This window comes from Glycine max, chromosome 12, assembly GCF_000004515.6.
Source record: "Glycine max cultivar Williams 82 chromosome 12, Glycine_max_v4.0, whole genome shotgun sequence".
Classification (NCBI taxonomy): Eukaryota; Viridiplantae; Streptophyta; class Magnoliopsida; order Fabales; family Fabaceae; genus Glycine; species Glycine max.
Genome location: NC_038248.2, coordinates 35,790,677 through 35,861,322, shown reverse-complemented (window position 1 = coordinate 35,861,322; position 70,646 = coordinate 35,790,677). Strand labels below are relative to the sequence as shown.

Genomic DNA, 70,646 nt, shown 5'->3' with positions numbered 1-70,646 from the left:
TTTCTTAAACTAAGGTTTAATTTTTTTTATGTTCTACAATAAATGAATTAATTAACGTAAGATTGAACTTCAAGACAAATGAATTTTAAAAAAATAAATCAAAGAAAATTAATGGAAGAAGGAAAATAAGTTTAGGTAACATTCGGTTCGGTAGAGGAAAAGTGTTAGTTTCGCTTGATTTTACTTCTCTTTTAATCATTTCTTCTTCTCACCATGTGTTTGGATGGAAGATTTAAATTTTTTTATGAAATTCAAATACACAGCATTTTGATTGCCTTGATTTAAATTTCTTTCATTTTGTAAATATTTTGTTTGAATGAGACAATTTAATTTCTTGTATTTTAATTTCCTTGTTTGGACAAAGTAATTCAATTTTAACGAAATTCAAATTAAACAGGAAATTATAAATTGTAAGGAACAAAAAAAAGTAACATTTTTTAATTTAATTACCGAGTATTGGAACAACGAGGATATCATCGTCGTTGATAGCAGTGCTTCCCATGGCATTAACATTCATCAAATAAGTGAGAGTGGTGAAGTACCTAGCAGCAACGACAACGAGGGTATCAACGGGGCGAACAACATAAGAGAGGTAAATCGCGGGGAGAGAGTTATTGGAGCCGTTGAAATAGGTGCAAGGGAGAGGAACGATGAGGTTTTGGCTCACATCAGGGTTGGAAATGGAGTTAGCCTCGCAGAGCTGGTTGGAGGAGACGAGGCCGACGTAGACGGTGTCGGCGATGGAGGAGGGCGTCAGAGGGCTGCGTCTTGTAGTGAGTAGCGACAAATTTATGAAAGTCATCGTCGCAGGAGCAGGAGATGGGGACTTTGAGGAAGAGCTTCAAGGGGAGAATGTGGTGCTCCACGTCGGGTAAGAGATATCGATGACGTTCACAGTGAGAAGCGCAATGGGATCGATTTGGAAGAGTGAGTAGGCTATGGGGAAATTGAAATTTTTTTATTTTTAAGAGAATTTCATATTACTTATTTTTGTTAATTAAAATTTTAGATATACAATTCCCCTTTAGATTATTATTCAAATATTAAATTTAAAATGATAAATATTCAATGTCTCATTTAAAATAAATGAATTATTCTGTATCGATCCAAACACGGGATTAAGGATTAACACGGAAGAAGGAAAACCTAGCTGAGATTAGAAAAAGCATCAAATGGCATATGAGAATGCCAAAAGTTCTAAAATCCTTAACAAACCCCCCAGCAACGTGCACGTAAATAAAACCCATAAGTCATAAGCCCCCTAATCTTCACCTCATCTCGATTTGGGAAGCGAAAAATCATAAAACCAACTAAGAACAGAGCAAGTTTTGCTTCTGCGTCGTCCCCTGATTCCGGGTACGTACTCGCATTTCACTTTCCTTACTCTTATCGAGAGTTAGGTAATTTAAGGTTTTTAATTTCACTCTAAGTTGGTATATTTGTTTTAATTGTTGTGTTGGATTTGTCTTGGCTTCTGATTTATACAACTAAAAAATAGAAGCAAGGATTATGGCTCGGATTTTGTCTGTGAAAAATTACTTCAACTGGGGCAATAGACCTACGAAATTATACATGCCCCGACGGTGTTTGTAAAAATGTTTGAAACACTTATTTGATCATTTGGTACCTGCAACATTCTGATCTACAAAATGAGACATTTTTTAGTCATGTGGTCCCACTAGCTAACCGTATCAATGATCAATTATAATTCTAATATTGTAATTTGAACTTAATTTTGTTTCAGCAATTGTATCCCGTGAGGTGTGACTTGTAAGCTGCTACAGTAAGAAAAGGAACAGAAGAAACCCGAATTGTTATATTTTTTTGCCGAAGGATTACCTGGAAGCAATCATGGATGGTATGTCATCTCAGCCACAGTCATACTATTTACTTTATTGTCATGTTAAATTGTTTTGGTTTGGGTCACTTGCCTTAAAACCATAATGAAAAGGTTCAAATGTTTGGAAGATGAAAAATGTTGAAAAACTTGTGTGTGAGTTTCAGTTGATGCACAGCCAACGATGGATGAAACAATTTTGGTTGGTGATGATTTAATGACGGGTCCTCCATCACCTGTAGTACCACCAGAAATAGCCTCCCATGTACTCCAAGGTGTTGATTTGTGTGATGGAATTCTCAGGAATCTCTTTCTCTGTAAGTCCCATTTTTATTAACCAGATGTAGATGTTCTTTTTGTTAATTCCTTTGCTGGCTTAAAATGTGAGACTCATTAGAGGTACACATAACATAGAGAAGGAAGAACATTGAAAACCTTAATAATTAATTTCTATATAAAAAAAAGGAAATTAAATGCATAGAAAAGAGAATAAAAATTAGATACTTGTTTTTTTAGCCTTATCATGTGACTATTATTTTTTTAATTATTGAACATTTATCATAAGATTGAACCTTAGAAAAAATAAGCTCTGAGATTTGTGTTTTTATTTTAATTTGATAGCTGTGAGTAGATGCAATGGTATGAATTAAGCAGTTGTTTTGCTTTGTTGTTTTCGTAATTAGAATTAAGTGGGAACATCAGCTCATGGGATTTTGTATGACTTTACATGTAAACAAAGTAAATAGCCATGATGGTCTTCATAATCAACACTTTTTTCGGTATTACCAGACAGGAGAAGTTAAAGGATTAACTTCAACAAGGTTCAATCTACTGATAATGCCATGAGTGAACTGTGGACAGATATTTGTTGTTTGTTTTAAAGGTTTAAATATTAGATGTGTGTTGCAACATGGTCGTATCTGAAGATCTTATAAGCTTTATTTAAATCTTGTAGGCTTGCAAATCAATGACATCGAACCATTTTGTCAAGATGAAATTGCTTTATATAAACAATGTGCTGAAAGAAGGGTGAGACCATTGCTATCGCACATCTGTTACAGATATTCTTTTATTTGTTCTTTCTTCTCCTTCCTCCATCTCTTCCATTTTACTACTACAACTCATAACTTCTTTGAATGATTTTTAATATGTAAAATATTTTCTGATTGTTATTGTTGCAAATTAAGATTTAGGACAATTCAGTTTGTTACATCTACCGTCACCTTTGATTTTTTTTTTTTTTTGAAAAAAAAATTACAGGATAAGGAGATACGGAAGCGGCTTCAAGATAGTGAATTCAAATTAGGTTCATCAATGCCTCTAGATGAAGCCAAGGGGAGGGCATCTCAGCTTGAAGCAGAAGTTACATCATTGGAGAGGTATATTCAAATAGTCATAATGTGATCCATGTTTATTAATTAGTCTAGAATGTTTCTTTGCTTTACATATCCTGAAGGAGCATAAAGCTAGCTTATAATAGATCCTTGAAGAATATTTTTTCCTAAGATATCAAAACACAAAAATTCTGGAGAGTTCCTTCTGTAAACATGTGTTGAGTTTTTTTGGCTCCCTTTCTATGTGGAGTAAAGGCCCAAAATGAGAAGGCCTGTATGTTTCACTTATTTAAGTGGGGAGGGGCCATATTAAAGAGTGAGATATAGTGAGAGAGACTTATTTGAGAGGGAAAAACAGTTACAAATCATTGAGAGAGAAAGAAGGAGAGGAAAAATCATTGTGATTTTCGCATACCCATCAGAGAGCGTTTTTCAAATTGCAACTGCGGATTCGTTTACCGTTGGATCAGGCTGATTTTTGGACAGCTGGTTCTACGCGCATGATACTTCAAATTGTCCGGTTGGATCGGGAAAAAGATATCTGTAGAAAGAGATAAGTGTTTCGCATTATCTGTTTTATATTTTGGGATTTTAGTGCATTTGTTGGAGGTTCTCTTGTATCTTCATTGATTATAGTGGAGTTATTTTTCTGGTCTGGACGACCCGTGATTTTTACCCTTGCATTTTTTCCTTAATTTCTTTTGTGCGCTCTATATTTCATTGGTGCTCCTCACAGGATCTTGCAAGTTTTGGGGAATTTATTTCCGCTGCTTATTACACTGTTATAGAGTTTGTTATTGTGTTGGCCTAAATTCTCCCATCAACATGATCATCTTTTATGACTAAACATTTCATTGCTTTTATTTTGAGGAAGCTGCAGCAGCATCTTGCTCTTCCTAAAGTATTATTGGACTTGTCCCCAAAACACGAGTGATGCTAGAGAAGAATATTTGTTCTTATTATTTTATCATTTGGGCTTCAAATGAATACTTTAAAAAAAATCAAAATTTAGGACTAAAAGTTTTTTTTATTTTTTTTATTTTTCAAGGTGGTCACCAATATCTAAGGACGTTACTTTATTTATTGAGGTATGTAATGAGCTTGTATAAAATAAATTTCTTTAAGCATTAATAACTTGAAACTACATACGTAAGTGCTCCTAAACTTCTTTATAGTCTTCACTATTTCTATTGGCTGACATCGTTTTTCTGTCACTTTGGCCCTCACACACTTTGCCAATATTTGTATGTCTTCAGTATCATGTAACACTTGGGTGTGTGAATGTGATGTTAGAATTTTCAATCTCTGGACATCTTATGTACCTTCATTTCAAATGTATAGGCGTCTAATTCTTGCTAATGGAGTTGAGGGCATTGAAGGTTTCCGTCAAAGATGGAGCTTACATGGCCGCCTTACTGATTCCAAGTAAGGTTTATCATCCATAATTGTGTTTTTGCAATACTTTTATTGGCTATCCAGGTGAGTGATCCATAGATCTTGGAATTTCAGTTTCTAAATATCTTTCAACTAATTATTGCTATCAAGCCTGATTATTGGATTGTTAAATGGTTTGGACCTGCCTTCGCGTACCTATCCTTATTGAACTATAGACAATATCACAATAGTATGGTTAGATAGATGGCTTTACGGTTTACCTGTTGCACAGTGGTGTTAGCATATGTTAATGCCCTTCGTTTACAACAACTAAATATTAATTGTTTTATTTTCATGTGGTTGATTGCTGGTACTATGTATGTAATTATTCTTCCCCGCTTTTATTTACTTTGTGCAGTTGTATTTTGTTAAATGTAAATTTTTATGCAGAAATAGGTTGCAGTTCTTAAAGCAGGGCCTAGAGAGCAGAAAAAAGGGTTGAGTCCATCGGGGAATTAGCTACCAAAAATTGACTCTTGATGTGAAGATTGATCCGGCACGAGGGTTGCACCATGTCCTACTTGTCCTCCCAATATTTTAAAATTACAGAATTTCTATTACTTTTTTACCTTATATTTGAATGACATTTCTACATGTATAAGAGTTTTTTTATCCAATACTCAGTCATAAATCAACCGAGTTAGATAAATTCTGATAAATTAGATAACATTTTACTCTCCAACAACTAAAAAAATTCTTTAAGAATTACCCTTGTCCAATAATTGTAAATTTGTAGTGCAGTTTGCTTATATTATTCCTGAAACTGAAAACTCTTTTAGGTTGAAGAAAAACCTTTAACCTCCTCCCCCTAAAAAAACTTTACTTAATAAAAATTGAGTCAACCCCTTCAATCCGCCTTTGTCTGGTAGAATTGCTTCGATAGATTCATTTTTTTCAATCTGGATGAATTTTTTATTTATTTAATTTTTGGATTTTGTTTTATTAAAATAATTAAAAGAAGCCGAAAAGAGACAGCCCAACGCGACAACTCCATAGTCCACCAGCCCAACGGAGATGGCCTTCTACAATTTATATTGTTGCCCAAACCCAAAGCAATGAATAGTTTAATTTTAAAATTTTCATGATTTAAAATGTGAGATGTAAAACCCAATAACATGGTGATATTTATTAGAATTTAATGTGAACTCAAATAAAAATAATAAATAAATTGTAACTTTATTAACTTTTAAGGTTATGTTTGACAAAATTAGTTAAAAAGTGAGCTAGAAGCTCAAAAGTGAGTAGTAAAAAGCTGAAAAATTAGCTTATAAATTATAAATATTTAACAAAACTAATTGTTGAAGTAGTTATAAAGCATAAAAATAATAAAATCATTATTTATTTAAAATAAGTAACTAGAAAATTTAATAAATATAATAAGAATAAAAAGAAAATATTTGACTATGTTGGGTAAGATATCTTAGCTAATTTTGTTAAAGCTGGAAAAATTGTTTAATTATTCTATTAAAAAGTTTTTTTAATAACTTCTTAGTAATTTTTAGTGTTTTTTAAAACACTATCTTTTTAGCTTCTGATTTTTAATATATTTTTTTCATTTTTATTTTAAATATATTTATCAATTTTCCTAATTATCATGTTTAAATAAATCATGATTTTATTACTTTTTCAATCATTTCAATATTTAATTTTATCAAACATTTTTAATTTAATAAGTTAACTTTTTAGTTTTCAACTAATTTTGTCAAAAATAATCAACCAAAATATAAAACATTAGAAACTAGAAACTATCATTCTAACTTTAAAAAACACTAGAAGAGCTACTAAGAAGAATATGTTTTCCCAACATAATCTAGATCATTCGTAATTAAAGATATATTGTAAAATACAAAATTATTAAATAATAAATTAAGCTTAATTAATTGTCTCGTTTTTATGAGTTAATTGTATCTTTAGAGAATTCAAAACTTAATGGGATTTATTTTTGGAAAATATTTTCAATTTTCAATTTTTAATTCTTATTTACACTTTAAACAACAAAAATATCACATTATTTTCATTTTATTTTCTATCTTCAAAAGATTTATATCAAAAAGTAAAAATAATAAAAATCTATTTTCACAATTTCATATACAACCATTTGAAATTAGGAAATAATGTCAAAATAATGTGATATTTAATAATTAAAAATAAAAATACTTTCTTAGGCTAAATTTCCGAATTTCTGTAGTGCATGATAAATGAATGCGTTTTAAATATAAGATTGAATTTCGAAATATTTTAATTTAATTAAAAACAAAACAAGTCATTTAATTCAGGTATTTGTTTGTATTTTTTATTCCAAATGAAACTTCTTTATCAAATTGATTAAAAAAAATGAAACCTCATCATTTTCATTAACTAATGTGTTATTTTTAGAGTTTGTTTGGATAAACTTTCAAAAAACACTTATAAGAGAAAAAAAAGAAAAGAAATAAACTTGTCCATAAACTAAAATAAACCTATATATATATAATATTTAGTTTGTAAATTTTTTCTCATTAATTTTTTAGAAAATAGTTTTAACTAAATTAATTTTAGTTTATAATTTTTTTAAAGGGAAGCTTTCGTGACATAAATAAAAAAGTTATATTTTTATTTTGTAAAATTTCTTATTTAATATTTTTAGATCATTTGAGTAATTGAACGGTATAAAAAAAACAAAAAGATAATCCGTGCAAACAAATTGTATATGCCAAATATTAGGAAAAAAATTGAAAGAAACTGAAAAAGAAAAAAAAAAAAAAAGAAGTTAGAAGTTTACCTAAATGTTAGGAGGGGCATTACTGGAAAATAAAAAATGGATGAAACCCCAAGAGCTGAAAACCCTAGTTATATATTATGTCTCTCCACTCCTGCGCCTCTCGTCTCGCTCTGCACAAACCCTAACACCAAAACCAGAAGCGAAATCGCAATCGCAATCCAGCGAGTGAGTATTCTTTCTCTCACAACACCAATTCCATTTGCTCGTGTTGTTGATCTGTGTTAACTAACAATTGTTGTTGTTCGCTGATTTTGAATTCAGATATGAAGGTCGTCGCTGCATACTTGCTCGCAGTGTTGGGAGGGAATCCTTCCCCTTCTGCCGATGACATCAAACACATCCTCGGCGCAGGTCCTTCCTTTATCCTAACTACTCTATCTTTTTCTCCCTTTTTTAATATATTATGATTATGATTATTATTATTGAGCGTTTTTTATTTATGGGTTATTGGTTGAATGCTGAACTGGGTTCGCAATAGCATTTCTTTATGTGTTCAATGCAAGAATGTTGGGGGGAAACGGCCTTATTTTAATGTTGATATAGTTTGGGATTTGTAGAGTTGGTTAGTAGAAAACTGAAATCATGCCTTGAGAATGAGATGTAGTACAGTATTTTTCTTCTCAAAGTTATTGGTGATTGAATTCGGAAGCGTTGTGGTTGTCTTGTTTGTTGATATTGCGACAAATCGCGGACAAGTGCAGCCGATGTGATTCCAGTTGCTGTCGCAGACTGTTAAAAATACCTTGATGTTGCAGCCTAAATCATGGTTGAGGACTGATTTTTTAAAGCCTTTAGCCATGTGTAATTTTCTTGTTGATTTGTCTTTGCTGTTTTAAGTCTTTAGTCAAGGATTTTTATTTGGGAGGAAATGTAATTTTTATAGTTAGGAGCATTGTTTTGTGGTTGATTAGTATATGGAGTCCATGATGAAGTGGGTAAAACTTTGATTTTGAATTGTTTGGAGTGATTGTTTTTGTGTCTTGTTTGTGATTTATAGTTGGAGCTGAGGCTGAGAATGAGTTGATTGAGTTGCTCTTGACTGAAGTCAAGGGAAAAGACTTCAATGAGCTAATTGCTAGTGGAAGTGAAAAGATGTCTGCAGTGTCTGGTGGCGGTGCAGCGGTTGCCGTTGCTGCTGCACCAGCTGGAGGTGCTGCTGCACCTGCTGCCGAAGCAAAGGAAGAAAAGAAAGTAGAAGAGAAGGAGGAGTCTGATGATGTAAGTTTCTAACTTTTGGCAGTAATTGTTAATTTGTTATTGTTTAGTAAATTCGTAATTCTCTGCTAATGCTTGTATGTATCTTCTTTGTTCTGCAGGATATGGGTTTCAGTTTGTTCGACTAAAAGGTCTGAAGTGTTTTTGTCTTACATTTGCAGTTCTATTTAGTATTTTAGCCCAATCACAAGGTTTTGTTACCTGAGTTACATATTGTTTTAGGTTTATGGGTTTTGCTTATTCACATTGGAGACAACGTCATGTTATCTGATATAATTTAGTAATGTTTGAATTTAATTCGTTTGACCTTATGGTTATTTAGAATATGTATGGTTTTATTCATCATTGAAATTACTTTCATTTTGAAAAAACAAAATTAAATGTGTTTTAAATTAATCAGAATCTGAAAGAAAATCATACTTCTTACTATTTTGTGGAGTATTTTTTTAATACCTTCTAAAAAGAGCTCAAGTTATGTACTTTCCATAAAATCTCCAAAACTAAATCATTTGTATCTTCGCAAAATCACCTTTCTGAAAATCATCTCTTTCAAAAGCTTTAACAAAGGGCCCATTAAATATATTTCGCTGTTACCATAGTAGGTATTCTGTTAACAAAGGGCCCTTAAAATATATTTTGCGGCTACCATAGTAGATATTCTATTACTTGCTGCCTTTGTTTTTCTAGATAAACACAATTTGTGTGCTCTGCCTAGAAGATTATCTGGGAACAATGAAAGAATAGGAAATATCAATTATCCCCTGGTAATTGGTTCTTTTTGCTAGTTACTATTGAGTTCAAGACATGAAAATCGTATAACTGTCAAAAGTGAGAGACTGTTCATCGGAACATTTATAGGCTGAATACTCGTAAGTCTGATACCATGGATGTCCAATAGCTTTGATAGTAATGGGTGGATATACTACTACCTCGTCCATTGTATAACAGAGCAAATGATGGTATAGCAATGAACATCGGGATACTAGGAAACATGGTCCGAAGAATCTCAATGGTAGGTTCCATGAACTATCCTTTGCGTGATGCGAAAACCAAATTCAGAATGAGGAAGAAAAAGATATCGTGATGTAAGTCTATTATTCCTTGCATCATAGGTGTTGGATCAAATAATTATTCCTTTAACGTTTGAAATATAGGTAATCCTTTCATGAATTAAGAGTCTATTATTCTTTTCATTAACTATAGTAAATTAAGTAGAACATGAAATATGACTAGATTGATCCTAGTTACTCTTCGGAATAAAATATAAGGGGGAGAGACATTATTGAATTAGGAAATAGAATCAACGACTTTAAAAGAATTGAATGAGGAATTGTTTAAAGTGCATAGATTCATTTCTACTTATTGACTTAATGTCATTATAATTGTGACACATCCATAACCTTTATTGTCATCATCTTAATTATGGTTGTTAATATCTTTACTATTGATCTATCGTTATCATCAAAATTATCATCATTCGTCAACCAATGATCATTGTCATTTTCTTTGTCTCCTTTGCTTTTGCAATTATTGGTACCATCATCATTAAAAACCATCACCATGATCATTGATTCTCGTCTCTAATATCATCAATGTCACTAGTTAATCATTATCAATGATTATTACACAAGTCTAAACGAAGATAGATAGTGTTGTTTGTATTTAAATTTTAATGTTAATTTGAAAAAAAAATCATTAAATTGAAATTTATTTCCAATTTTTAAAAATTCAAAATTAAAAGTTGACAATTAAAATTGAAATTTAGTAGTGTGGTTACGAGAGTATCGGGTTGACTTGGTTTAATTATCAAGTTACGATAAAAAGAAAAAAAGCACATCAAATTTCTTAAAATTTATCTCATTATTTATAAAGGAAATGTTAAATTTATAGTTATGTAAGATTAACATATTTCTTGTTTATTAATGACTAAATATTTATTCTGTTTAATATTTAATTTTCCAATATCTATTACTGTATATCTCATTAATTTCTTTACTCAATATGATAAAAAAAATAACTAAAGGGACTAAATTCAATTTAAAAATATAGGAACAAAAACCAAGTTTGGTCAAAACCAGAGGGACCAAAAACACATTTCCCCCCTTCTGGTAACTTCCAATTTCTTATGTAAGAAGCATATCTGGTAACGCTAGCAATTTAACGAATAAATATTTTATTAAACTGCAAAGTCTAGTCTCAACACTTATTATAGGTTTTTAGATACGACTACCCAATTAACAAGTTTACGCAAGAACCACGTGTATTAAGAGCCTTTTCCAACGGCAGGGCTATCCTTAGTAGCTCACAGGTCGCGGAAGCTAGTGTCCCACCCAGAGACTCGATGAAACACTGATGTCCATGTTTTATTAAGGGCAGATTAAAAAAGTAATAAAAAGGCAGGTATATCGTACATCAGGTATAGTATCAGAAAAATTATACGTCAAGAAGTGATTTTGCCTAAATGCATTCCCTTGGCATGCAAAGCACATTACACTGGCAAAGCAGAAGCTTGACCCATTAGTCAGATAAAGGAAGATGGAACCTGTGACAAAAATGTATGCATGAAAAACAACGCCCATCCTGTTAAGAATAATCGCCTCAGTTCATAGGTTCATAGGAACCCTATGAAACCAAGGGCAGAAACATGAAATCATCCTGTTAAAACTTCTTCAGCCACATATCATCCATAGATATGACTGACTCCATCAGCGATACAAACCAAGAACCTTCAAGACTTTGGTACAGTTACGTTTAGAATTTTAACATCTTGATGTGGCTTATCTGTCCTGTCTGTCTTCACTTTTTCTATAGCCTGCCAACATCAAAGTTATCAATTGGTTAGTTTATCAGATAAAAAGTCGGGCTTTAATCAATAAGACCTAAAAAAAGATTTTAACACAATACATCATAGACGAAAACTTAAGAGAAACATTAATCAAATGTTCCATGGATAAAAGGAAATCGAGAAGGATTGATTTCAAAAAGATATGTGATCAGGTCATATGAAAGCCCACATCACAGACATGGAAAATGTTTGGCGAGTGATTCTGAATGAGCACATGCTTGTACTAAATGGTTATCAAGAATAGATGCCAATTTACCTGTACAACATCCATTCCCTTGGCAACTCTACCAAATACAGTGTGCTTGTTGTCCAACCATGGAGTAGCCACTGTGGTTATAAAGAACTGAGAACCATTTGTATTTTGGCCCGCATTTGCCATTGATACTGTGAAAGGCCTATCATGCCTCAAACTGCAACAGAAATAAAAAATCATTTGCTCTTAGTTCCATCTGAGGCAAAACCATACCAGGAAGTTTCCACATGCCATCGGCATATCCCCCAACTAATCATTAGCCTGGAGTGTGAAATCATGATATTTCTTGCATATAGTAACAGAACGTTTGTAGACAAACTTCATTACCTTTTATGAAATTCATCCTCAAATTCTCTCCCCCAAATAGACTGCCCACCAGTGCCATCTCCTAAAGGATCTCCTGTTTGTATCATGAAGCCTTTGATGACCCTATGAAAAATAAGATTGTCATAGTAGCCATTTCGGCAGTGAGTAGTGAAATTCTCCACAGTTTTTGGACATTCCTCTGGGTATAATTTCATGTGAATATCACCCATAGTGGTGTGTAGAATCTGCAAAAGAAGAATTGGTATTGTAAAGCTATTTTAGGGGAACATACAGGTAACCATGTGATTTACAAAAAATTATATAACAAAACCAACTCACATGTAAAGAACGAGAGGAAATATTTTTCCTCTTACAATAATTACTTAAATACAAGAATATACAGGTGAGAAACAGATGTTTCTAATTTAGAGGTTATTTCTAGACAACTTTTGTTTTTTTGAGACATTAAAGTGAAAACCTCCATGAATTTATTTGCCAGTCACAACAGTGCTAAAGGCCTACATCCTGTTCTAGTAAACCAGGATCATCATGAGAGGGTTGAGGAAGGTCTAAGTCTAACCCTGGACCAGACCATAAGACGTAGTTACTTATGGCCTAGTATAGGATATCTTTCCGTTCTGCTGAAAAGAGATAAGCACTAAGAGGACTATTTTGTATTAAATGTGTTCTTCCACGATATGGAGGGAATAACACTATCATATGGTTTTTATGAAATACAATAATAGAGTCAGAAAAGATCTCTTATAGTAGTCTAGTATATAAGACCAACCTATCTAAGATTCTTTGCTACAGAGCTACCGAATATCCCCCCAATACCAAGGGTAATAGAAAAATTTAGGAATGGATCTTCCCATTAACATTAAGGTTAGAAGACCTAAGCCCCAAGAATAGCATAAAATGGGTAAGCCTTTGGAGTTTGAAGTGCAAGTGTAAATTCCTAACCTACTTTAAGGCAAACAAAGATAGCTCACCACATTGTCAGGAAGTGATGTTGTAACTGACTTTCCAATATCCGATACTGCCAAAAGTTCATCAGCAGGTGGCTTTTCATTGAACACATCTCTTCCTTTAGTTGCATCTTCAGGCTCCTCTGGCTCTCTTCGACTGATACATGACAAACTCCAAAACTTAGATACAAGTTGGATATATATTCGCATGCCATATGATTAATAACAATACTATGATATGATATTAAACAAAATGAACAACTCAATGCACTGAGGGAAAACACTACCAGACAAAAATCGCCATATTTATGAATGTGATATTATCAAATAACAAAACTACATAACTTTGGATTTCAAAGTAGGGGTAAAATGGTCAGTAGAGTTTACTTACCTGAATAAATATATCCTGTGCTTTTTGAAGGCACAACACAGGAGAGTGGGATCTGTCAAAGGCTCCTTGCTCTCATTAGCATTTGCAGCTGCTGAAGGGATCTTTCTTACTTTTTTACTATTTCGATCCCCTTGATATAAAGCTATTCTTAAGAACCTATCATTATTCTCCACCTTTCCAAGTATTCGAGCAACTTTATTGGTGTGCAGATTAACAATCTATAACCATACAGAAGATGTAAAATGCATAAGGGAATGGAGTTCCATCTAGATGCAATCATTGCATTAGTGAACAATGAAAAATTATAAATATGGAGAGGTTGTATAACAGAAAGAACTGAAGTGATTGTAACCCTTGAGTAAGAAAAAAATCTCACTTTAATCCCAAGCAAGGTTGCATATATAAGAAAATTGGAACTTTCGTCAAAAACTGCATTTGGAAGTAGTGCACTTTCTGTCTTCTCTATTTCCTTCTCGACAGCCATTCTTCGACCAAAATCAATGGCTTCCAACCGGTATAATGGAGCATCACTTCTTTGGAGATCTTGAGCAACCTATCAATAAAGCAATTTATTTACCATATGTCCAAAAAGCAACAAAAGGGTGAAATTCTGGTACAACCATTACCTCCAGGGATTCATCATAAACTCGCCTTAGTTTACCTGTACTGAACCAAAACACACGTATTCTCCGATCAGGTGATGTAATGGAAAATTGCTTACCATCTGGACTAACCTAAAAAAATGCAATACAGTCAATAATTACCATCAAGTTAAACACCAGATATCTAGTAGCTTTCATAAACCATCTAAATAATGTAATATTGAATTATCAACTATAAGTCTGGAAGTATGTTCATACAACTGAAGTACCTCAATAGCCGAAACAGAAGTCTTGCATTTTGCAATTTCAAAGAGGTTAGTGTCACTTTTCAATTTAAAATCGACCCTACAAGTGCCCAAGGAAAAGATTATAGTGCATTCGTAACTGCACAAATTCAAATATCCAAAACTCATGCAATTAAGAATTTCCAGAACTGTTATATACATAACTAGTATATAGAAGAAAAAAATTACTAATACAGTCACAAATTCACAATGTATGACAACCATACAATGTTTCAAATATTTGGCACTTCATGGCATATTGGCATTGCTGATTACAATACTGATTCATTTTGTACAGGCTATGTCTGTAAGCAACTTATTGGTTGGCCAACTCGAAAGCCTTAGACCAGTAGCCAGGTGCCAGCAAGGAGGCTATAAGACAGCATTGACAGAAGTTTGGAAAACATGCCACTTCTGGATAGAATAGCAAATATATTGTCTGGCAGGATTAGAGTGAAACATCCTATAACGGAACATTTGGAATCAAATTCTAATTTTCAAAATTAAACTAGTTAGTTCACCTCAAATTGACCAGATCAACATCTAGATCCATGGGTCCAGTCAATAGCACGTTGATAAGAATGATCTTATTAAATATGCAGTATTGTTTTTTAGCCCCATCTAAAACTATTGATAGTTTATTATCATCCTAATCATATTATAGGCTTCAGAATTTGCAGTTTGAAATTATCTTAATCCATTCATTTACAACAATAATAGAGTGAAGCATCTACAAATTTGTAAATATGTTTATGGTGTGCATATGTAATCTAAGACACAAGGAACTTTATGCACAGTCAGCCATCAGAATTTGAACCATCATGAGTAATTTATACTAAATGAAACGAGGCAGAACTACAATAATACAAAAATAAGCGCATACACATTCTCTGGGAATTGAAGTGTAGCAGGGCTCCAGTATTCAATTATCCCCTTTGCATCTGCCGAAAGTACAGAATCACATACAGGATTGTACTTCATAACTTTAATAGGACCCATATGTATCTGAACAATGGAGCAAGGAATGATACAATTATGCATTTAAATTGTGGAAAATATCACCAAAAAAGAATGTTAATGCATTTTGAAGAGCCATTTATATGAAAGTTAAATTAGAATTGGAACCTCTTTGGAGATGATAGGATCATTTGTACCAGCCCTTGCATCATATATGTGCACAAAAGATGAGTTCCTATCACTAATGGCTAGCCTAGCTTTGACATCCCCTTGTTTGTAAACCCATTCAACAGCACCAGGAACATATGGCAAGCGAATCATGACCATCATGTCAAAGTTGACTACGTCATATATTTTCACAGAGCGGTCATTTGATATTGTACAGCAAAGCAGACCATCAATACTAACCTGCACAGCTGAAATAAGTCAAGGTTGATAACAAGCATAACAAGAAGATATAGAAAATATATTGTTATGCTTTCAATGCCCGGCAAATCAGGCTATATTGTCCCATAAAAAAACATCAGAGAATTGAAGCAAAAATCAATTAAATTACATATGATTTATAGCAAAAGGGTTATGTTATGTCAGGTTAACAAACTTACAGCTAGACCTTCAATTGGACCAAGATGAGATCTGAAGTGCTTGGCAAACTCAATACCAATAGGCCTTTTCTTCCAAAACTTCAAATGACCTGACAACAAGAAGCCACCCACCGACAAAGGGATAAGCCTCAATGTCATTGCAGCAAAAATAACTATTCCAAAGATTAAGCTAATTAAAATAAGATCCATATGCTGACATATGTACAACGTTGCGACTGTATTGATGCTTCAAATGCTACATTGCATGGATTATTTTATTTTATAAAAAAAAAACAAATAATTGGACTAAAGTAGAGGTAAGGTAACAACTAATAGGATCACTCGCAATTAGTCACAGATCATAATTCGTCAACCAGAACATGGTTATACCATCGGCACTTCCAGTGATGAAAAATTCGGCAGCTGAAACAGCGACATGCGTAACCACATCACGGTGCATATAACTTTTCTCGTACCTGAATTAAAAAACAATAATAAGAAAACTGCCGAAATAAATTCGAAATTGCTCTATTGAAGAAACCCTAATTCAGAAAATGTAGTCTAAGAGGCGCAGAAAGTGACATGTTGGCAGAGGGTAAGGCGTCGAGGTAGGCGTGCTCGAACTGAAGGGGTCGCTTGGGCCGGGCACGAGGGGCCGGGCCCGGGCCTATGACCTGTTCCTCCTCGCTTGCGTTGGCGCCATTCTCGTGTTCCTCCGTCATCTTCAAACGCAGCAACACTTTGAACTGAATAAGACTAAGAGAAACAAACGCTAATATATTCTCCCCAGTAAGATGAATGCAGCAAGTGCAAGTTTCTGGGAAATGGAAATGGAGGGAGCAGAAGCTTCTTCTGTTTTTTCTTTATTTGAAGAGCTAAACCCTAAAACGCTACGTCGTTTTTAAGTCTAATAACGGACAAACGACGTTGGATTCGATAGCCCAACTTCGGTGTTCTGTTCTTTGTTGCTAGCCCAGTCCAAACAATGTACTAATTGGCTAATTGCTGCCTATTTTGATAAAAATAAAATAAAAAGTTAGAGATTTATCACAAGATTCACAACTAACAGAATTTAGTACCTAGCTTTTTTTTTTAAATCCCTTAATATTACAGTTTTTTTTACATAATATTACAGAGTTATATTAATTCTATTTAAAATGTAAGGTTTATCAAATGCATGTTTTTAATAAAAATTACTATTAAACAAAAGTTGTAACATTTTTCTTAATATTTTGGTGGGAATAAATACTATAATATGATTAATGTTACATTTTCTTAAAAAATTTATTAATACATTTATACAAATACTACATGTAAAATCAATTATATTTAATATCTTAAAATATAAAATATTTTCAATTCTTTATCTAGTTTGTCATCCATATGCGTGGTTAATTGTTTATATTATAAGTTATATGTTTGTGTTATGAAGTCATACTAAATCTTACATATTTCTTAATCCGAACATGATGTAAAATTGAATTACAACATAGATTTGTGTTAACATTTAGAAAATCATACATCCATACTAGTTATGATTATTGTTGTTTAAGTATGTGTTTTAACGATTTTTGTTTTCTTTTGTATATATAGTAATTGTTTATTATGGATGTCATTTAAAAAAAAAATTAATCAATTGAAAACTTTAATTACATTATGTATTAACTTGTTATTAAAAATCTTCCATGAGATATAAAGATAATCAAATTGAGGAAATTGGAATTCTAAAAGATTCTTCAAGCATAATTAATATTTCAATTTAAGAAGAAACTGAAACAAAGTATATTTGTGTGTAATGTAACACTAGTACTTTGTTTTAATTATGAATGCAGTAGTGAGAAAAGAAATAGGAATGAAAGCTTCGTAAGGTGAAGGAAAGCTTCCGAAACAATGAAGTACAAAGTTTTACTCAGGATTATAAATTAAATTTTTGTCAATCAATATAACAAAGTGTTTTATATGAAAAAGAAACACACATCTATTGTGCACTTCAATGGTTGTAAGGTTAATAATTGTGAGAAAAAAAATCATTTTAAAACTCGAGTGAAAGCTAAAAAAATACTTGATCATGAAGTTATTGGGAGAATCTTGCTAACTATGCCCAACTTAATATATCATTTGTTGTAATTTATTATTAAGATATAATTTTCCCACACAGAGAGACGTTGAAATGAAATCAAGCACATACTTTATTATCTTTGGGATACAATGAATAGTAGCTTGTTTTATTCAAATGTTTCTAAGATAAAACTAATTAATTATGCATCTTATACGTTAGATCCCCATAAAGTTAGATCACAAACAAAATACTTGTTTATATGTGGTGGTACAGTCATTTCATAGTTGTTTGTGAAACAAATCATAACCCATCATCTAATGTGTTGAAAATTTATCATCACACGAGACAAGTTAAAATGTATTTGTCCATATTCTTATTGTAATTCCTTGTAGGATATAACTAATTATAATTAACATTAAACCATATTAACATGTACATTGAGTTTGGTTAGATTAATTGAGTTAGAAACTAATTGACCCAGTATCTAGATCAACTATATTTGGGTAAGTTAAAATGAACCTAACCAAGCTAGCTTGACTCATTGAAAAATTGAGTTGACTGGATTCTTGAGTCAATCCGAATTTGCTTACACCCGTAATTTTTACGTTAATTATGAAAAAGTACCAATATTAATTAAATATACTGATAAATTATATAAATTTTTTAGTCTTTTTATACCATGTTATCAAATTCAAAAATTTAGATAAACTTGTGAAAATTTCATAGACTCAACTCATAAACTCGTAAGAGTTTACTTCATATAAAAATTATAACAAAATATATATAAATAATATATCAATTAAACATTTCAACAACATAATAAAATAAATAATAAACTATAAATTTCACAACACTTGAATAATCAAGTCTAGTAATACATCATTACTAGATAATAACTTACAGAGGTAATAATAGCAATAAAACATTCTCATAAAGGGTTTGATGTTATTGGAGAACACAAATTTAATGTTGTTAGAGATGATGATTTTTTGATTTAGGAATAACACATCAAACAAAAATATGTTGAATCCTAAACACAACAAAAAATAACACAAAATGACCTGGATTTTAATCTAATTTTTTTAACTTATTAACTCGCTAACTAGGTGATAAACTCAAGATTCTATAAAGTTTGCATAGAGTTTACTAAAAAAAAAATTATTCACGAGTCAACTTGTAGAAGATATAAGTGATAAAATCGTAAGAGTTAACAAGTTTACTTGAAAGTTTTATAATCATGTTTTTATATGTATATATATATAATATATAATTTTTCTTACTTATATTACTTTTTTTTATTTTTCACAATTATATAAATTATAGAAAATTATTGTCTAAAATATTTTTTATGCACAGACATTTGGCAGCTCAGGAGCTGGTAATACTCAAAACCAATCAGGTAGAACCGTTTGTTTCTTAGAAGTTCGTAAATGATCAGAAGCAGAAAAGTAAAGGTGGTTATCACTACTTAGTACTAGTAGATGCAACCTCAAGGCCCACACTTGTCTCGTACTCGTAACACACGACATTTCACGTGGTCGGGTGCATGTTCTTCACAAATAAAAACGCCACAAAAAACACATCTTCTATATATGTTGGCATATGATATGGTCTTTTTTGTACGTGGCCCTATGCACCGATCATTACTCACCACACCACCGCTTTTCTGGTTCAAGCTCTTCCCAAGTCAATATCATTGTTTATACGTTTGTTGTCTGATCTCGGTGTACCCATATCTCTGTTGAGCCCTTCAGATCATATAGCCCCCATTAATGTCTAGAAAAGAACTCACCAAAATATTACTAAAGTCATGTGCACCTTTTGTCGCCAACCACATTACATACAAATCACCAACCAAGTAAAGTTAATTTCAAGCCTCCCACATGGTACGCCACCAGACCCCATCACCTATCATCAATCTCAATTATTAGTAGTACCATAGTCGGTTGACAATTACACTTTGCTATTTATTATGTATATTCATGGTTGGTTGACAATTACACTTTTGCTATATATATAAAAAAAAAGTATGGTGAAAAATTAAACGGAGGAGAGGAAAATAATTAAATCTGGTGGAACTATCTTATTAACTGTACATCATGAATCTCCTCCCTATGACCATCAATAATAATCAATGGGAGTCTGCGGACAAGTTTCAATTTCATGATGAGATGATACAGCTTCTTTAATATAATGTGGGGGCACAAAGGGTGGAGGAGTACACCTTAGCAATGCCCAATTAACACCTTGGAAAAAGGGGTGGTGCTTGATAGAGGAAGCACCCATTGTTGAGCCTAGCCTCCTCGAAGGGTCCTTAACCAATAGCTGAGAGATGAGGTCCTTTGCCGTGGGTGGCACGGAGGGTTCCTTAGGGAACTCCAAGGCTCGAGCCACAATGTTTGCTAGGGTTAGCTCGTTGTCCATTCCCCTAAAGGGCGTGACACCATAGAACAATTCAAATATGAATATGCCCAAAGTCCACCAGTCCACGGCACTACCGTGGCCCTCCCCGGACACGATTTCCGGAGCCAGGTACTCGTGGGTCCCAACGAAGGACATGGAGCGAACATCAATGGGCTCGGCCACAAACTCAGGCCCATTATGTTGGGCCTGCTTCTTCTTGCGCTTGCGTTTTGGGTGGAAACACGACACGGCGGGGACTATACAGCTGGGTAGTATGCAGGAAGACGAGGTGAACTGAGACTGCGAGGGATCCACGCGGGGGTCCTTGTGTGGGGTGTTTTTCTGATCCAAGATGATCTGGGGCGTTGATGTGGAATCATCACATTTTAACGAGAGGTCAAAATCAGTGAGCATGATGTGGCCGTCTGATCGAACTAACACGTTCTCCGGCTTCAGATCACGGTACACTATCCCCATCATGTGGAGGTATTCAAGTGCCACTAGCACCTCTGACGCATAGAACCTGTAGATAAACAAACACCACCACATCAACACTGGAATTGCAGAATTAGCATTAATTAACCACTTTGCTAAATAAATCCAAGTGGGACCAGTTCAAATTAGTTTGCCGGAATGGACATCATAGTATTTGTATATGAGTACGATTGGCCTCAATTTGGCAGAAAATTGCAATAATATCTCTCTATTGGCCAACATCACACATAGTATGTATGCATGCATAAGAATATTGGTTGTTAGCCCTATCGAAAGGACCATGAAGATCAGATCAGATCAGATCAGATCAGACAGGGATATATATATCGTCTTGTTGTTGCTTGTCGTGGGCGTTAGGGCGTAGAGTATATTTTAATAGGCTTATGCCCACACACTTGAAAGTTGAAGAAGAAAATGTTCATGACCACTGAATTTGCCATATGTTGCGCGTAATATTCTACATGCAATAACCATATGTATGTTATTAGTTTGATTCAAGAAGTTGTATGTTTCACATAAGACGCGCGTTCAAGTAATGACAACAAAAGGAAGCCGGAAAATACTCTCTTCATATCCAAAGATAGGATATTCTTATTTTGAAATTTCTTTAAACTAACTCCACTTGAAGATTGAAAGACTCCACATGAGGTAATCTTACTTAAGATGTAGATAGAAAATAAATATGACACTTCTAACAAAATTTGTCATTGTTAAAGAACCAATCCATTCAGCTGGATTTAACCTCAAGTAAAAAAATTCAATAAAAAATTAAAATTTCCTAAAACGTCACGAAATAGACAAGCTACAGACAATTTTTTTCCTCGTAAAAACAGGAACAGATGAAAGAAAAAAGCAAAAATTAATCACGTTAGGATACAGAAAAAGATGTTATAAAAAGGAGTTATAATTTCATTTACGCACTTTTTATAAAACACTTTTATGCTTTACTCCCCCGCCCCCTATTTCTCTCATAATTATAAAAACATTATACGAATAGAATTAGTCTTTAAAATATTAATTAATAGCACAGATGCAAACTCTAAGAACCAGATTTTGGAAGAACATATCCCAATAAGGGGGGACCACTGCAAGATTAATCTCCCATATAGTTTAAATAAAATAAAAATCCAGAAATCCCGCAAAAATTTATGGATTCGAGGATAAAGTGTATCAATTTCCCCTGAGATCACTCATGATTTGATTTTCCCATAAATTAGTATTTTTTAAAAAACGAAGATGAAAATCACAATAAAAATATTTTTAGAGGAGACACAATAATTAAAATTTAATACTGAAGAGATTGTAGTAGCTAGCAAGAGTTCAGACCTGAATATCCAAAGAAGACGAGTTTGGTACCAAAGTCATTAAAAACAGAGTAGAGTGGAGTGACGTGTATTGAACAGCAGCTGACCTAGGAGATGTGTCGTATTGACTTTTAAGAGTAGCGTTTTACCTAAATTGTAGGCACATGAAGGAATGATTATCCAATTATTATTTGCTTAAGCAACACACGTGGTGGCTCAGCGCAACACGGAATCGAACGGTTAAAGTAATAAATGAGTTCAAAAATGAATTGTAACGTTGACCTACCCACAATCACGTAGGTAAAATAATTAATCACTCTGTCGAATCTACCACTCCCAATTATGAAATAACCATAGATTATTGATTCATTAATCTTCCACCTATTTTACGCGCAAGTCACGTTCTCAAATCAATGACAATCACTATTGGATCAGGATCAGGATCTGTTACCGGAGAAGACAGTGAAGGAACCTGAATGAAGTTCCCGTCACTTTCATGTTTCATCGTCGGTTATGAACAGTTCTAGATTTCCACCTAGGCTCGCCCACACCCGATCCCACCCTCCTTCCTTTCAGTTTTCAGTTTTCAGTTTCACACTGTCATTCCACTCCCCCAAAACAGAAAACACTGAAACTAAAAGTAAATAACTAACCGTGTGTCTGTCTGAAAACACGTTCAGAGCCATATAGAGACTATAATTGTTAAGTTTCACAAAATCACATCCAAAATGTCATTTTCACTAAATCACTTTCAAAATGTCATGTAAAAAGTGTTAGTTAATTGAATAAGGTGCGTAAGTTATTATAAGCTCGGGCAACAAAATATTTGATTTTCAAGAAAAAAAAAATATTGTGATAAATGATATGGTAATGATAATGAATGAATGAATGAATGATGATACCTGACGGCGGGTTCAGGGAAGCGTTTGTGGGGCTGGCGTTGGCGGAGGATGTGGAGGTCGCCGCCGGGGCAGAACTCGGTGAGGAGGCAGAGCCATTTGGCGGCGTCGATGGTGGCGTAGAGGGTGGGGAGGAAGGGGTGGTCGAGGGATTCGAGGATTTCCCTCTCGGTCTTGGCTCTTCCTTCCTTGCTGCGGCTGGCCAGCTCCTTCTTGTCCATCACCTTGGCGGCGAACATCACGGAGAGGGACCCGTCGTTGAGTTCGGCGAGGTAGACGGAGCTGATGTCGCCGGAGCCGAGACGGCGGGAGAAGCGGAGGTCGGAGGGGAGGATGCGGCGGCTGGGGGACTCCGATCGGATCCGGTGGATGGCGGCCCAGCGTGGGTCGGAGGAGGGAGCGTGGGGCTTGCTGTTGGCGGGGAGGTGGGCGGAGGAGGAGGCGGTGAGAGTGGTGGTTTCGGAGCCGAAGCTGGTGCTCCGCTTGATGTCCGCGGTGGCGGTGGAGGCGAAGCTAAGACTCTGGAGGTCGTAGGTTAGATCGTCGAGCCATGGGTCCATTGCGTTGGGAATGGAATGGAAAGTGAGTTAAGTGCGTGTGTGTGTGTTTTTGAGTGTTATAAGGGGTTAGAGATGAGGAAAGTGAAACAAACGGGGTTCCCACTCTCACTCATTCCTCTGATTCCTATCGGGCCAAATGGAACTGCCACGTTCGCTTTCGCCCTTTTAGATATATAATAACATTGGGCTACAAAATATGGGCCTTTGCCTCCATATATTCTACCAAATAATTCTTTGCTTGATTAAATAAATTAAATGTCAACAATTCTTTTTTTAAAAAAAAAATAAACAAATTAGAGAAATAAATCTCATATTTATTTCAGTTAAAAGTTTAGGTATGTTGAATTTTGAAAGCTTCCCCATCAATAAGCCAACAAATGTTGGTTTAGTTGATAAAAAATAAATTCTATCTCACAAAGAAGAGAGTTTGATGTTTGTTGTTGATCTTATTAGATCTTATTAGTGAATAGTTTATCGAAAAGTATTTTTTGAATCTTGAAATTTCTTCTGTCCTTGGTGAGCATTTGAGACCCAATTCACCTAAATGTTGAGTAATAAAAAAATAAAAAAAAGGTTTATTTGAAGCAATCTTAATGGCAAAACTAAATTTTAACTTTGAGTATGTTTTTAGTGTTTATAAAATAAGAGTATTTTGATTTTGATTCCATTAAATTATTTCATTATTTTTCATCCTTCCAAATTTTGATATTACAATTTTTTTATCCATGTAAAATGAGTGAAAGTTGATTTTGGTTCCTCAAAAAAAAATTATTTAACTATCATCCATCCAAATTTTGAAATCATTGTTTTTTATCCTTAAACATTCATTTTAGGCATTTAAATCTTTTTAGAAATATCAGGTGTTAACATTGTACCTTGTGGGTGTCAAGTAACGAATCAATAGAAATAAAAAAAGAAATAATTTCGTTTTATAAGGATAAAAACATTTTTTACAAAAGACTAAAAAATCAAAACTCGTTAATTTTATAAAAATTAAAAACATATCAAGTCTAAATCTTATATAAAACAGTATTTACTTTCTTCCCTTTTCTTTTTCTTTCATTGCTATATACATTATGAGTAGGTGGGGGCCGAATATCATTATGTAAAGAACGTCACCATTTGCATAATGCTGACTGATCTTTATTGTGTAGTAGGCACTAACCGAAGCTTCCGTTTCCATTTAATATGCATGCATTGGGTCATCGTTTTCCTTTTAGATCGAAGACCGATATAATATGGTATGCATTATACTCTAATTGGTCTGTGTCAAGAGAAATCTAAAAGCTATTCTGGTTATGATGATGAGTCATGTCCAAATTCAAGACCCCTCTCTGTTCATGTGATCATGTCAATTGGATTGGAAATTCAACGTATCAACAAATTATCACCATAAAAGACAGCCACTTAAAACCACCTGACCCTGCCCCAGAGCACACCACCAATGGGGGGTCCACTATTGCCTCACCACCATTGACGCGTTAATTGTGATTAATAATTATTAATCTGCAATGTTAGTTTGTGTTTATAATAATATCACCTTATAAATCATAGTTTTGTTTGAGGTGTTCCATGGAGAAACACAAGTGGTAGACACAAATTTGTTTTGTTCGAATGTCTTCATATATGGTCAATTCCTCCCATAATTTAGAATTTGATTTTGGATAAACCATATCCCCTTTTAATTTGGTATTAACAGACCAAATGTGATGTTCAGTATCCGTGCAATTTAGCTAATTAATCATACTACGTCTCTGAAATGAAAGAATTTGATCCATCAGTTATCACCTAGTCCTACCTATGCAAGGTAGTTGAGGATTAGTCACCCATCACTTTTTATATGCTGTATATACAGATTGCACCAAAAAAATAAAAATATAATAAATGACGTATCTCTAGATTAATACAGGTTTCTCTTTAAAGAATTAACTCCGGACAAGTAGGTTAACGATGCGTAATTTTGTGATAGAAAGGTAAATACATACAATTTTCGTTTAGGATATAAGGTTTGTCTGAATAAACACTTACTATAAGAATAAAATAAAAGAGATAAAATCAATTATTTTTTTATAAATTAAAATTAATTTATACATAAGTTAAAATTAGCCTTTAAAAAAACAAGATTTTTTTTTTTATATAAATAAGGACTAATGTTTCAACCCAATCTATGTGTGGTATATTTTGGTTCTCTTTTATTTCTTCACCTCAACTGTTAAAACATCGTACAGGATATAAGTTAATTCTTCAACATGCACATTGAACAACAAACACTTTCTCTCTTTAAGAATAGTTTTCTTGATGTAACATACCAAACTAACCTTAACATATAATGAATGTAGTTCGTTAAATTGGTTAACATGATATATTATGGTTCACATTTAAATGGACTAGACCAAGTTGAGTCACTTATTAAATGAATCATCATCATGTTTATGTCCAGTATAGTCTAACCCACTTAGGTGGTGAGTTGATAGATTAGTCCTTGCTCTAATAAAAACTCATAAAAGATTAAAATTTGTAAAAAAAAAATACAAAAATGATTGAAAACCTTAAAAATTAATAAAAAAAAAGAAAAAGATTTAACATAGAATTAGAAAATTTGCATGGACTATGAAATAGATAAATTTTAAAGAAAACTATATCCACATTACTCAAAATTACAAAAAAAAAACTCAATTAAGAAAAAAACACACACCAAGTAATAATAATTCAAATACTTAATAATCTTAACCACACATCAAATAGGCTTAAATAAATAAAAGTATAAAATTATACAATAATAAAAAATATTTTTTTAAAAAATAGACCACGAATTGTCTATTAACCCGTGGATCAAATAATCACGCATTTAATGTACTGACATATTAGTTCATTTTAATAACTAGTTTGATTCACGGATTAAATGAATTGTCGATGGATCCAAACCCATATACTCATATCTAAATATGAGTTATCTTTTGTGTTCAAGAAGCAACATAGACCTAAATGATTAGATGTTTCACCATGCTTCGCTTCCACGTACATTCATTTTTCTCCCACTAACAGAATAAAAGCTTTCAACAACGATTTCAAGGCTTATTTGACGACGGTTTCAGAATCATCTTTGAAATCACCGTCGTGGAAAATATTCACTTTCTACTATGGTTATCCAACCGTCTTAGTTTGGAAGATTTTTAAGACGATTTTCAGAATCATCTTAGAATGTCTTTCTAAAATAAAAAATTAAAAAATGTCAATACGTCAAACAAATATCATACTCACAAAATTTGGTGCACTTTTGTCAATTTCAGTTCAACAAATTAGTAATACTTAAACTATATAAAGAACAGACACAAGGAAAGTGTCACTTTAAGATATTTGAGACAAGTTAATTTGACTAATTAGTTGTTCATGTGTCTGCATTAATGTGTAATTTTAAAAGAAAATTGATTTAATTTACTCATTTATAGGCATAAAACATGAAACATATTAAAGAATTGAAACTTTATAATCCATTTCCGTTCCACCCCACCCCTCTAAATCCCAAAAGGAATATGCCTCTTCACAAAGAAATCAACACAATGAACAGGCAAAAATACAAATTTGAAATCTTAAATAGTTCAATTATATGATTATACCAATTTTCTTCTCTTGTAAAGAACAAAAAATAAAACATACAAAAACGTTACCAATAGGTCCTGCAAGATTTAAACTTCCATTAACTCAGCTTGCGTGAATAAAACCACCACCTTTTAAGATTCTTTCCTTCTTAATCTCAAGATCAGGTTTGTGGTCTCTAGACAAATTGTATGCCTACAGAAAACAGACATAGTAGCAACAATGTAAGTTATCTACAAGATTTGTAACTAATAGAGACTGGAAATATTTAGTCTACAAAAAATAGACAATCCATACTCCATGCCTCAAAAAGTTCCAGAATTCAAACAGTTCTTCCCTGTTGATCTTCTCAGCTCTCAACCTTCATTTACGACTCAGAGCATCAAATAGTTCTAGAGCAAATTCCTTTGAATCCTTCATACCTTCACAATAAATAAAAATTCAAATACAACATTCTTTAAGCTAACAAAAAAAAAATAGTAGCAAGCAAAAGAAAAAGTATATATACAAAGATTGAAGTTTCTTTGCACCTCATTCCAAGCATCAATGCCACTGGATCTGTTGTTGAAAAGTTCAGATCACGAAGCACTTTGTGTGCGCCAGAGTTGAGGAAGACGAAAGCATGGCCAATGTCGTTTTGAATCCAACACCGGCGACGTTCAGAGCAAAGGAAGACGAAAGCGCACGCGAAGCATAGCCGTGGCTCCACAAGAACCGCCACAACTCCTACGAGAACTACCTGGCCTTCACAACCGCCTTGGCTTTCAACTCTTGCAACAACTACTGGAATCCTCTCACAAGCTCCTGTGATGCTTGGTTGCAGAGGAAGGAAGATTTGGAATTGAGAAAACCCTAAGAGGAGCGCGCTTGAGTACTGGATGCGACGCTTAGGCTTTTTAAATAAGTTACATTGAATACAAGGACGGTTACCCAAACCCATCTTTAAAGGCGACCTATCGATGATGGTTTTGACTAAAATTGTTGTCGCTTTGAAAGTGTTTGTGATAGTTTTATATAAAACCGTTGTTAACGCATCCAATATTTATAAAATTATCACCGCTTGCTAGAACAACGACTGTTTTGATACAACCGTCGTTGTTCCAGCATCGTAAAATGATTTATTTGTAGTAGTGTCCAATAATATCCAAAATAAGTAGATCTCTTTAAGTATATTTTCTTCATTTCAATATTTAGAATTACTAAATCATTAGAATCGATCTATTAGTAGAAGATTTGAATAGTATATATGGGATCTTAAGTTTAATACTCATTATTGTCATTGTAAATAAATATTTAAAATTGCTACTTATTTAAATATCAAAAATACTTATTGCCTGTTGGTGTCTATCAACTTTGTTGAGCCAACCATTGTCGTTCGAGCAATTGTTCTAGGTCACTGAAACTCCACCCTCATACATTATGGAATTAACATTCTCGGTTCAAACATGAGTTTTGTATTGATGAAGCAATGTGTAGCTATCTTAACTTGCCAAACCGTCATGCTAAAAAACCATTATGTCAAAGATTAGGTCAATTAGCAATATATTTTGTATAAAACTTTCTTATAAAAAATATTTCGAATGTCAAATAATTGATCATGACTAGAGGAATAAACAAAAAGGTATCACCAAGTCTAATTATTTGAGTGTATCAACTACTTCGGGTGGAAATGGATAAGGGAATTTAGGCTTTATTACCTTGATTAGAATTTACCAATTTCTCAAGTTTAAAATTAATATTTAAACCCTAAAATTTGTTCTTATTTTTTTGTTGTTGTTGACAACATTGTTCTTAGTTAGAAGAGGAATATATCACCATCAACTTGCATGACTTGTTTCAGCTTAATCAAAAGTCTTAAATTAGAGTCTAAAATAAGTAACCGTGTTAAATACTTGACGAGAGAATTTTATTGTGGTTTAGACAAAAAAAGAAGTTAAAAGAAGATTATAAAGAGTATTTGAATTTATAATAATATCAATCAAGAGTAATTTAAGTTAGTCAGCTTGTCTCTTCAAAAAAAAAAAAAAAACTAAGTCAAATTGTTAGACTTCAATTTTTGAAACTACTTAAACCCGATCTTTTCTTTTAGGCCCAAAGAGAGAGACAAAGACTGTTACACAGTGATTCATGAAAGCCTGGTCTGTCTATTAAATATACATTTCAAACATGTCTGCTTAATAATTTGAAGAATAACATTCCATGCTATGTCATTCTAGGATTATTCATAGATCAATCAAAGAGAAATATTAGTTACACATTTTCTAACACACTTTTTAGGATTGACTGAAATTTATTGGAAATTATAATTTTTATAGGTCCTGTTTGTTATTTAATGACTATGTCTCTTAATTTTATAGTTTTCTATAAATTCAAACCAATAATAGAGTATGTGTTAGAACTCTTTAATGAGGGTTCTTAAGCTCAAAAACCATTATTTACCAAATTTATCACTATACATGTTAAGGAGATTTCCAACATGAAAGTTGGGTTCCTCCTCAATAACTGCTCCCATTTAAAAAATAAATAAAAATTTAATGTTTCATTCCATAATTGATTGATAAAATATATTTAAGTGGAGTTTATTGTTAAACTCACAAAAGTGGCTCAAGAACCCAAAGTGAGATGTATCACTAGAAAAAAAAGAAAAAAAAATCTACATCTTATATGATATCATGGATTCACAACCAGTGATCCAAGAATCCAAAATTAGTTATACCATTAAAGATGTTCTTGAAAAGTGTGCTGCTATCATTTCTTATCAAACAAATTCAATACAAATTGAAAAAGTTAAATTATAAAAAAGAAATGTTAAAAATATTTATTTAAAAGCATGTAAGCAAAGTTTAATTACATTGATAAAATAATTAAAATAAAAAATATATTTAAAAAATTCAGTTTTGAAATTTCTAAGAAAACAATATATTTTATCATTGATAACTTAAAAAGTATTACATGGCATCTAATATCGAGCAAAAAATTTATAGAAACTAATTTTTAATTAAATAAATAATAAATAAGAAAAATAATTTAATCTAAAAATTAATAAAGTGTGACAAAATGAAAAAAAGAATACTTTAACTATATGTAAAGGTTACTATACTCTAAAAATCATAGTTTTAATTCATAATATACGAGTAAATCATTTAAAAAATAAAAAGATTGTGTCAAAGAAATAGAAAGATAATGCACTTTATTTTATTTTATGAAATTCCCCAAAAAAAATGTTAGAGAGATGGGCATAGAAGTGAAGTGAAATACCAGAGGATTCTAGGAACTACTGGACAAGGAAGCAAGAAGGGGCATGCCATGATGCGAATATGCGATATGAAATTGTGACATTGACGACAAGGCGTGTAAAACTGAAACTTCTATATCATCTTCAATCGACAACTCTAGAAATAATCATTTCCTCTGCAACACCCTTCGTGCAAAGCAAGTATCTCCTCTTTACACTGCGTGAGCCTGACTTCTCCCAATTTCTTTTGCTTTGACTTTTCTGTTTCTTTATTTATTTATTTTTGTTGATAATTTTAGTTCATTTTTCCAATCAATTTGTTATTTTGCCTATCTTATTTGTTGTTAATTTGCTCCTTGTGATAGCGTGTGTATTTCGATGGATCCAATGTTTTTTTTTTTTAATTGTGTCCGAACATACGTGTTGGCTGGTCTATTTGATATAATTTAATGTCTTGGGAAGTTACAAAATAGTAGTATAGTATTATGGTATTTGCATAGATCAGAGCAGCCGGCTAAGGATTAGTTAGTTGTACTCAAGGACTATCTAGTGTGAACTATTGTTTGTCTTTTGATGTTGATTATATTTATTGAAAAATACTCAAGTCTTACATTAGTTGTCTCACTTATTGGAGTGCAGTTTATATATTTATTGGACAATTTCATGCTAATTGATTTTAAGATGAAATCTAACATGGTATCAGAGCAATCAGGTTTTGGGGACTAAATCGACGGATAGTAGTCAAGAACTTTTTTTTTTTTTTTTTTGTAATGGACCAAATTCATAGGTGGTGATGATTTTAGGGACTAAATCACTGATTTATTCATTGATTATACAATCCTGAGAGTGAGAAATTAACATTTTTTTTGGGGTGGGGGGGGGGGGGGGGGTGTCCTAACTCCTAATAGGGGTTATCTATCTGTTGTTAACAGCAAGGTAGGTATGAAGTATGGAAATATGCAGATTAGGATGTACTGTTGTGACTGAAGCATTCTATTGAGTGTTGATTCAATTTGTCAGAGAGGCCTTTGGTGGTGCTTGTCATTTGTCAATTAGTTTGAGAGACATATTTTTTGAAGCATTCCATTGTTTATGTAATGCTTTTCTATTCTGTCAAAATAAAAATGTAATGCTTTTCTATCCTGCCAAAATAAAAATGTAATGTTTTTCTACTATAGCATCTTATATGTTATCTCGTTATATTTGAATGTTATTTATGCTAGATTTGTTACATTTGTGTGAATTTTTTTTTGTTCTGGGACAATATTAGTGAATTAAATGATATTTGTTGTTGGTCACCAAGTACAATTACCCACTTTGGTTGAGTTGTTTTTATGTTTAGTACTATGGTGCTGCATTTATATTATATTACATAATGCTTAATCATTGTCATTTCTTCTCTTGTTTTCATGCTTGATTTAGCTTCATGTTTTGTTTCTCATGCCATATTTTCCCCTTCTTTGTTTGTAATGGGGAAAAGCATTTGAGATAATGTGAAGCTACTAGTAGTTATTACATTGTGCGTGATTACACTATGCAGAATGACAGAACCACCGTTTAGACCACGAGAGAAACTTATTGAGAAGCAAAAGTATTTCCAGAATATCCATAAACACACATACTTGAAAGGGCCATATGACAAGATCACATCTGTTGCAATACCACTCGCATTGGCAGCAACTTCGTTGTATCTGATTGTAAGTAATTTGTTTGTTAATCACTTTCCAGAAAATTTCATATATATAATCTGTATTGACTCTGTCAGATTGAATATATGAATGAGTCTCCTTATTTATGGTGCAATACATTTTTAACATTGGTTTACGTCCTTAATTTGTTCAGGGAAGAGGGATCTACAATATGTCACATGGAATAGGGAAGAAAGAATAAGTTTGGTGCCTTAATAAGTTTTTTAGTTTACAGACTTTGATCAACAACGGAGGTTCAAAAGTGGGAATGAAGAGAATAGGGTTCTTTCTTTGTTTGATGTAACTATTAGTGATTTGATACTTGTGTGTAATGACTGGAAAAGTTCATGTTTATTTTGTCCGTGCTTGACTTTTGTTATACAAGGTCAAACGTTTTCCTTTACACTGCAAATTGCAACCCCTACAGACCCAATAGAATAAAGATGGCTGCAAAGAAAAAACCCACAATAAGCAGGAAAATTATCCGCCAGTATTATTGAAGTCTTAAAAAAAGGATACAATAAGAAAATAATTATAAAAGAGGAGGGGTATAAATAGAAAAGAAAGAGTGCAAAAAACAATACCCAGCATTACTTACCACTTAGTTTATGATCACATCATTTTATGATTTCTCAAGTTTGTCCTTATCCAATATCTGCACACAGCGATGCCCAAAGTTGAAGCAGAATACTATAGCAAGTTAGCAAGATCACATCGTTTCTAGTTGATTACTTGTTGAGATTTACTACATCTCTATGTTTTTATGGTGTGTTTTTATTTTATCTTCTTTTACACCGGTTTGAGACCCATTTTTACATTTCAATTGCTCCATTTTATGCACTCAATTCATTTTTATCTTTGTTTTCTCTGGCCCAACCTAATATAATGCTAGTAGTTAATTGATATAAAGAAAAACAAATTTTAATTAGGATTAAGTATGTTTTTAATCCTTTAAATTTGGGTAATTATTTTTTTATCTTTCAAAAACAAAATTGTTTTTATTAGTTCTTCAAATTTTTTAAAAGCTATTCTTAGCTCCTCTTTGTTCATTATATTTATAGTTTCACATTTGTAATCATTTTTAACCTTCAAAATAAATATTTATAATTTTTTTTTAAAATAATTTTTGGCGATTTTAAATTGTCAAAATATTTGACTCATGGATTGGTTGTCATTTTTTATACATATTTTTGTGGTTTTGAAAGAAGAAAAATAAACACATGAATGTTGAACTGTGGTGATTTTTTACATATTTTGACAAATTTAAACTGTTATAGATTATTTTTGAAGAAATTAAATTAAAAAAATTCTTGGCGGTGAGAAAACTGCCATAAATTGTGACACCATTAGAGAAAAAAAAGAAATAAAGAGATTAAAAATAGTTTTATGAAAATTTGAGTGACTAATAAAAATAATTTTTTAAGGACTAAAAAAACAATTAATCAAATTAAAAGGACTAAAAAAATATTTAAACAGTCTAATTACTTCAAGATATTTGTTCTTAACATAATTTGTATGATTATTGTATCTTAAACTGAAATAATTTGAAATTATATTAAATAGATGTTAGAGTATTTTTTTCTAAGTAACATTTTAAAAGAACATGTTAAACATGTAAGATATGTGATAAAAAAAAAGGCAATACAGGTTGTGTATTGAAAAAAGCCTTGTATAAATTGAAACAAATACCAAAAGTATGGATATTACGGAATTCCAAGAAAATATGGTAAATTGCTTTGAAATTAATGGTACACTTTTTTTATGCTTATTTAAAATTTCAACATGTGCTTGGAAAGTATTTTATCTTTTTTTTCTGTATATTGTTTTCTTGTATGATTAGTTATTTATAATTTTTTTTTTTACATCTTTTGAAAACTAAAAAACAAATTTTCAGAATAATATGATTTTTGTTTCAGCCAAAACAATAATATGATTTTAAAGATATGCTTAATTTTGGATTTCAAAATATATGTTTGAATTAAAGTTTGTCGCGGTGATTTTCGGATATCAAGCTATTGATTAGCGTTGACTCGCAATTTTTAAGATCACCACCGATCTTTTATTTTTCCGAAGAAAAGGGAGAAAGCTCGAAAAAACCCTAGTTTTTAAGAGATCAAAAGGTCCGGGGGTTGGTTACGCAAAGGGAAGGTACTAGCACCCTAAACGTCTATAGTACTCTATAGGAACCTCTTGCTTATTTTATCTTTATGCTAAATTAATTATTTGTTTGGAAATAAATGCTTAAGTGTGGAAAGATTAAAGAGATAGGTTTAAAAGAAAGGAGAAAAAAGTTTTTTTGTTTATTTTTATTGATTTGGAAAGACAAAGTCTTTTGCCTACATACCCGAATGGGATCAAAATCATGTAGTTCGGGGTAGAAAGTCGAGTGGTTGGTTTTGATTGATTTTAAAGTTCGAAAAAAAGAAGAGTTTAGGCAAGGTAAGAGGCCGAAAAGACATAGAAGAAATAAAAGAAGTGAGTTCGATTGATTTTAAATTAAAAAAAGGTTTTGATTGATTAAAGGTTGATTAAAGATTTGATTAAGAAAGAAAAAAAATAAAGATTGACCCTTTTTTTGAAATTTTGATTATGGAAAGTTTTTGGGTTTTGACTTTTTTTTTTTTTTTTTTTTTTTTTTTTTGATCTCTAGTTATGTAAAGATAAGTCTAAACGCGCCGGATCCCTTAAAATGACGTTGGATCAAGTGAGGGCCCTTTTCCTCGGATACGGTTCAAATCACATGATCGTCCTCGGCGGAAAACATAAAAATAAATGTGAGTGTCGGTGCAGATTCTCATTTTTTATTTTTATTTACATTGGACCTAGATACATTCTAATTGGCAATAATAAATAAAAATTGCAAATGCATCAAAATAAATATGCTAGAAGAAATAATAAAATGCATGAAATACAAAACAATAAATACATATGGTGCATAAAATAAATAAAGAAAATAGAATGCAAGACATAAAAATAAATATAATGCCGGAAATAAATAAAAAAATGAAAATAAAAATGCAAGACATAAAATAAACATGATGCTAAAAATAAAAAATGCAAGACATAAAGTAAATATGATGCATAAAATAAAAAATAAAAAATAAACAAAATAAAATAAATAAAAAAAAAATGCAAGACATAAAATAAGTATGATGCTGAAAATAAAATAAAACGAAAATAAAAATGCAATACAGAAAATAAATATGATACTAAAGAAGAATGCGAGACATAAAAATAAAAATGCAAGACAAAAATAAATAGGGTACATAAAATAAAGAAAATAAAGGTGCGAGACAAAAAATAAATATGATACTGGAAAATAAAAATGCAAGACGTAAAATAGATATGGTGCTGGAAAATGAATAAAGAAAATAAAAATGCGAGGCATAAAATAAATATGATGCATAAAATAAAAATAAACAAAATAAAATAAAAAAAAAATACAAGACAAAAAAATAAATATGATACTGGAAAATAAAATGCAAGACGTAAAATAGATATGGTGCTGGGAAATGAATAAAGAAAATAAAAAATGCAAGGCATAAAATAAATATGATGCATAAAAAAGTGCAATAAAAAAAGAATAGAGAAGAAGAAGGGGGTGCGGAAGTAACAGGGAAGTGCAGAAAGTAAAATACTAGAAGAAACAGAAAAAAAAAAAAAAAAAGAAATGGGCTCAAAATAAAAGAGGTGGGCTTAACAGATCAAATCTGAATCGTCAGATTGATCGAAGCGTCCAGATTTGATCATGGGGAGACACGGTCTTAGCCATTAGATCTTAATCAAACGTCACAAGAGAAGAAGAACAAAGTAAAAACCAAGAGGTGAGACGCATCTGATCAAAACAGGGGATAACATTGGCCGTTAGATCTAGGATCTAACGGTTCAACCCTGATGGTCCATGGGGACACAGAGATCCGCGGGCACCATAGTCTTGGTCATGGCAGCAGTATAAATTAGAAAATAAACGCAAAAATATCATAAATCCAACCTCTTTCTCTCTCTAAAACGCTCAAGAGCTCTCTTCTCTCTCTAACACACACCGCCGGAAGTTGTTTACCGGCGCAGTGGCTGGCTGCCATGGGTGGCGGCGCCGCCGCGTCGGAAAAGAATCTCCCCCCTTTTTCTTTTTTTTTTGTTTTCTTTTTGAAAAAGAACTACACGTTGTGAATCCCCTTTTTTCTAGTTCTCAAATCCACAGTTATTTTTTGAAAAAAAACCAATGCCGATAAAGCCTAGATCTAGCCTTGAATCTTAGAAAAAAGTGAACTACCTTTGTCCTTCTGTTATCGTTTAAGCTTCAGAGTAAAACGGTTACAACTTGGGTTGTGTGGGTGTGGGTGTTTGACGCGGTGCTTGTGGTTGGTGGTGTTTGGTGTAGGCTTGGCCGATGGTGGTGGTTCTGATGTAGGCTTGGCCGATGGTGGTGGTTCTGATGTAGGCTTGGCCGATGGTGGTGGTTGGTGTAGGCTTTAGGCCGCGTGAGTGAATGGGTTACTGTGTTTGCTGTGTTGGTGGTTTGCGGTGGCTGTGTTGGTTGTATTGGTGGTTTTCGGTGGCTGTGTTGGCTCGGCCGATGGCTGGGCTCGGCCGCTGGTGGTGGTTCACGGAGGAGGAGAGGGGCTGAGTGGTGGCTAGTGGTGGCTTGGCTGTTCCGTCATTCTGACTGTTCGCATTCACCTCTCTCTCTCTCTCTCTCTGACATGCACAGTAATTAATGTAGCATTTAAAGGACATAATTAGGGTAAAAAAAACGAAGAGCCCCTCTGGGCCTGGACCGAGAAAACCGAAAAGAAAAAAGAAAAAAAGGAAAGGAAAAGGAAAAAGAAAGAAAAAAAAACAAAATATAAAACAGCAAAATAAAATAAAATAAAATAAAAAAAATAAAATAATAATAATAATAAAAAAAATAAATAAAGAACGAAAAGAAGATACTAATAAAGATATTAATAAAAAAACGGAAATAATAAAAAACACTTAATAAAAGGAAAAGAAAAGAAGAAAATAATAACTAAAAATAAAAATAATAATAATAAAAAAGGTAAATAAATAAATAATAATAATAAAAAAGGGGCGTCTTCAAAACAAAAATGAGGTATTTTAAAATACCTCCCTGCCGAAATTTCATCTGAAATGATGGAAATTTCCGGCTTAAAAGACGAGAAAAAAGAAATAAAAACGGGTCAAAAATGGGGTATGACAGATGCCCCTATTTAAGTCTCTTCGTTACGGAGATTTAAAAGTGAAACTTTTAAAGCGACGGGTCGAAGAGACTTAAATACAGAGTACACCATTTTTGACCAATTTCAAACTACAAAATGCTATGAATGCACTGTTATGCATGAGATGTTGTGCATGATCTGTTATGCATGTAATGTTGCGAATGCTTGCGATGCAAGTATGAATGCAAGACGAGGAAAATGGCTCGACCGGGAACAACAAAACCAAATGGTACCCGATTTCGTTAAAGAAAAGGGGTCCGACTGGGGATCACACGGTTTTACTGGGGATAAGTGTCAGCTGTTCGGGTTGACGACGAACTGCCACTGACGACAAAGGGACAAAGATAAATGTCAGATGTTCGGGTTATTGCCGAACTAATCAACTGACAAAAAAAACAAAGATAAATGTCAACTGTTCGGGTTATTGCCGAACTAATCAACTGATAAGAAACAAAGATAAATGTCAACTGTTCGGGTTATTGCCGAACTAATCAACTGATAAGAAACAAAGATAAATGTCAATTGTTCGGGTTATTGCCGAACTAATCAACTGACAAAAAAAACAAAGATAAATGTCAACTGTTCGGGTTATTGCCGAACTAATCAACTGATAAGAAACAAAGATAAATGTCAACTGTTCGGGTTGTTGCCGAACTAATCAACTGATAAGAAACAAAGATAAATGTCAACTGTTCGGGTTATTGCCGAACTAATCAACTGATAAGAAACAAAGATAAATGTCAACTGTTCGGGTTGTTGCCGAACTAATCAACTGATAAGAAACAAAGATAAATGTCAACTGTTCGGGTTATTGCCGAACTAATCAACTGATAAGAAACAAAGATAAATGTCAACTGTTCGGGTTGTTGCCGAACTAATCAACTGATAAGAAACAAAGATAAATGTCAACTGTTCGGGTTATTGCCGAACTAATCAACTGATAAGAAACAAAGATAAATGTCAACTGTTCTGGTTATTGCCGAACTAATCAACTGATAAGAAACAAAGATAAATGTCAACTGTTCGGGTTGTTGCCGAACTAATCAACTGATAAGAAACAAAGATAAATGTCAACTGTTCGGGTTATTGCCGAACTAATCAACTGATAAGAAACAAAGATAAATGTCAACTGTTCGGGTTAGTGCCGAACTAGTCAACTGATGACATGAAACAGAGGCAAATGATGCACAAGCTGTTCATTAAAGAAATTGCCACTTGGCGGAGAGAGGGTGACATCTTTGGATCAGACACACTGGGGATGACACTTGGGGGGAAATAGAGGGTTACAAATTATTCATGATTGATTGAAATGAAAAGATAATTGAAGCAAGACTCATGATGGTTAATGCAGCCATGTATGCATGATATTGTCTTTATTGTATACGCATGAATGTGTATATGTATGAATGTCTGAATGACGACACGACTTGTATGACTGTATGGAGGATTGACTTGTATGATTGTGTGAACGATAGATTTGATGGAACAAGATTGGACAAGTAAGATTGAAAGTGACCCGACGTCGCATCACAAACACTCGGCAATCTTCAATGGGGATGATGCCACCAGGGTATATCAAAATAGTGACGGGGTAAAGCCCGCAGCAACTGATGGGGAATAAACATTTCTTGGGGAGAACGTGCCAATCCAAAAAAACATGGTAGAAGAGCTAGTGCTTCTGTGGTCATGCTTATTATTATTATTATTATTATATATATATATATTTTTTTTTTTTTTTGAAAAAAAAAAACAATTGACCACGTGCAACCTGCAAGGTTTATCCATTCTCAGGGTAGCTGTTGACGCACCCTTCACCTATTCACGAGTTCAAAGAAAAAGTGTTTTGTTGTTTGTGCTTCTCAAAAAAGACATGAAAGAAAATTTATGATTTTGAGAAATATTTTGTTTCAAATGCTACCATAAAAAAGGAAAAGTTTTATAAGCTGTATAAATGAGAATTCCAAATGAAAGGCAACAGGCTCAAATTTATTTGAAAGAGTGGTGACCTGCCAATGGCATGGCTCCACTGATCTTACAAAGTTTGGAAAATGGTAAATATAAATCGAAGGTTCATTGAACACAATAACCGTTGTTCCCTCTGACAACCTTGAATTCCACTGTTTGGATGCTTCAGATTCAGGGTCTCCTTGACATTCCATTGTGCCCCAAATGAATAAAGATCATCTCGATGCAGTTACTTTGTCTTTTGATCCTTAACTTTTGCATAGACCGCCCTTTCGGGTTTTCGACCTATCAGGCTAATTATTTTTCTGTTCGATGTCTCTAATTTTTGCCTGGGCCGCCCTTTCGGGTTTTCGACCCACCGAGACGCTCATTTTTGCCTAAGCCGCCCTTTCGGGTTTTCGACTTACCGAGCTGTTCTTTTATTTTTAGACAAAGTATTTCTTGACTGCATCCACATTCACGGGACGAGGGAGCTCATCCCCATCCATAGTCGTAAGAGTCAGTGCACCACCAGAGAAAGTTCTCTTGACGACATATGGGCCTTCGTAATTAGGCGTCCACTTGCCCCTAGAGTCGGGTTGGAAAGATAAAACCTTCTTGAGCACAAGATCTCCTTCTTGAAACACACGAGGATGAACCTTCTTGTCGAAAGCTTGCTTCATCCTCTGTTGATAAAGTTGTCCGTGGCACAAGGCCTTCATGCGTTTTTCTTCAATTAGATTCAACTGATCATATCTGCTTTGGCACCACTCAGCTTCTGATAACTGGGCCTCCATTAGAACTCTCATTGATGGAATCTCAACCTCCACAGGGAGTACTGCTTCCATACCATACACCAAAGAGAAGGGGGTTGCCCCTGTTGAAGTACGCACTGAAGTGCGATACCCATGCAAAGCATACGGTAGCATCTCATGCCAGTCTTTGTATGTGATCACCATCTTCTGCACTATCTTCTTGATATTCTTGTTTGCAGCTTCAACTGCGCCATTCATCTGAGGTCTGTAAGGAGAAGAATTGTGATGCTCAATCTTGAACTCTTCACACAAATCTTTCATCATCTTGTTATTCAAGTTCGTTCCATTATCTGTGATGATTCTGTTGGGCACACCATAACGGCAGATGATCTGATTCTTGATAAAGCGGATCACAACTTGCTTAGTCACATTTGCATAGGATGCTGCTTCAACCCACTTGGTGAAGTAATCAATGGCCACTAGAATGAAACGATGCCCGTTTGAAGCCTTCGGTTCGATTCTACCAATCACATCGATGCCCCACATAGAGAAGGGCCACGGAGAAGAAAGAACATTAAGTGTAGTTGGTGGTACGTGAATTCTGTCAGCATAAATCTGGCATTTGTGGCACTTCCTGGCATGCTTGCAACAATCTGTTTCCATCGACATCCAGTAGTAACCTGCTCTCAACAACTTCCTAGCCATTGCATGTCCATTGGAGTGAGTTCCAAAGGAGCCTTCATGTACCTCATGCATCAAAAGTTCTGCTTCTTGCTTATCTACACACCTGAGTAGTACCATGTCAAAGTTTCTTTTGTACAAAACATCCCCATTTAGGAAGAAATTACCAGACAATCTTCTCAAAGTTCTCCTGTCTTTGTTGGATGCTCCGGGTGGATATTCCTGGCTTTGAAGGAAACACTTGATATCATGGAACCAGGGCTTATCATCAACAACCTCTTCGACTGCAAACACGTGAGCGGGCCTCTCGAGGCGCTGAATTCTGATTGTTGGCAAATTATTCCGGTGACTCACTTCGTACATGGAGGATAAAGTTGCTAACGCATCTGCCATCTGGTTCTCATCACGAGGGATGTGGTGAAGCTCCACTTCGTTGAAGAAGGTTAGCAAACGCCTTGCATAATCTTTGTATGGAATCAAGCCGGGGTGGCGAGTTTCCCATTCTCCTTTGATTTGGTTGATTACGAGAGCTGAATCCCCGTAAATGTCAAGGTTCTTGATTCTCAAGTCGATGGCTTTTTCAATGCCCAAGATACATGCTTCATATTCTGCCATATTGTTGGTGCAATCGAACTGTAACCTTGCAGCGAAAGGGAGATGATTACCTTCAGGAGTGATAATAACTGCCCCAATTCCATTGCCAAAGACGTTCACGGCTCCATCAAAAATCAAACCCCATCTAGACTCGGGATCTGGACCTTCTCCAAGCAATGGTTCATCACAATCCTTCATCTTCAAGTGCATAATCTCTTCATCAGGAAAGTCAAACTTGATGGGTTGATAGTCCTCAATTGGTTGGTGAGCCAAATGATCAGCAAGAACACTTCCCTTAATTGCCTTCTGGGTGTGGTATTCGATATCATACTCGGATAACAACATCTGCCAACGAGCAATTCTTCCTGTCAGAGCGGGTTTCTCAAAGATATACTTGATCGGGTCCATTTTGGATATTAGCCAAGTGGTGTGGTTAATCATGTAGTGACGAAGACGCTTGGCAGCCCAGGCTAGTGCACAACAAGTTTTCTCAAGTAGGGAGTACCTGGACTCACAATCTGTAAACTTCTTGCTCAAGTAGTAGATGGCATGTTCTTTCCTTCCGGTCTCATCCTGTTGTCCGAGCACACAGCCCATAGAGTCTTCTAACACAGTCAAGTACATAATCAGAGGCCTTCCTTCAACTGGAGGTATAAGAATTGGAGGTTCTAGCAGATAATTCTTGATACTATCAAAAGCCTTTTGACAATCTTCGGTCCAAACAACCCCTTGATCTTTTCGAAGCAACTTGAATATAGGTCCGCACGTGGCTGTCATGTGCGAGATGAAACGAGAAATGTAATTTAGACGCCCAAGAAAACCTCTCACTTGTTTCTCTGTTTGTGGAACCGGCATTTCTCTAATGGCCTTGACCTTGTCAGGATCTACTTCAATACCTTTCTGACTGACAATGAAACCCAAGAGTTTTCCAGATCTAACACCAAAGGTACATTTGTTGGGATTCAGTCGAAGTTGGTACTTTCTCAGCCGTTGAAACATCTTCAGCAAGTACTCGACATGTTCTTCTTCAGTGCCTGACTTGACAATCATATCATCCACGTACACTTCTATCTCTTTGTGCATCATGTCATGAAAGAGAGTGGTCATGCCTCTTTGGTAAGTGGCACCTGCATTTATCAACCCAAAAGGCATTACCCTGTAACAAAAGGTGCCCCAAGGCGTGATGAAAGATGTCTTTTCTCTATCTTCAACTGCCATCTTGATCTGATTGTACCCAGAGAAACCGTCCATGAAGGAGAAGACCTTGGACTTTGCAGCGCTGTCAACCAATACATCGATGTGAGGTAGAGGAAAGTCATCTTTCGGACTAGCCTTGTTCAAATCCCAGTAGTCGACGCACATCCTGACCTTGCCGTCCCTCTTTGGAACAGGCACTATGTTGGCTAACCATTGGGGATACTCTGATGTGACAAGAAAACCTGCATCGATCTGCTTCTGTACTTCCTCTTTGATCTTGAGAGCCATGTCAGGGCGAGTTCTTCTCAGTTTCTGTTTGACCGGTGGGCATTCGGGCTTCAAAGGCAAACGGTGCTCCACAATACGGGGATCCAAGCCGGGCATATCTTGGTACGACCATGCGAACACATCGACGTATTCTTTGAGTAATTCAATCACCCTTCGTTTGACAGTTGCCTCAAGCGATGCCCCAATCTTGACTTCCTTCTTATCTTCCTCGGTTCCCAAGTTAATCACCTCTACTACCTCCTCATGAGGCCGAATGGTTTTCTTTTCATATTCCAATAACCGAGCAAGTTCCTTCGGGATTTCATCATCCTCCTCCTCTTCAGCCTCGTAGACAGGAGATTCGAAGTTGGGAGAGAGTGCATGGTTATTATGTTCAAAGGGCTCATAAATGCCTAGTCTGCATATGATTGATGATTGACTTTAGAAAATGAGTGAACAATGCAGACTTTTTAATAAAATATTTTGGGTTTTTTTGTGTTACCATTTTCCAGAAAGAGCAATAAGCATAGATATCGGAATAAACCACATTTTCCATTAATAAGAGTAGTGCTTGAAACAAAACAGCCCTACATAATTGCGCTTTCGTCCTGGGCAAGACGAAAGGATCTTTTTTGAAAAACAAACAAACAGAAAAAAACAAAGACACATTACTTTGATGCATGAACCACTGCAGGGATGTCAACCGCGTCCCAGTTGCGAACAAGTTTTCCAGGTGTGACAAATGCAAGCACTATCTCTTCAGGAACATCTTCCAAGACAGCATTGGCTTCTAGCGAGTTGTTGATGAACCCGGCGCTACAAAAGGTGCTAGTAATGGAGCTTGATCCAACACTGTTCGTTGCGGATCCTGCAGAAGAAGCAAATCCCAGTCCTTCGCGGTTTTTACTCTCTAACAACTGCACAACTTTTCCCCATCCTTCACCTGTTCCTTCCTGCACCACTTTCTGTGCGCTCTTCCAAGTAGCAAACGATACTTCATTTTTCTCTGGCTTTTTACCCTCTACAGTCAGGCCTTGGAAAGAGGTTCCTTCTGTTTCATCAGCACCAATAAAGGAAAAAGCTGACAAATGACTAACCAACAAGGCTTCCTCTCCACTCACAGTGATCAATCTCCCATTTCTGACAAACTTCAGCTTTTGATGCAAGGTGGATGTCACGGCCCCCGCTTCATGGATCCACGGCCTACCCAAAAGGCAACTGTATGCGGCTTGGATATCCATCACCTGGAATGTAATTTGGAAAACAAACGGCCCAATTGTAATGGGCAAATCAACCTCCCCGATAACTGACTTTCTTGATCCATCAAACGCTTTGACAACCACCCCGCTTCTTCTCATGGGAGGCCCCCGGTAGGAAAGTTGATCTAATGTGGATTTGGCCATTACATTCAATGAGGAACCAGTGTCCACAAGTACATTCGACAGAGCATCTGACTTGCAGTTCACCGATATATGTAATGCCAGATTGTGGTTCCTCCCCTCCTCAGGAAGCTCTTCATCACTAAAACTTAAATTATTGCAGGCAGTAATGTTTCCCACTATACTGTCCAATTGATTAACAGTCACGTCCCTCTCCACAAAAGCTTGGTCCAACACCTTCATTAGAGCCTCACGGTGTGCTTCTGAGTTCAATAGCAGAGACAAAATGGATATCTTAGAGGGAGTTTGCAACAGCTGGTCTACTACTTTATACTCACTCTTCTGGATCAGTTTCAGAATTTCGTCATGATCAGAATTCTTGCTAGTCCCATTGGATTGGCCTACTTCCTTCCTTGTACCGGGGCCATTCACTGTCGCCTGTTTAACTGCCGGATCATTCACTTTCTTTGCAAACAAAGTGAGGATAACACGTCCATTCCTCAGAACTTTACCGTCACTAGCAATGTTGTCCACAGAAATCGCAGGAGTTAGGGAGGGCAAAGGCACCTCCTGCCCACCTTCCAACATCGTGGCACTATACCTGTAAGGGACCGCTTTTAGAGAAGCATACGGCATAGGTCCTGGCAAGCCAACCACCAGTGGAGTAGTAGTTGATTCCCCACTGTTATAGCTTATTTCCAACCGCTGAAACTCAGGGGTGATGACGCACACTTCCTTGTCCTTCCTCGTGATGATTAGTTCTCTGTTGTCTATCAGCCTTTGTACGTCCTCTTGTACCTTTGGGCATCCTTTTACATTCACAGGACATATTTCACACGCTACATGATCATGGTCAAACAGAGCTGCCTCGCACATCTTGATATGTATTGGGACCAGGGGAGTTCGAACGTGCTGGACGTTCAGGATGACACCGTCTTCATCACAATCTTGTATCATGTTGACAGCAGGCCCGTGGTTCGGCAGAGGGTTCGCCTGAACATTGGGATTCTGATCTTTGAAGGATAGCAAGTTGGCCCGGACTAGTTTTTGCACTTCATTCTTCAGGACATAGCAGTTTTCAACGTCATGACCTGGGGCCCCTTGGTGGAAAGCGCAGGTTAAATCATGACGAAACCAGGGAGGTAAAACATCTGGTGTACGAGGGGGTGTTCTGACCTGGACAAGGTTTTTGGCGAGCAGGGCGGGGAGTAAGTCAGCATATTTCATCGGGATTGGATCAAAGGTTGTTTTCTGGCGGTTTTGTGAATGATATGGTTGTTGGGGGGTCTGCGGGCGATTTTGTTGTTTTTGAGGGTATTGTGGCGGATGGTATTGCTGTGGAGGGTATTGTTGTGGAGGGTATTGTTGTGGAGGGTATTGTCGTGGAGGGTATGGTTGTGGAGGGTATTGTTGTGGAGGGTACGGGTAGGGGTAATGTGGCCTTTGTTGGTGATATGATGGGTTTGGGATAGTGGATGCGACATTCGCAACCTAACGATATGGGGTGAAATTCTGCTGAGGCTTACCATGAGCTACCATTCCCACCTCTTGATCTTTCTTTTTCGCAAAGTGGCCTCCAAACTTCTTGGCATTACTTGCGGCAGGGGCACTTTCCCCGGTCAAACGTCCCTCTCGGACACCTTCCTCTAATCGCACCCCCATGTTGACCATTTCGGTGAAGTCTGTTGGTGCACTTGCAACCATTTTCTCGTAATAAAACTGGCTCAGGGTCTTCAGAAATATTTTGGTCATTTCCCTTTCTTCCAACGGCGGGACAATCTGGGCAGCCACTTCCCTCCAACGCTGGGCATACTCCTTGAACGTTTCCTTCTCTTTTTGTGTCATCGCACGGAGCTGATCACGATCTGGGGCCATGTCCAAATTGTACTTATACTGCCGGATGAACGCTTCACCCAGGTCATTGAAAGTACGAATGCTCGCACTGTCCAAATTCATATACCACTTCAGAGCGGCCCCAGTTAGGCTGTCCTGAAAGAAATGAATAAGCAGCTTATGATTGTCAGTATACATGGACATTTTCCGCGCGTACATCACCAAGTGACTGCGGGGACAAGAGTTCCCTTTATACTTCTCGAAGTCTGGCACCTTGAACTTGTGAGGGATAGTAACATTTGGGACCAAGCATAATTCACAGGCGTCCTTCCCGAACAGATCTCTTCCTCGGAGGGCTTCGACTTCCCTTTGCATACCATCAAATCTTTCTTGGAGTTCTTCCATCTTGTCGAAGGCTACAACATTTTCAGCTTGGAAAATTGGTTCAACCTCCTGTTGAATAGTGTGAATCAGTGGAGCTGAATAAGTCATTGCAGCTTGAGGGAAAGAGGTATTGGGTTGCGGAACCGGTGCTGACTGCTGAGCAAAAGGAGGTGGAACTTCAGATACAGCGGGCTGGGGGCTTCCACAGACTGGAGGTGGCATTCCCCATGTACAACCTGGAGGCAAAAAGAGGGGTGGAGAAGTCACCGTAGATAGCGGGGTTGTGCTCACCAAGGGCTGCTCTACAGTAGCGGCGGCAGCTTGAGAGTTCTGGGCTGACAGGAGTGCACTCATCATGGTCGTCAACCTATCCATTCCCTCTCGTAAAGTGGCAACCTCCTCCCTGAGACTCTGATTTTCTTGTTCAACTATATCCATCCTCTTCCGATTGGCCCTGGTGTTGTAAATGCGAGTTGGTTTGTGGAGAATTCGTCGGGCCACTTTCCTTGGGCGGCGGTTGATTGACTCCCCCCCTTTTGAAGTAGTGAACACAGTGTGAGACTCGATTTAGGAACCATGAATGCATGCTTATGCTTATGCAAAAAGGAAGGGAACAAATTATTATCGAAGAACTTGTTAGAGAAATTGTAAACATCATAAACTGAAACACTTCACTTAAGCATTGGAATATTACAAAGAAATTTTTTTTTTTTTTTTTTTTTTTTTACAAGTCCAGAGATTTCGGGAGCTAAAATCTAAACATAAGGTCCTAAGAACTTCAGACTCAAACTCCCGGAGTAGATGGGTCCTCGGAATCTGAATGTGCACGGGAGAACAAGTCCATAAACCTCCTCTTCCTTCTAGCATCTCGGTGGAGCAAGGCGTCTTTCTGACGAAGCAAGTCGTCCTTCTCGATCATCCTCTGGTTCTGGATAAAAAGCTCACGGCTCTGTTGGGCTATCTTCCCTTTCAAAGTCTCATTCTCTTGCTCGAGCTCCTGGCATCTCCTCTTCCAAGTTTCTTTTTCTTGCCTTTCTTTGGTTAATTGTTCATGAAACTCTTCCTTGGTGTCGAAGGGGATAGGCAAGGATGATGGTGGGATGGTGGACGATAGGTATCTAGGTAAGCGGTAGGGTAGGCCAAAGCTCTTGGTCCTATCAATAACCCATTGGGTATAAGATTCGTGCACATAGTCTGATTTCTTTCCCAACTGACTTCTGCTGAGTCTGCGGATAGCGCTCCAAGCTTGTGCGAATCTTTCCCTTTTGTTCGAGTGATCACCATGGTTAAGATAGAATTCATTAGTCAAGGCAAGGTTGTTTGGTTTTGTCTTTATTGGGTACCCAAATTGTCGTCGAGCGAGGAGTGGGTTGTAGCTAATTCCGCCACGCATACCCAAAAGAGGTACGTTGGGATATTCACCACAACTCACAATAATCTCTCCAACATCACTAGCTGCTTGGTACCAAACAATGTCAGATGGGTCAAGGGTCATGATTCGGCGAGGCCAGGAAAGCTTGTCATCATTGGTCTTGAAGGCACGGGATTGAGGTAAGTGGAAGGTAAACCACTGATAGAGTAAAGGTGCACAACAAGAAATGGTTCCACGGCCAGCCTGGGTACGGTCATGGATAGAATGGTAGGTATCGGCGAGTAGAGTGGGTACGGGGTTCTTTGTAAGAAAGATTTTAATGGCATTGATATCGATGAAGTTGTCAATATTTGGGAAGAGTAAAAGGCCATATATAAGGAGGGCTAGGATAGAATGGAAGGCAAGTATACTAGCTGCTTCAGCAAATATGGAGGCTTGTTGGTAGAGGAAGTGGGTGGGAAGACCTTGGAGGCCTCCTTTAGAGGTAAGGTTTGCTTGGATGATAGAGGTTTTAAGATGGAGGGCGGCTGCGATGTCGGAGGGTTTAGGGGTAGGCTCAAAACCATGGAAAGGTATCTTGTCTGGCACAGGTAAACCCACTAGGTAGGAGTACTCTTCAAGTGTGGGGACAAGCTGGTAATCGGGAAATGTGAAGCAATGGTAGAGCGGGTCATAGAACTGAACCAGGGTCTCTAGGCATCCTTCCTCAACATCTACTCTAAGAATTCTGAGCAACTTCCCATGATGAGCTTGAAAATCAACTGGATCACTTACTAAAGATGCTAGCTCCCTTAATCTCAACAGGTCTGTTTTTTTGAAAAGGTACTTCCTAGTGCTTCTCAGTGGGATGTCCATATCTACAAAGTTTACAAAAAGCTTGTCTAAGTCCTTCGATAATTTGGATGAAAAAAGAGTTTATGCATGGATGCATGTATGCATGATTATGCCAAAGTATGGAGAAAACATGGTGAAGTTAAATCCAAAATGTTGGAGTTAAGGGTAAACACGCCATTTGGTAAGGACTATGGTTTCATATGTACTTGTATCACGGGTTCTACCAAGTTCCCAAAGTCATTGACCACTTCCGGATATTGTCGGATTACGGGACTACTCCCGGTCCAACAACGTCCATAGGAAAGCCTCGTTTGAGTGTAGTATCGCGTATCAACCAATTCAAGACTACTCTTGATTAGCTACCGCACTACGTCCTAAAAGGCTAAGATGGGTTAAAGGTAACTAAAGGTCCTCAACTTCATAGGTCGCTTGGAAATATCAATGCTGAGCACGACTACTCATGCCAACATAGTAATATTCCCAAGATCCCTCCATTGAGCGGGGTTATCACATGTGCCACATCCGAAACTCACTCTCGGAAAGACACTATGATTATACCACCATCCTATCTTATGTTTCCCTCAAGTCCGGGTGTAGGACTTATCTCACCACTCACGTAAGAGATAAACACTTAAGCACGTATTTACAGTTTCAAATAATAACAAAGCATAAAGATGAAAAAAACAAGATAGGTTTAACCCACTTAGGAGTGTGATCCCCAGTGGAGTCGCCATTTTTCTGTCGCGGTGATTTTCGGATATCAAGCTATTGATTAGCGTTGACTCGCAATTTTTAAGATCACCACCGATCTTTTATTTTTCCGAAGAAAAGGGAGAAAGCTCGAAAAAACCCTAGTTTTTAAGAGATCAAAAGGTCCGGGGGTTGGTTACGCAAAGGGAAGGTACTAGCACCCTAAACGTCTATAGTACTCTATAGGAACCTCTTGCTTATTTTATCTTTATGCTAAATTAATTATTTGTTTGGAAATAAATGCTTAAGTGTGGAAAGATTAAAGAGATAGGTTTAAAAGAAAGGAGAAAAAAGTTTTTTTGTTTATTTTTATTGATTTGGAAAGACAAAGTCTTTTGCCTACATACCCGAATGGGATCAAAATCATGTAGTTCGGGGTAGAAAGTCGAGTGGTTGGTTTTGATTGATTTTAAAGTTCGAAAAAAAGAAGAGTTTAGGCAAGGTAAGAGGCCGAAAAGACATAGAAGAAATAAAAGAAGTGAGTTCGATTGATTTTAAATTAAAAAAAGGTTTTGATTGATTAAAGGTTGATTAAAGATTTGATTAAGAAAGAAAAAAAATAAAGATTGACCCTTTTTTTGAAATTTTGATTATGGAAAGTTTTTGGGTTTTGACTTTTTTTTTTTTTTTTTTTTTTTTTTTTTTTTGATCTCTAGTTATGTAAAGATAAGTCTAAACGCGCCGGATCCCTTAAAATGACGTTGGATCAAGTGAGGGCCCTTTTCCTCGGATACGGTTCAAATCACATGATCGTCCTCGGCGGAAAACATAAAAATAAATGTGAGTGTCGGTGCAGATTCTCATTTTTTATTTTTATTTACATTGGACCTAGATACATTCTAATTGGCAATAATAAATAAAAATTGCAAATGCATCAAAATAAATATGCTAGAAGAAATAATAAAATGCATGAAATACAAAACAATAAATACATATGGTGCATAAAATAAATAAAGAAAATAGAATGCAAGACATAAAAATAAATATAATGCCGGAAATAAATAAAAAAATGAAAATAAAAATGCAAGACATAAAATAAACATGATGCTAAAAATAAAAAATGCAAGACATAAAATAAAAAATAAAAAATAAACAAAATAAAATAAATAAAATAAAAAAAAATGCAAGACATAAAATAAGTATGATGCTGAAAATAAAATAAAACGAAAATAAAAATGCAATACAGAAAATAAATATGATACTAAAGAAGAATGCGAGACATAAAAATAAAAATGCAAGACAAAAATAAATAGGGTACATAAAATAAAGAAAATAAAGGTGCGAGACAAAAAATAAATATGATACTGGAAAATAAAAATGCAAGACGTAAAATAGATATGGTGCTGGAAAATGAATAAAGAAAATAAAAATGCGAGGCATAAAATAAATATGATGCATAAAATAAAAATAAACAAAATAAAATAAAAAAAAAATACAAGACAAAAAAATAAATATGATACTGGAAAATAAAATGCAAGACGTAAAATAGATATGGTGCTGGGAAATGAATAAAGAAAATAAAAAATGCAAGGCATAAAATAAATATGATGCATAAAAAAGTGCAATAAAAAAAGAATAGAGAAGAAGAAGGGGGTGCGGAAGTAACAGGGAAGTGCAGAAAGTAAAATACTAGAAGAAACAGAAAAAAAAAAAAAAAAAAAAAAGAAATGGGCTCAAAATAAAAGAGGTGGGCTTAACAGATCAAATCTGAATCGTCAGATTGATCGAAGCGTCCAGATTTGATCATGGGGAGACACGGTCTTAGCCATTAGATCTTAATCAAACGTCACAAGAGAAGAAGAACAAAGTAAAAACCAAGAGGTGAGACACATCTGATCAAAACAGGGGATAACATTGGCCGTTAGATCTAGGATCTAACGGTTCAACCCTGATGGTCCATGGGGACACAGAGATCCGCGGGCACCATAGTCTTGGTCATGGCAGCAGTATAAATTAGAAAATAAACGCAAAAATATCATAAATCCAACCTCTTTCTCTCTCTAAAACGCTCAAGAGCTCTCTTCTCTCTCTAACACACACCGCCGGAAGTTGTTTACCGGCGCAGTGGCTGGCTGCCATGGGTGGCGGCGCCGCCGCGTCGGAAAAAGAATCTCCCCCCTTTTTCTTTTTTTTTTTTGTTTTCTTTTTGAAAAAGAACTACACGTTGTGAATCCCCTTTTTTCTAGTTCTCAAATCCACAGTTATTTTTTGAAAAAAAACCAATGCCGATAAAGCCTAGATCTAGCCTTGAATCTTAGAAAAAAGTGAACTACCTTTGTCCTTCTGTTATCGTTTAAGCTTCAGAGTAAAACGGTTACAGCTTGGGTTGTGTGGGTGTGGGTGTTTGACGCGGTGCTTGTGGTTGGTGGTGTTTGGTGTAGGCTTGGCCGATGGTGGTGGTTCTGATGTAGGCTTGGCCGATGGTGGTGATTCTGATGTAGGCTTGGCCGATGGTGGTGGTTGGTGTAGGCTTTAGGCCGCGTGAGTGAATGGGTTACTGTGTTTGCTGTGTTGGTGGTTTGCGGTGGCTGTGTTAGTTGTATTGGTGGTTTTCGGTGGCTGTGTTGGCTCGGCCGATGGCTGGGCTCGGCCGCTGGTGGTGGTTCACGGAGGAGGAGAGGGGCTGAGTGGTGGCTAGTGGTGGCTTGGCTGTTCCGTCATTCTGACTGTTCGCATTCACCTCTCTCTCTCTCTCTCTCTGACATGCACAGTAATTAATGTAGCATTTAAAGGACATAATTAGGGTAAAAAAAACGAAGAGCCCCTCTGGGCCTGGACCGAGAAAACCGAAAAGAAAAAAGAAAAAAAGGAAAGGAAAAGGAAAAAGAAAGAAAAAAAAACAAAATATAAAACAGCAAAATAAAATAAAATAAAATAAAAAAAATAAAATAATAATAATAATAAAAAAAATAAATAAAGAACGAAAAGAAGATACTAATAAAGATATTAATAAAAAAATGGAAATAATAAAAAACACTTAATAAAAGGAAAAGAAAAGAAGAAAATAATAATAATAAAAAAGGTAAATAAATAAATAATAATAATAAAAAAGGGGCGTCTTCAAAACAAAAATGAGGTATTTTAAAATACCTCCTTGCCGAAATTTCATCTGAAATGATGGAAATTTCCGGCTTAAAAGACGAGAAAAAAGAAATAAAAACGGGTCAAAAATGGGGTATGACAAAGTTTATAAACAAAACTTGAATGAGCTTTATTTTATACATTAAGAATATATTTGATTTAAAGTTACAAAAGTATGTTTGTGAATTTCAATAGAAAATTATGCATTTTAATGCATAAAATGAAAAGGAAAAAAATGTTATTTTGAAAGTAAAAATATTTTTTGAGCTCTCTTAATTTTAATTAAAATATGTATTAAGTGTATGCTTTTTATCTTGTGGGCTAAGCGGTGGTCTAAATGTATGTTTGAGTTACCGCTCCAACTAGGGGTGGGAATAGGCCAGGTCAGACAATAGGCTAGGTCAGGCTATGAAAGGTCTAAGTTTAGCCTACGATGAATTTTTGAGACTTGAGTCTGACCTATAGTTTATCAAAGGTTTTTATTTTGGCTCGGCTTGACCTTTTTAAAAGCCTAGCCTAGCCTGATAGCTTTTTTAAAAACTTGATAGCCTTTTTAAAAGTCTTCTTCGCATTAAATCTTTAATATTTTGGAGTAGGAGGAACGTAATAGGAATGTTAAAGAAAAGAAAAATTAAAAAAAAGAAAACATTAACAGGAATAAGAAAACCAATAAAAATAACGAGAAATATAAAGAGACACATGATTCACACCTAAATTGTAATTAAAGTCTTACTTGATTATAGGAATAGAAGTTATGGAGCAGCAATGTGTGTAATCAAAGTCTGCTAGTTTCAAAAATAAAATTAATTGTACCCAAAAAATAATTAAGTATATATTGGTACCCAAAAAATAATTAAGTATATATTGGTACCCAAAAAATAATATAAGTATATATATATATAGGTCGGCCTATCAGACTTATAAGGCTTTTTAATAAGCTTAAGCCTGATGTATTTAATTTAATAGACTTTTAAAAAAGCCTGAGCCTAACCTTTTAATTAAATAGGTCAGTTTAGGCCAGACTTTATGTAGGTCAGGTCGTAGGCCCCTGTAGACCGACCTGACCTATTCTCATCCCTAACTCCAACCCCTTTTAAGATTACTTTCAAGTTTCAACCCAAAAATAACAAAAGACATGATTTTACCAACATACTTTAAATGTAAGTTCTCGACCTAAAATCAGTTATCCAATATAGCTAAAGTTTGTAAAAGCAATTCTCTCTCTGATTTTAAACTGAATTTCCAGAAAAAAAAAAATTCAACTTATAACCAGACCAACTAAAATTTAAATAATAATTTTTCCAAAGTTTACTTTTTAAACATATCTTAGACTCAGTTTAATTTAAGCTAAGAGAAGAAAAAGAAGAGAAAGTTTATATTTTCATGTTAGAATCACATTTTTTATATTCTTTTTAATTTAACAATTTTTTTATATTTTATTTTTTCTATTTTCATTTTCTAAATCGAACCTTTAGGAAGTATTTGGTTTGTTTGTTTTCTATTTTCATTTACACTGGAAATAGAAAACGGTGATAGAAATGTGTTCGGTTGGATTTCTGTTTTCATTTTCAGTTAAAATATTTTTCCAAACGAACTAAAAATTGAAAACAATAAAATCTTATTTTCAGTGTTTTCAATTGAAATCAGGAACCTCATTTTGAGTAAAATGAAAATGTGATGATAACGAATATAATTTTAAACAAATCTAAAAATACATTTCCTTTTGAAAATACATTTTCAGTGCTTTTATTTCTTAAAAGCAGAAAATAAGAAGTCAAAACAAACATATTTTTAGAATTCTAATATTTTAAAAATGAAAACAGTTTTCAAAAATTAAAAACAAAAAATAAAAATACAAACCAAAAACACCCTTTTAGAGTCTGTTGCTTTCCAACTAAAAATCAAATATGTTAGAACCGTCAACTGTCTTGGTTCAGCGTATGTCGTTTTATGAAGTGACCTTCCGGTGGGGATCATTGTTCTGGGTCTGTTTGTGATTGAGTTTGAACGTAGAAGGTGATAAATGTAGTGCTAATTAATATCATTTAGAGTATGTTTGGATAGAAAATTTTAACTGAGGAAAGTAATTTATTAGAGAATTTGAATTTCTGTAATTTAGAATTCATTATTTGGATGTTTTTTTGTGAAGAATTTAAAATTTTGGAATTTTAAAACAGAATTTCAAATAACTAAAAATCTGAAATTTCAATTTCCTTCTAAAATATGAGAAATTGAAATTCCCTTCTTACAGTCTTCTTCAAGAAACACCCTATGAGATTGTGGAACATCGATCGGGTCTGAGCATAGAGGAACACGTATAACTAGCACACCAATTATATCTTTTCTTTTCTTCATTTATTTTTTTTCACCCTCATTATTTTAACTTTTTTTATCCAAACACAAAATATTGAAAATAAAAGAATTTCAATTGAAGTATTTGAAATTCTTAAAATTTAAAATTTCTCAGAATTTTAAATTCCTCCGTCCAAACATACTCGGGAAATTGTAGGAGACTTTGAAAGCAAGTTTGAATTGGTGAATGTGATTTGGGGGTGGGAGACACTTAATTGTTTTAAATTAAAATTTCTCTTACTCGTTTAGTTACAAATTTATTTTTAAAATGTTTTTAAATGTAAATTATTTTATTTTAAATTTATTTTTAATAAATAAACATTTGTTCAAACATAAAATTAGGTTGTTGGGTATTTTGGTGGAATTACAAATGGTTGCAGGTGTGAATAGTTGTGGAGGTGGAGGAGTAGCAAGAACCATATGGTGGCTACGGGTGAGAGAAGAAAACGATGACAATAAAGAGTAAGGGCCTCTTATTATTTTAATCTTTGAAGATAGTGTGTTTGATTTGCATTTTCATTTTCTGTTTTTATTTCCTATTTTCATTTTCTGAAAAATATTTTCATTTTTAAAAGATTAGAATTCTCAAAATATGTTTGATTTGACTTCTTGTTTTATGTTTTTAGGAAATAAAAACACTGAAATTTATGATATATTGACTTCTTGTCTTTTTTTGTATTTTTAAATTTACTTAAAATTAAATTCTTTGTTATCTCATTTTCATTTTATCCAAAATGAGGTTCTTGTTTTCAACTGAAAACACTGAAAATGAAATTTTATTGTTTTTATTTTCTGGTTGTTTTCTGTTTTCATTTTCACTGAATTTTTTTTCAAAAATCCAACCAAACACATTTTCATCACTATTTTTTGTTTTCAGTGAAAATGAAAACAAAAAACAGGCAAACCAAACACCCCCTAAGAGTGTGTTTGGTTTATATTTTTATTTTTTGTTTTTATTTTTTAAAAATTATTTTTATTTTCAAAAAATTAGAATTTTAAAAATATGTTTTGTTTGATTTCTTATTTTCTGCTTTTAAGAAATAAAAACACTGAAAATACGTTTTTAAAAGAAAATGTATTTTTAAATTTGCTTAAAATTGCATTCCTTGATATCGCGTTTTTGTTTTACATTTACTCGTTTCAATTGAAAACACTAAAAAACAAAACGAGATTTTATTATTTTCAGTTTTTTGTTCGTTTCAAAAATCCAATCAAACGCATTTCTATCATCATTTTCTATTTCTAGTGAAAATAAAAACAAAAAACAGCCAAACCAAACATCCCTAATTTATTTTCTAAAAAAGAAAACAGTTTCTATTTCTCTTTTAATTGTTTGTATAAATATAATTTCTCAAATACTAAAACTTACATAAATGTGTATGGGCCAAATACGTAGCGGTGCCCACCAACTGCCTTGTCCACAGAGCACACGCGGCACCTAATTTCATACTTTCTATTTTAATAAAGATACATAAATAAATGTTTATTCAACTTCTTTCCTTATCTTTTATAAATACAAAAAATTAATTTCACACTTATTAAAAATTAATTAATTTTATTAAATCACATTATTTTTAATTAAAAATAATAAATTTAAAATTATCTTTCATTAAAATCTGATATTAAAGATAAGTTTTTTTTATTAAATAAAGAATATTTTGAATTCTATTATAACAATTCTCGAGAAACAAAAATGCAGGTCTCTCTGCCCAGGACATAACGGTACCCCGAATTGTGGTCACATGGGCATGAGTCCTCATCCGCGTGAATTTGGAGATTATGATCTTAAGCAACGTGTGTAAAAGCATAAAAGTGACACTTAGTGTATTTGACAATCACTTAGGAATCCCATTTCACACTTTCCAAAAAGCAACTATATCTTGTATCTATCCTGAGTTGATAATTTTGGTTTTGGTTCATCTCACCGTGACTCCAAACATGCTAACTATTTGTAGGCCAAATGGTTTTGGAACCCGAATTCATTGTGCTTTGTCCACAAGATTTGGTGTCATGGACCTGGTCAGAGCTTGATATTTAGTTGATTATTTCTAAAAGTAATTATTTTTTTTCATGGTACTATCAATGTGAAATATTTATTAATTTCAGTGTTGATTAATTTTTGTCTAGAACGATCGACTTGTCTTGGTGGCATCGGGTCATCAAAATGATGTCTGATTGGAGGTTCAATACGTACTAATACCTTAAAATGTGGCAACAGAGTCAGAGTACACCAACATGTATCCTGTACTACGTACAAAGCAGACATGACTGAAACTGTATAATGACATGACCCAAAGAAATTAATGAGACACATGAACCATATTATCGGAAGATATCTTATATAAATAAGAAGTTAGCTATATGGCTCACTCTAAGTTCATAGTTAGATAAAATTAATATGAGAGGTTGATGTTGATTTTGAATTCAAATCTTTTATTTTTTTTATATGATGTTTTCAGACATGAACATTTATTAAGAGTAAATAAATAAAGTTTTATTTGTTTCAAAAAACATATTAAAATGTATCAATAATATTAATTATTAATATTTTATATTTTTTGTCATAATTTTTAAGATAATAGTAAAATTGTTTTTAAAAATCCACGTTTAGCAGGGAGGGTGGAATGAATGAACAAAGTCAAAACTAGACATACTCCACACGTTGGAAGTTGAAGCCATCTAAAAGTCAAAACCTTTTTAAGTCAAAACCACACGTTGACTTTTTGTCAGCACCTCAAGTGGGTCCGCTGACGGAAATTCAGTTTACCAGTGTCACTGTAACCAATTCACTTATAGACCCCAAAAATAATAAGTGTCGCCAATTCACCATTGTTGGGTGCGTACCGACCCATATTGCATTTGAGTCATTTGAACAATGCAAGAAAAAAAAACCTAATTCTAAGTTCATGTAATTTAGTTTTCATTTCATCCTTAACTTTTTTATTTTATTTTATTCATTCTAAATTTTGTTTGTTTTATTTTCATCATTATTGTAAGTTTTCGTTATAGAAATAATAATATTATCATAGTGTCGATTTATCATTAATTTACATGGATTAAAATAAAAAATAATATAATTTATAAGAATTAAAAATAAAAAAATGATATACTTATAGGAATAAAAAAAGTTAAACATTTAAGTATCTAATTAAATATTAAACTCAAATGAAAAATATTTTATTACCATCTTTACCATCATTACTACACTATTATTGTAATTTCTACTACAAATATTACTATTATTGACCCTAACACTATCACCATTATTATTGTATTGTTCAGTGTGGTTTTGGTTGGCTTTCGTCATTATAACCATCATTTTTATCATCACTTTTTTTATTGTTATTATCATTATAACCACAATTGCTTAAAAGCAATTAAGGATGTAAGAAAATCAACGAAGGGTGAAGCTTAAAGGAAAAACAAAGAGAAAAGTTGAAAAAGAAAAAAAGTATATATGAAGGCATGGAGAGTATAGAGACGGAGTTTTGTATAGTTAATATTAAACATTTATTTCATTTTAATATATAAATTAAAAGTTAAATATTTTTTCATCTCTATAAATATTTTTTTTTGTTTTAATCTATATAAATTATGTTTATTTTAATTTTTTTTCTTCTAAGTTAATGATGATATGACACCGATTACTAATGTGTCATGATGATATCTATTAGTTTGTTTGTCATATCATCTTTTTTACAATAAAGACTAATAATAAGGACAAAATTTAAAATAAACATAATTTATAAGGATTAAAATAAGAAAAATTTTAAAAAAAGAAAAAAAATGCTAATTTACAATGACAAAACAATATATGTTAGTCTTTGAACAGCATTAATTTCCTTTTCTTTTAGCTTCTTTCTTTAGTTTTAGATTAATTACAATAGTCCTAGTTTTATCTCTCTATCAAGTACCATGCATGTAAAACTTTTAAATATATTTATTAAAATACCACTTGATATTTAGTTACTAAGTCATTGTTGAATTGGTATACACAGGGTGTGTTTGACAAAATCTTAATTATTATTTGGAGTTCATCACACCATGGCAATTTAAACTCATAGGCGAGTAGTCCTGATCAAATATTTGGCGTAATTAGTCAAAACAAACTTGGATGCTACATTTCTGGACAATGGACATGCAATGCGACCCGACCCTACTTGTCGTATTCGAATCAAACCCCATTTAATCCTTTCCTCAACATCAATCCTCATGCTATGTGGAGTATATGTTACTTTATATTTTGTTTCTTAGGTCAACCTAGCTTATATAAAAAGCAAAAAATGTTTTCAGGTCAACCATTCCACCATCAATTTAATGTGACGTTTTCAATTTGCCACATGTTTTATATTTTTTTTCCATTTGTAGTGAGAACCATTCCACGATGATCTTGAAGGATTCCCGAGATGGTTCTAACTTCAGCGTTTCCGGATGTTTATTTTGTCCGGTTTCTTCCATCTTTATCTCCACGCACCATCGATGCAAACGTACGTTCCTTTTCTTATTTATCTTTTTAATATTTAATTAGTTACTATCAAGTAACAACGAGTCATGCTGTCCTTAATTACACTATATCCATGTCGGATCTGAGTCTCTTAATAAACGTTCTATGATAATAACATGCATTCATAGCTAGAATTTGTTAAAAATAATTCATTTTAATAAATTTTACTTCTTATTTAATAATTCTTTTTCATGAAAAACAAAATATGTGAAAATAGATGATTTTTAATCATAAAGAAAATCTTTAAGGGTGAGTGACAGATAAATTGCCACTAATATTCCTTTCCTCTCAAGCACTACAAATTTTAGACTTAACATTATTGAAGGTGATTTGCCCGATTAATAAATAATTATGTATTCTCTATTAATTTCTAAATTTTGTCATCAATCTCGGTGACTAAATTTGATTCCGAAAATGTGTGTCACGTGTTCTTCTCCGACTCAATCTCGCTCTCCCCAAATATCGTCGTATTATCGTATAATATATTAAATTCATGCTTTCTTTTCTCTTTTCACCATTCATATTTGGTTTAGGAAACTTGAACTTGAACTACTCTTCTATATATATCACTCCCAACATGATAACATCCACATCTTCATTACACATAAGCAATTTTATTTTTCATCACTATACCCATGGATGTTAAAATGAACAAAGTAGAGAGTGAATCTCCTTATTATAATTATTCCTCTTCATCACCATCATCCACTTCTTCTCAAAGCCAGCTCTCATTGGCATTTGCATGTAATCCAAATTTTTCACCGGACCATTCATCACTGCATGCCGAAACTTGGAAGGCAGGAGTGTTGATCTCTCACAAGAGGAAAGCGGGGAGAAAGAAGTTTCGGGAGACGCGTCACCCGGTGTACAGAGGGGTTCGGCAGAGGAACGGTAACAGGTGGGTGTGTGAAGTTCGTGAACCGAACAAGAAGTCAAGGATATGGCTCGGGACATACCCTACGCCAGAAATGGCAGCTAGGGCACATGACGTGGCTGTCCTAGCACTTAAGGGCACCTCTGCACTGTTCAATTTCCCTGATTCGGTTTCTCTTCTTCCGGTTGCAAAGTCATCTTCTGCTGCTGATGTAAGAGTTGCTGCTTCAAAAGTTTCAACGATTTTTTGCCCTTCTTATTCCTCAGTAACATTATCTAGTTCTTCACCATCTAATTCCCGGGTCAAGGCTAAGCCTTGTTTGATTGATGATTTTGTTAAGACTGAGAATAACGTTGATGAGGCCAAATCAGTGTTTTTTGATGAAGAGGCGTTCTATAATATGCCACTTTTGTTAGATAGTATGGCAGAGGGTCTTCTCATTACTCCACCGTCTATGAAGAGAGTATTTGATTGGGACCAGGTTGACTGTGAAATAGATCTCACTCTCTGGACAGATTAATACTATTAAACTCGTCATTCGGAGACTTAGTTGTTTAATCGTAGGTTAAATTATAAGTTGAGGAATTTTTGTTTTCAACACTGACACTGTTTGTGAAGTGTACTAGAATAGAGAGAAAAATAATAGAAAACCTGCTTTTAAATATGTAAAAGGAAGTGCAATAAGCCTGATGGAAAAACATCAAAACTATAGTACTCTGAATTTTTCCATTATATAAAAGTGAAAAATTACTAGTTTTGTTTCATTTTTTATAATCAATCACAATGATAGGTAAAAAGTCTTGCTCAGTTGGTTATTGTACATGAGTTTGTTGTAAAGTTTTTATCATCTGAATTTACTGCTTACTAATAAAAATAAAATTTATATCAATGACCAATAATTTAAAGAGTTTAATAGGGATGAAACTGGTAACTGATTAGAAATTATATTTAGTATAGTTTTTAAAGTTATTATTATAAAATGAATAAACCTATTGCATATTTTGATTTGTGATTGAATAAAACTCTGTGAATGCACATATTATTTATTACAATTTAAATATACTTCTAAGTATATATTTTGGTATATCGATCGATCTTAAGCTAAAACACGCTCCAATGGGGAATCAACTAATAAACGTTACGGTCAACTTGATTGATGCTTCAAGTGCTCCCACTTCTCGTTTCTTTTTTCTATAACCACTTCTCCCGCTTTTCTATTACATAGTGTAGGATTATCATAATTTCAACTAACCTCCCTCCATATGATATTTAGTTCAACGTCATTAACTCTTTGCTGTACTGTAAATAATGGAAAAACTTGATTATGAAATTTATTACACACAAATTGGTGAAGACCATAAACACATGGCTATGTTGGCTTGTTGGAGCAAATTCAGTTTAAAAAATAAACTTATTTTGAAGACACGTTTGATTACTCTCAAAAATACATTTGCACATAAAGCTTTTGCATGAAAACTTAGTTTTATAAAAATATGAGTTAAGTAGCATTTTTATACTCTGTAAATTAACTTAAATTAAAACTTTAAATTTAGAAACTTTAATCTAAATATGTACGCAATAATTTTATTTCCAGGAGCTTTGGGAGTTGTATGTGGTACTTACCTAGAAAGAAGACATTTTGTAGGGAGAAGTCAACGTAGCCCATAGGTTCCTGGGTGGCACCTAGCTCTGGCCGGTAGGATTTTCATCATATAAAACACTTAGCACTACAGCGACTAATATGTGGACCACCATCACCAAGGGTCCCCCTACTCTCTTCTAGGAAGCTTGGAGAGTCAGGCCATAGTTGGATCATAACCTATGACTTAGGGCTTTGGGGGAGCATATCAAGGGCTAGAATTACATGTTAATTAAGATGGGCAACATCGATCTCAGGTATTCTTTTTTGATTTTGTTTTCATGATATATATTTATCTTTTCCTTGTTATTTTATTTCGAAGATATTGATCTCTCTCTAAATATATTGGCCTCTTTATTATTAAGCATTTGAGTTTTTGTTTATATTCATATATATTAAAGATCAACCCTATATCGATTCAGCAAAAAAAAAAAAAAGATCAACCCTATATTTTGTTATTCAGTTAGCTTAATAACCACAGTGTGCATAGTTCAAAATTCCCCTTATGAATTAGGTTAGATGATTGGACCCTTTGTTGAACCGGATAGGCGGATACTGATCCATTGATTAATAACACTGTTCTTTGACAATTTTTTTATTCATTATGTAGTTCTTCACAAATTTACTAATTGACCTTGACAGTAACTGCATAATGAGAAAAACATGCCAAAGCAATGCAAAAACCGAAAGGCATTCACTTTGTGTTTGTTTCCAACGTTGGAAACAATTTTGAGAGGATAAAAATGAGTGTTGTTGGTTTGATAGTAATGATAAAGATGATAAATAAATTTAAAAATAATAAAATTTAAAAATAATAAAATTTACTTGCATTATTTTCTTAAAATTTATTTTTACTTTTTTTTTTTTATCTCTCTTCCTATTTATCTCTCCTCCTAACTAAACTTAAGCAACATAACTTCAAATGCAAATGTGTGAGCCAGGTAGTTAGTTAATCTTGCATTTTCTAGTACTGTACGTATTTCTTCTTTTGTAAGCCACGGTGACTACTCAACGATTAGGTCTTAGAATCATGCATGAATTGGTGGTGACGTGGCGTTTGTCTTGCGTGGAATGGATACTTGTGGTTGACATTTGAGGTAGTAGAATGAGAGTATGTTTAAAAATAAGATGAAAAATTACTTTTTTAAACAAAAATACTTTACTCAAAGATCATGATTTTTATTTTTTATTTATTTATTAGATCTTCATTAAATGTGTTACAATAATTTCAATTGTAATTCTTCAAATCAAACACGTACTCAATTGGTAATGTTGAAGTTGCACCTTCATCCGTGTATCTAAATATTTATTTTATTATTTGAAATTAACTAATCAGAGCGAAAGTAATGGAAGATTATAACTTTAGAGATTGAAATAAATATTTTTATTTTTAAATGATGATTTTTGAAGAAAAAATGTTACTTGTATTATTTTTCAAACATCTATTTATTTATTTCATATTAACCAATAAAAAATTAAAAGATCATTTATACTTTGAATTAAATTATAAGTAAATGCACTCTTCTATTTTTAATTTTTTTTTTGGTGACTAAGGGTGGCAACTGCAAATTACAAAACGTTATTTGGTTGCATCTCAACCAGCACTAGATTAACTAAAAAAGAAGGACAATAATTATAACTTAGAATAGAGTTGACCATATCTCCTCCATGTTTGGTCATTAGTATCAGCCACATGATTTCCTTCATGCATGTTACGAATTATCTGATTCCAAACATTAGTCACGACATGAAGACAAGTCTCTTCCATAGCACTGCATCTAGGGCATAGGCTATAATACTAAGACATGTGTCGTCTTTTCCGTTCTGCATTTGTCATCAGAGCTTCATGAGCCACCTTCCAGAATAAGGTCTTGATTCCTCTTTTTTCCTTATATTTTTATCTCTCTCGTTCCCGTTTTCCTTTCCCCCTTCCCTTTCTTGTTTTTCCTCCAAGTTGCCGCGGGATATATTGAAAATCAACATGCTGACTTGAAAGTCCAATGCGTCACCATGGCTTCCCCGAGGTTCAAACATAGATCCAACACAGATCCAACGCGGGATTTATCATCCATGATTATTTCAAACTCACACATAATCTTAAACGTACAACACAAATCTAATTCAAAAGAAAACTAACACAAACAAAGCCCAAAATCGACATGCATCTCCAGACTCCGGCCAGTCAAATTCGCAAACATAATCAGACACCTGCAAAAAAAAAAAAAAAAAACCATAACAGTGGGCATTGGCGTGTGCATGGTGGTGGTAGTGAGAGTTATCGGGGAGGTTGAGGTGGGGGAGGAAGGGAAATATGTTTCAATTTTCCTATAAGAAAAGGGAAATATGGAGAAAAAAAAATATGAAGAGGGAAATGCACTAAACAATTAGGAGAAGGGATATAACAATTGCCTTTTATTTTGGTCCAGCTGTTGAGGTTTACTAGGTTTGGACTTTCTATATAATTTGGGCCTGAACTTTGGATCAAGAGGATAGAGGGTTGGAAGGAACGCCAAGGCACAACACAAAGCCGAGTTAATTTTAACTTTGTGGTATATAGTTTTCCAAATAAAATGAAAAACATAAAAATATCAAGGATAATGTAGGAAGGCAAAAAAGGAAGAATGGGTGAAGAGGGTCTAGCTCATTTGAGCAAGGCTTTGTAAACTCTTTCGATATTGTGTTTGATTTGTACAAATAAAAAAATGATAAATTTAAAAAATATAAAAATAAAACAGAAAAAAGCTTAGAATTATTTTTAACAAAATTATTTGGAAGATTTAAAGTCTACCTTCGTTAGAAATTTGAATATTCACTTTTGAATCATAGTAATTTCAACTTATACATTATACATGATAAATATTTTAACTTGCATACCGATATTGTGCTAGTTCAGCAGCAGGCTTCTCCAATTGTGTTGTCTCTCTCATACTGATATTTGTATTGTTTTCTCAATAATTGTTTATTTGTTAAAAAATGTGTATAAAACTTCTAAAACAATCTATTACTTTCTTAAAACAAGTTAAACTTTTTTTTATTATGAGTAAAATATTACAGGTGTTTATCATATACTAACCTCACTCATAATATAGGGTTGTTGTTGATTCAAGAAAATTTTATATAAGATGATAATCGAACACGAATTCTTTCCATTGATTGTTTCCACGGATGTGAATATAATGAAATCTTAAACCACTGTCTATTGAAAAAAATCCAAGTTCCACAGTAGTTAAAGATAAAATCAAGTTAGAGTATATAAATAAGGATAATCTTCATCCCTTAAATTTTTTTGGGTTAAGTTAGGCCTAAATTTATATTCTAAGAATCTAAGATTGTTGGGTAGGAGAGGATGGATCAGAAAAAATTCAAATCTCACATCAATTAAAGATAAAACTAATTTAGAGTATATAAAGAAGAGACAATCCTCGTAAGAATTTCTTAACGATCAGTAATAGCGGCATATGTCCATCCAAGCTCAATAATTTACGTAGGCGGTGCACATGGCAAGGATATGGAGAAAAGTCCAGCATCTATCACTGCTTTTCTGCGCATAGCACAAAAAAAGCTACTGAAGCAAGAAAAGTTGTTCCATATGTATAATCATAATGCTTCGTGATTCAAAATGAGGCCAATTATCACTCAAACTTGTCTATGGATGGTGACACCAATGACCCCATTCATGTGCCACACGACAATGGCACGAGACAATTTTCACTATGGGATGGAAAGAAGTTGCACAATATTGGTGGGTCTAAAGGTGAAAGTATTAGTTCCTTTCCTTAGATTCAGCCGTGGATGCTGTCTCCTACTACTACCTTTTGTTAATTGATTAATTTAGGCAGCAATGCAAGGAGTGTCATGGGGTTCTGACAATGAACAGAAGATCAAGACCAGTAGGTTTGATGCGCATATTTTGTGAATATATATATTAGGCTGGTAGTAACAAGCTTTGGCTCACGGGTAAGCTGGCTAGCTATGGGGGAATTCAAGCACTTTGTAATTGTTAAGTTCAAGGAAGGTGTGGCCGTTGACGAGCTCACAAAAGGGATGGAAAAGTTGGTCACGGAGATTGGTGCTGTCAAGTCCTTTGAATGGTATGTTTTCTGTTTCGATACCTTGTAGTTTCTGGAGAAGAATATAAATGTTTTGGGGGGACTTTTTTTGTTTGTTGAACTCAGTGTATTCTTAACCAGAAGGCAGAGACTAATCACTCGAAGTACAGATATTTATTTAAGGTTTAACTATTTCTAATAAATGTTCTTCTAGATGACTTAGAAATCGAACCTCTGATTGCACACCTAAAGAATATCATTATCTGCTAACCATACCACACCACTGACAGTTCTTTAGGATAGTTAAATTAACAGAAATAAGCATAAGTAGTTAAAGATGTTATAACTTTTCAATCTTTTTTGGGGTATCACATGGAGTTTTAATTTATTGTCTTTGCCTTTAATATGGATAATTTCATGTACTTTATCAACAGTGTCTTATGATATGCTTGCATTTGTGTTGAACAGGGGACAAGACATTGAAAGCCTAGATGTGTTGAGACAAGGTTTCACTCATGCATTCTTGATGACATTCAACAAGAAAGAAGACTTTGTTGCATTTCAGAGCCACCCAAATCATGTCGAGTTCTCGACAAAGTTTTCGGCAGCTATTGAGAATATTGTGCTACTGGATTTCCCATCTACTCTTGTGAAGGCCCCAGCATGATCCTAAAGATATTCAAGCAATAAAGATTCCCTCTTTAAATTTGTTTAGTGTATGTTTGTGCCTGTGTCCGGTATCTTTAGTTTTGTTATGAGTTGTTACTACCACTCGTGCAATTTGAATTCGTAGTATGGATTATGAGTTATAATGAAGAACTCTTTTTGCCTTCTAATTGATGGATACTTCTAGGAGTTAGTATTTGGTATTGTGAATCACCATTTAGCTATTTTTATTGGCTTTAAAGGAGTGATGAATGTGTGAGCATAATACTGAGAAATTTTCATTACTCACTTTGAAATTCTTCTAAATAAGCCAGATCCTAAATAAACAAACGCACCTTCCCCTTTTTGGTCATCATTAACTTTGAGAGAATAGCATCACGAGCCTTGTCCAAAAAAGCCTAAATAGAAAAAGCACCTTTTCCATGGCAGAGAATGAGAATCAATGGTGCGGAACATGCATGGCTTGATTATAAACAATACTTAATGAATTATGGTTTCAAGTTGTATTCCATGTCAAAAAGACATGGAAAATCACAAAAAGCTCACAGATTTCCGCAAAAGCAATATAACCTTTTTCTAACTATTAACATGGGGCCAACTTGGAACTTGATTTCGAAGCAGAAGATTCTCGATATCCAACTTTATTCCTTGCTATCTAGTGTCATTATCGTCACAGATTAAAAAAAAAAAAACCCACATGACTCAGAATTTGATAATTGAACTGAAGTATTGTATGTTATATATCTTAGAATTTCAAGTCAAAAGATAAAGTGTATGTATATTGGAAATTAATTTTTTTTATCACTAAAGTTTAGGTGGTTTAAATACAAAGTAAAAATTGTATTTTACTAGATGAACTTTAGTTGAATGAATTCATTGGAGGTTATTTTTATTTCAACTTCCGAGAGAATTTAACTTATTTATTATAATTGGTGGTAATCTTCACTATGAATAGAGAAGAGATTTAGTGAAGAAACAACACACATGTAGAGAGAATGTGTGACAAGAGAGATTATGAAACAAAGTCACTTTGTTGAGAGAAAAATATTTTTGTGTGTGAGTGTTATCATTTCTTGTAACCATGAGTGAGGTACTCGGATTTGTAGAGTGATACACTATTTAGGGTGTGTTACAATCTTGTAATCATTTTTGTGATAGTCAAATAATTTTTAAGACGATTCCGTGGACATAGGCAAGAGGTGTCAAATCACGTTAAATTCTTGTGTTTGTTATTATTTTTCCTACAGTGTAATCTTTGTGTGTGTTTCACGATCCTTGTGGGTGTGGGTAATTTTGTTTGTGGAAGTGTTGATTACCAAAAAGTGGTATCAGAGCTATGAATGAGAGCACACAAAGGTTCGAGATGGGGGAGAAGACATCACGAGGGTACAAATATGTTGGTTCAAAGTGGGGATTCAAGGTGTACAAGGGGAGACACTTGGTGTTGCGAGGACAAAAAAATAAAGATAACCTTTGCTATTTGTACGGACAAGCCTTGAAGAGGAATCATGATAGCAAAGTGAAGAAGAAAGTGAAATTTTCTAATGTTGCAAAGTGTTGGGAGAGACTTTTGTTGGAAGGGGAGTTTGTTCACTCTCAAATTGATTGAAGGAATTTTCTCTTTTGGCTTGAGGGGGAGAATGTAGAATTTCAAACCAAAAGATAAGGTGCATGTACATTGGGAATTGAATTTTTTTTATCATTAAGGTTTAGGTGGTTGTTAACTAATTGGCAAGTGTACCAATTTTATCACAAGTAATAAAGATTAAAATGGAAGATCGAGTGTCGAGTCAACAAAGACTTTTTTTGTACTTGCATTGATGAATACCCAATTTGCAAGCAAGAAAAATGAAGTATAATAGAAATAAGAAGAAAGAAAGGAATTGAATTTAAAAGGAAAGAATAATAAAATAAATCACATGAGTGCAAAAATGACTTCAGAATACAATTATGTTGGGGCTTAACATGCCTAATTACCATTGATGTAATATTAATGTTTTTTTCAATTAATGCACAGAGCAGTACGAATCTCAAGGACAAAGCATTGACCAACAGAAGGGCGACACTTGGTACCATCGTCAGAGAATGGAGAAGGGTCTCCAGGTATCCCTCATTCCTTTCCCTGTCTCCTTTTCTTGTTATTTTCTTTTTTCCCTTTGCTCTCCCTTTTCCTCTTCTTCTTTTCTCGTTCTTTTCATTCCTTCTTTTTTTTTCCTATCATCGCGCCAACCTCCATGGTGATCTACCTTGGCCGTTGGCAAGGCCTACATAGATTTATTTTGTTATTTTCTTATTCCTTTATTTTGTTTGGTTGTTCAAATGCTTCTTCTTTGATGCGTTTTTGTTTTTTTTCTTTTGCCAACTTCGATGAGGCCACGATGCCTTTGTCCACACCGCCGCCACCATTTATTGTTATCTTGTGGTAGTGTAGGAGCGCCGCCATCACCATTCTCCGTTTGGCCCTTCCCTAATGGCATTAAGAGCCCTTTTCACCTTCGTTTTTTCTTTCTTTTTTTGTTTGCACCACCTTGAAATCTCTGTGCCACCGCCACCGCCCCTATAAGAGTGTCGTATTGTTGGGCCCTGCACTAGTGGTGCTAGGGGCGGCACGCCACCCTCCGTGGTGGTTCCTCCTTGACCGGGCCATTTCTTGGGTGAGGCAATTAGGGTTTCCAACCCTGTTGCATATCACGGGTTGGGTCAGGTTGTCCTAATACGGTTCCAACCCAACCCAACAAATCAACACCTCATTTTTCAACACATGCACCCTTTTTTCGTTTTGGGCCTAGCCCAATTTTACAAAATCTGAAATAAAATAGAAAACATTATTTACACCCCATTTTTTAACACATGCACCAACTTTCATTATGGGCCTAGCCTATTTCCTTGTGAAGTGAAATAAAATTACTTATGGTTACATCCTGTTTCCTTGTATATGCACCCTACCACTTAGGATGATGACTAGACCCGTCATGTCAGCACTTCGTCAGTGTTGAAAAGTCAAAGTCAACCCATTGACTTTACAAAAAATAATAAAAAAATAAAATAATCATAAATATTAATGGATAACTCTTTATTTTATTTATTTCTTTATTGTTTCTATTGTTTATTTTAATCTTCAATGTGATTTTTTTTTTATCGTTGTCTTATTAGTTAGTTTAATTAATATTGTATTATAAATATCTCGTTATTCATCTTTTTTTCCCCACATTTCAATCCTGCATATTTAATTACTAAGTGTACTCTCCACTTTTATTTTATCTCTTTCTATTCCCATTATGTTTATTTGATTTCTTACCACTATGATAATTATTTATTTATTTTTGCAAATCCTCATTAACATTCTTTAGTATACGCTTACGCTCTATGCACTCCATGCTGAGTCTCTAACTTGCTTGGTGGCGTTTCAATAACGTGTGTATAAATTTTGTGAATGACATGTTGTGTTTCTGATTTGCTTGAGTTCACAAAGTTTACCGCAGAACTAATTTTTTTTCTAAAAATAGTAACATTATCAGATAAATAATCATTCAATTCTCCTTTTTTATGTTACACGCACTCTTTGCTGGGTCTCCAACTTGCTTGGTGGTGTTTTAATAAAATGTGAGTAAATTTATAATTTGCTTGACTTCACAAAGTTTACCATAAAATTAATTATATTTTTGTCAAAAAAATTAATTATATCATCACGAAGTTATGCTGCCTTGAAATTTTGGAAACTAAGACCGTGTTTAATTGCTTTGGGTTTGAATCTCTCCACTCACCACTCTATAAACGTGTTAGTAGCGACGTAAAAAAAAAAAAACTTGTTAATTGCTTAATCGCGTTGTTAGCAAATAGACATAGACTTTCATCAAATCGTCATAAACTTGTTAATTGCTTTGGGTTTGAATCTCTCCACTCACCACTCACCACTCACCAATTGGTACATTCATATATAGTTAGCATTCTATGTATTCTCTTTCTTAAAGTAGCTTTCATCAAATCGTCAGCATCTTTTGTGTTCTCTTTATTAAAATTAATATTTTAACACTTCTATTCCCATTTTCACCACCCACGTGCATGAGCATGAGATGCAGTGAAGATGAGTATGTTACTACGTGATGAGAAAAAAATTAACTCATTTTATTCAATAATCAATCAATAAATAAGTAAGATACATCAAAACTCTAAAGAAACTACAAAGGCACAAATTAGGGGAAATAAGTACAACGACAACAATCTCCTAAAGACTTGATAAACTCAGTTAATATCTAAA

At 34.2% G+C, this 70,646-nt stretch overlaps 8 protein-coding genes and 3 pseudogenes across 14 annotated transcripts; 6 read left to right on the top strand and 5 right to left on the bottom strand.

The window, feature by feature from the left end:
- Positions 1 to 442: 442 nt before the first annotated feature.
- LOC100817170 (lysM domain-containing GPI-anchored protein 1-like) lies at positions 443 to 1,658 on the bottom strand (annotated as a pseudogene).
- On the top strand, positions 1,102 to 5,254 carry LOC100802417 (uncharacterized). Of its 5 annotated transcripts, none has more exons than XR_001383960.3 (8): positions 1,102 to 1,356; positions 1,745 to 1,858; positions 2,005 to 2,154; positions 2,793 to 2,866; positions 3,098 to 3,216; positions 4,220 to 4,259; positions 4,513 to 4,650; positions 4,996 to 5,222. XR_001383960.3 is itself a non-coding variant. In XM_003540183.5 (7 exons), exons 2-7 carry the CDS (start codon positions 1,852 to 1,854, stop codon positions 5,045 to 5,047), a joined length of 486 nt encoding a protein of 161 aa, XP_003540231.1. In that variant the 5' UTR covers positions 1,102 to 1,356; positions 1,745 to 1,851; the 3' UTR covers positions 5,048 to 5,254. The 5 variants fall into 5 exon arrangements, 2 of the variants coding, with proteins under 2 accessions (XP_003540231.1, XP_040863518.1); XR_417253.4 differs by having other exon boundaries at positions 4,513 to 4,596; positions 4,996 to 5,054; XR_001383959.3 differs by lacking the exon at positions 4,220 to 4,259.
- A 2,212-nt stretch (positions 5,255 to 7,466) lies between these two features.
- On the top strand, positions 7,467 to 8,888 carry LOC100306264 (uncharacterized). The gene is given in 4 exon segments (NM_001249291.2): positions 7,467 to 7,531; positions 7,628 to 7,717; positions 8,364 to 8,584; positions 8,683 to 8,888. Coding segments are annotated over 3 exon segments (336 nt in total). The 5' UTR covers positions 7,467 to 7,531; positions 7,628 to 7,629; the 3' UTR covers positions 8,710 to 8,888.
- A 2,035-nt stretch (positions 8,889 to 10,923) lies between these two features.
- CYP35 (peptidyl-prolyl cis-trans isomerase CYP35) lies at positions 10,924 to 16,651 on the bottom strand. Its single transcript, XM_003540182.5, has 13 exons — positions 16,354 to 16,651; positions 16,162 to 16,247; positions 15,793 to 15,881; positions 15,356 to 15,595; positions 15,114 to 15,235; positions 14,216 to 14,291; positions 13,971 to 14,078; positions 13,721 to 13,897; positions 13,345 to 13,562; positions 12,978 to 13,110; positions 12,007 to 12,230; positions 11,683 to 11,836; positions 10,924 to 11,393 (listed from the first exon to the last, which is right to left on the bottom strand). Exons 1-13 carry the CDS (start codon positions 16,491 to 16,493, stop codon positions 11,310 to 11,312), a joined length of 1,851 nt encoding a protein of 616 aa, XP_003540230.1. The 5' UTR covers positions 16,494 to 16,651; the 3' UTR covers positions 10,924 to 11,309.
- A 3,239-nt stretch (positions 16,652 to 19,890) lies between these two features.
- Positions 19,891 to 23,649, bottom strand: LOC100801347 (serine/threonine-protein kinase D6PKL3). The gene is made up of 2 exons (XM_003540181.5): positions 22,935 to 23,649; positions 19,891 to 20,756 (listed from the first exon to the last, which is right to left on the bottom strand). The coding sequence occupies exons 1-2, from the start codon at positions 23,489 to 23,491 to the stop codon at positions 19,952 to 19,954; spliced, it is 1,362 nt and encodes a 453-aa protein (XP_003540229.1). The 5' UTR covers positions 23,492 to 23,649; the 3' UTR covers positions 19,891 to 19,951.
- A 6,662-nt stretch (positions 23,650 to 30,311) lies between these two features.
- On the top strand, positions 30,312 to 32,414 carry LOC100800807 (uncharacterized). Of its 3 annotated transcripts, none has more exons than XM_006592677.4 (3): positions 30,312 to 30,524; positions 31,864 to 32,020; positions 32,166 to 32,414. In XM_006592677.4, exons 1-3 carry the CDS (start codon positions 30,406 to 30,408, stop codon positions 32,211 to 32,213), a joined length of 324 nt encoding a protein of 107 aa, XP_006592740.1. In that variant the 5' UTR covers positions 30,312 to 30,405; the 3' UTR covers positions 32,214 to 32,414. The 3 variants fall into 3 exon arrangements, with proteins under 3 accessions (XP_006592740.1, XP_003540228.1, XP_006592741.1); XM_003540180.5 differs by having other exon boundaries at positions 30,384 to 30,544; XM_006592678.4 differs by having other exon boundaries at positions 30,392 to 30,520.
- A 7,209-nt stretch (positions 32,415 to 39,623) lies between these two features.
- Positions 39,624 to 46,705, bottom strand: LOC106795429 (uncharacterized; annotated as a pseudogene).
- Positions 46,706 to 47,051: 346 nt separating this feature from the next.
- Positions 47,052 to 48,494, bottom strand: LOC102664651 (uncharacterized). The gene has a single exon (XM_006582469.2). The coding sequence runs from the start codon at positions 48,492 to 48,494 to the stop codon at positions 47,052 to 47,054; it is 1,443 nt and encodes a 480-aa protein (XP_006582532.2).
- An 11,279-nt stretch (positions 48,495 to 59,773) lies between these two features.
- LOC100816109 (ethylene-responsive transcription factor ERF024) lies at positions 59,774 to 60,812 on the top strand. The gene has a single exon (XM_014764841.2). It carries the CDS (start codon positions 59,796 to 59,798, stop codon positions 60,552 to 60,554), a length of 759 nt encoding a protein of 252 aa, XP_014620327.2. The 5' UTR covers positions 59,774 to 59,795; the 3' UTR covers positions 60,555 to 60,812.
- A 4,809-nt stretch (positions 60,813 to 65,621) lies between these two features.
- LOC100500080 (uncharacterized) lies at positions 65,622 to 66,555 on the top strand. Its single transcript, NM_001249584.2, has 2 exons — positions 65,622 to 65,764; positions 66,191 to 66,555. The coding sequence occupies exons 1-2, from the start codon at positions 65,646 to 65,648 to the stop codon at positions 66,387 to 66,389; spliced, it is 318 nt and encodes a 105-aa protein (NP_001236513.1). The 5' UTR covers positions 65,622 to 65,645; the 3' UTR covers positions 66,390 to 66,555.
- Positions 66,556 to 67,469: 914 nt separating this feature from the next.
- Positions 67,470 to 70,646, top strand: part of LOC100815572 (lysM domain-containing GPI-anchored protein 1-like) — an 11,167-nt pseudogene continuing 7,990 nt past the window's right edge.

Coding starts and splice junctions, on each gene's coding strand:
- LOC100802417 (XM_003540183.5), top strand. Junction 2,155..2,792: donor TCTCAGGAATCTCTTTCTCT/GTAAGTCCCATT, acceptor TAAATCTTGTAG/GCTTGCAAATCAATGACATC. Junction 2,867..3,097: donor AACAATGTGCTGAAAGAAGG/GTGAGACCATTG, acceptor AAAAAATTACAG/GATAAGGAGATACGGAAGCG.
- CYP35 (XM_003540182.5), bottom strand. CDS start 16,493: ATGACGGAGGAACACGAGAATGGCGCCAACGCAAGCGAGGAGGAACAG. Junction 15,882..16,161: donor CATCACTGGAAGTGCCGATG/GTATAACCATGT, acceptor TCTTGTTGTCAG/GTCATTTGAAGTTTTGGAAG. Junction 14,292..15,113: donor CTTCAATTCCCAGAGAATGT/GTATGCGCTTAT, acceptor GGGCACTTGTAG/GGTCGATTTTAAATTGAAAA.
- LOC100801347 (XM_003540181.5), bottom strand. CDS start 23,491: ATGGACCCATGGCTCGACGATCTAACCTACGACCTCCAGAGTCTTAGC. Junction 20,757..22,934: donor TTCCCTGAACCCGCCGTCAG/GTATCATCATTC, acceptor GTTTATCTACAG/GTTCTATGCGTCAGAGGTGC.
- LOC100800807 (XM_006592677.4), top strand. CDS start 30,406: ATGCGATATGAAATTGTGACATTGACGACAAGGCGTGTAAAACTGAAA. Junction 30,525..31,863: donor ACACCCTTCGTGCAAAGCAA/GTATCTCCTCTT, acceptor TACACTATGCAG/AATGACAGAACCACCGTTTA. Junction 32,021..32,165: donor CAACTTCGTTGTATCTGATT/GTAAGTAATTTG, acceptor TAATTTGTTCAG/GGAAGAGGGATCTACAATAT.
- LOC102664651 (XM_006582469.2), bottom strand. CDS start 48,494: ATGGACATCCCACTGAGAAGCACTAGGAAGTACCTTTTCAAAAAAACA.
- LOC100816109 (XM_014764841.2), top strand. CDS start 59,796: ATGGATGTTAAAATGAACAAAGTAGAGAGTGAATCTCCTTATTATAAT.
- LOC100500080 (NM_001249584.2), top strand. CDS start 65,646: ATGGGGGAATTCAAGCACTTTGTAATTGTTAAGTTCAAGGAAGGTGTG. Junction 65,765..66,190: donor GCTGTCAAGTCCTTTGAATG/GTATGTTTTCTG, acceptor TGTGTTGAACAG/GGGACAAGACATTGAAAGCC.